This window comes from Arachis hypogaea, chromosome 17, assembly GCF_003086295.3.
Source record: "Arachis hypogaea cultivar Tifrunner chromosome 17, arahy.Tifrunner.gnm2.J5K5, whole genome shotgun sequence".
NCBI lineage: Eukaryota > Viridiplantae > Streptophyta > Magnoliopsida > Fabales > Fabaceae > Arachis > Arachis hypogaea.
In genome coordinates, this window is record NC_092052.1 from 28,351,002 (window position 1) to 28,423,090 (window position 72,089).

The 72,089-nt window shown below is 37.3% G+C and overlaps 1 long non-coding RNA gene, 1 other non-coding gene and 1 pseudogene across 3 annotated transcripts; 1 reads left to right on the plus strand and 2 right to left on the minus strand.

Annotated features, from left to right (window-relative positions):
* Window positions 1–27,602: 27,602 nt before the first annotated feature.
* LOC112765081 (inositol 3-kinase-like) lies at window positions 27,603–30,794 on the minus strand (annotated as a pseudogene).
* On the plus strand, window positions 30,668–37,136 carry LOC114925694 (uncharacterized). 2 transcript variants are annotated; one of them, XR_011875095.1, is made up of 3 exons: window positions 30,668–30,807; window positions 31,944–32,346; window positions 36,841–37,136. It is a non-coding gene; the product is annotated as an uncharacterized lncRNA (long non-coding RNA). The 2 variants fall into 2 exon arrangements; XR_003815200.2 differs by lacking the exon at window positions 36,841–37,136 and having other exon boundaries at window positions 31,944–32,693.
* Window positions 37,137–46,421: 9,285 nt separating this feature from the next.
* LOC112767921 (small nucleolar RNA R71) lies at window positions 46,422–46,525 on the minus strand. The gene has a single exon (XR_003185360.1). It is a non-coding gene; the product is annotated as a small nucleolar RNA R71 (small nucleolar RNA).
* Between the last annotated feature and the right edge of the window lie 25,564 nt (window positions 46,526–72,089).

Sequence of the window (72,089 nt, forward strand, 5' to 3'; positions counted from 1 at the left end):
CCTCCATGATATAGCTGTACTACCATATGTGAACAGGTATCTTGTTTGAGATCTCCTTTTGTGTGGATCAGACAGATATCCAGCATGTGCATAGCCAACTAATTGTGTGGCTTGGATCCATAGGGATAAAACAATCCCATGTCAACCGTTTCATGAAGATATCGAAAGATCTGTTTGATTCCACTCCAATGTCTTCTGGTTGGAGAGGAACTATATCTTGCTAGTAAATTCACAGCAAATGATATATCAGGTCGTGTATTATTAGCAAGATACATTAGTGGGCCAATAGCACTAAGATATGGTACTTCAGGACCAAGGATATCTTCATTGTCTTCCTTAGGACGGAATTGATCCTTTTCCACATCCAAAGATCTTACGATCATTGGGGTACTCAAGGGATGTGACTTATCCATATAAAATCCTTTCAAGATCTTATCTGTGTATGTTGTTTGATGAATAAAGATCCCATTTTTTATATGCTCGATCTGCAGGCCGAGACAAAATTTAGTTCTTCTGAGATCTTTCATCTCAAACTCTTCTTTTAGAGTTTTTATAATTGTTGGAATCTCTTCAGGAGTTCCAATGATATTTAAATCATCAACGTACACAGCAATTATAATGAATCCAGATGAAAACACACGGGCAGATATCATCATTCTTGAATCCATTTTTGGCTAGATACTCAGTAAGACGATTATACCACATTCGTCCAGATTGCTTTAAACCATATAAAGATCTTTGCAATTTGACTGAGTATAACCCTTGTGAATATTCATTAGATGGTTTAGATATCTTTAGTTCTTCAGTAACTTTCATATAGATATCACAATCTAATGAACCGTATAAATAGGCTGTTACCACATCCATTAAATGCATATGCAGTTTATGATATGCAGATAAACTGACCAAATAACGCAATGTTATCACATCCACTACAGGGGAATATGTTTCTTCATAATCTATACCGAGCCTTTGTGAAAAACCTTATGCCACAAGTCGGGCTTTGTAGCGCACAACTTCATTTTTTTTGTTTCGTTTTCTCATAAATACCCATCGGTATCCAACAGGTTTTACATCTTCTGGTGTACGGACTACAGGTCCAAAGACTTCACGTTTTTCAAGTGAGTCTAACTCAGCCATCATGGCTTCTTTCCATTTTTGGCCAATCATTTCTTTGTCGACATTCTTCGACTGATCTTGGCTCAAGATCCTTACTTTCATGCATGATATTTAATGCCACATTATATGCAAATATTTCATTGACAATTGTCTTATTTCGGTTCCATTTCTCTCCTGTAAAGACATAATTTATCGAGATCTCATCATTTTCACAATTTTCAGGTACCTGAACGTCTTCTGGCGTTAAAACTATATCAGAATTTTGGACAATTGCAGGTGTCTTTACTATATCTTTTTCAATAGGAATAGTATTAACCTTTTTTCTCTTTCGAGGATTTTTGTCTTTGGAACCAACAGGCCTACCACGCTTCTGGCATGAATTTGCTTCAGTGACTACTTGTCCTACTGGGACATCAATTCGAATTGGGGCATTTTCCGCTGGTATATAAGATTTGGTTATCCTCTTTGTATCGAAAAACATCAGGCAATTCATTTGCTATTCTTTGCAAATGTATAATATTTTGAACTTCTAGTTCACATTGCCCTGATCGAGGATCTAAATGCATCAACGATGATGCATTCCAATTAAGTTCCTTTTCAGGAAGCTTATTTTCTCTCCCTAATGTTGAAAATTTTGATTCATCAAAATGACAATCCGCAAACCGAGCTTTAAATACATCTCCAGTTTGTATCTCAAGATACCTCACTATAGAGGGAGAATCATATCAACATATATTCCCAATTTTTTTTTGGGTCCCATTTTGGTGCGATTAGGTGGTGCAATGGGAACATATATCGCACACCCAAATATTCTTAAATAGAAAATATTTGGCTGCTGGCCAAAAGCTAATTGTATAGGAGAGAACTTATGGTAACTCGTTGGCCTCAATCGAATAAGTGCTGCGGCATGTAAAATAGCATGCCCCCAAACCGAGGTTGGGAGATTTGTTCTCATAAGTAAGGGTCTAACAATTAATTGGAGGCGTTTAATAAGTGATTCTGCTAACCCATTTTGTGTGTGAACATAAGCTACTGGATGTTCAACACTTATTCCATTAGCCATATAATAAGCATCAAAAGCTTGGGAAGTAAATTCACCAGCATTATCAAGACAAATTGCTTTGATTGGATTTTCTAGAAATTGTGCTTTTAATCGAATAATTTGAGCCAGTAATCTCGCAAACGCCAGGTTGCGAGAAGATAATAAGCACACATGTGACCATCTCGAAGATACGTCTATCAGGACCATAAAATATCTAAAAGATCCACATGGTGGATGAATAGGTCCACATATATCACCTTGAATCTTTTCGAGGAATTTAGGGGACTCAAATCCAATCTTTACTGGTGATGGCTTTAAAATTAACTTCCCTTAAAAACATGCAGCACAACAAAATTCACTAGATTTAAGAATCTTCTGGTTCTTTAGTGAATGTCCATGAGAGTTTTCAATAATTCTCCTCATCATGGTTGTTCCCGGATGACCCAATCTATCATGCCAAGTTATGAATTTATTTGGGCTAGTAAACTTCTGGTTTACAATGGCATGTGATTCAATTGCACTAATCTTGGTATAATACAATCCAGATGAAAGTGAGGGTAACTTTTCTAATATAACTTTTTTATTTAAATCATGAGTTGTGATACATAAGTACTCATGATTTCCCTCATTCATAGTCTCAATATGATATCCATTTCAGTGAATATTTTTAAAGCTCAACAAGTTTCTTCGAGACTTGGTAGACAATAGTGCATTATTTATTATGAATTTTGTTCCTTCAGGAAACAAAATTATAGCTCTTCCGGAGCCTTCTATCACATTGTCCGAGCCAATAATAGTATTAACATACTCTTCTTTTGGCACAAGATGGGTAAAATATATATCACTTTTAAGAATAATGTGCGAACTTGCACTATCCGCAAGGCAAATATCTTCAGAATATGTCCTTGCCGTTTTTCTTCAAAAATAAATGATAATAATAATAAAATGAGTAGAAGTACATGCACAGTAAAATTATTCACATGAATACTTAACAAATACATACACATATCAAACTATTCCATCATTGATCAAATAGCCAATATTTCCTTCCGAATCCTTAAAGAAATTAGATACATCATAATGAGTGGTGGAATTTTCATCATTTGAAACAAAATTTGTTTCCTTTCCTTTGTCATCCTTTTTCAAGGATGCTTGATAAAGATCAACTAGGTGCCTTGGGGTACGACAGGTACTTGACCAATGACCCTTTCCACCACAACGGATGCATTTATCCTCAATTGATTTACTTTACCCATTGTTTCTTTCTTTATCCCACTACTGGTGAGATCTTTTCTTGTGAATATAATTCTTCTTCCTTCCATAATTTTTTTTATTACCAAAATCTTGCCATTTACCTCTTCTGGGGTTATGATTTGCCGCATTTGCTTCAGGAAATGGGGTGGCGCCAGCTGGGCGCGCTTCATGATTTCTTAAGAGCAACTCATTGTTGTGTTTAGCAACAAGAAAGCAAGAAATTAGCTCAAAAAAATTTTTAAATCCTTTTTCTCGATATTGCTACTGCAGGAGCACATTCGAAGTATGAAAGGTCGAGAAAGTTTTCTCTAACATATCGGGCTTGAGGAAGTATCACCGTCTTTTGATGATTGTACCTTTCTTCAAGGTCTTTCCACATATCTGCAAGATCTTTTAATGTGGGATATTTATTTTTCAATCATAAGTCAAGATGACGATGAAAGAAAATCATGGCCTTGACTTTATCCTTCTGGGATGCATTATTTTTAGCCTTAATGGTATCTCCAAGATCCATTGAATCAAGATGGATTTTAGCATATAGTATCCATGGTAAATAATTGTTTTCAAATATATCAAAAGTATTATATTCAAGATGAGAGAGTTTCGACATAATGAAAATTTGTTACCTGGAGTCTTCCTAAAATTTCTTTAGAGTTTCGTGCTGATAACGTGTTGTAAAATAACTAAATAAATAAATAAAGAAGATATAATATAAAATAAAGAAGTGTTGATAGAAGACTCTAGAATTAATATAATTAGCTCAATAAAGATGATTCATATATTTATATATAGTAATGAAAAGAGAGAGAGAGAGAGAGAAACTATGTATAAAAAGAGAGAATGATATTCTATTGCTTCTGTGTGTATATTTCATTTGCCTCGTACATGTTTTTATAGACAAATAAAATTTGCTTTTTCAAACTTCATTAATTTCCTTCAACATAAAGACTTGCTCCTCTCAACATAGGAAATTGAATTGCTCGTTAATGGACATCCATTCTTATCCATAGCATCCTCGTCACAACAGGTATGTTGTATTAATTTGAAATCTAATTTAATCCCTTAAAATTACTTTGAAAATTTTATTTATTATATTAAATTATTAATTGACTTTCAATCAAGTATTTTAATTTAAAATATACAATAATACTTTATTAATAAAATTTAAGATATTAGATTCTAAAATCTCAATTATTTAAAATAAATCATATAAAATTCTTATTCTTCTACAACTGTTAAGTTTTGTAATTTAAATATAAAAAATTATTCAATATTATAAGATTAAGTAAAATTTCTAATTTAACTATCAAAGCTTGATTGAATTACTTTTAATAAAATAATTTCTGAAAATAAAATCTCTAATGAATAAATAAATTGAAATTAACTCGCAATAAGATTTTCCTAAAATTTTGGGTCTTACATTACGACTTTTGTTTTAAACTTTCCTTCAAAGGCTTCTCGTTATAAAATTCCATTCAACTATTATTATGTATATATTTTATTTTAGAGGTCGTAATACCTCGCCACCTCAACTTTACGACTAAAGCGTAAAGTTCTGTGTCATAGGGTATTACAATTAAAATTTTTAAAACTTTGAACTTTATTTATTTTATCAACATGAATTATCCTATATATTATTAATATTTTAAAATTTTGAATTTTTTAAAATTTTTTTATTTTAAATACCTTAATACTAATAAGTATCTTATTAACAAATTCAACCAATAATTGCATGAAAAACACTTCTTAAGTTTATCAGCATAAAAAATCTTGTTGCAATATTAACAAATTTAAGTTGATTCAATTTATTATTATTATTATTATTATTATTATTATTATAAAACCTTCAGTTTTTTCTCTCGGATAATCTTAATAAGAGTTGTTAAAATACTTCTTTGACAAGAAATAATTAATTGTTAATTTTTGTTTTAGAATGTGTGATATGACTAGAATGCCTGCCAAAATGCTCAACGAGGTGTAGTAGAACTCAATACCACAAACTGTATATATATATATATATATATATATATATATATATATATATATATATATATATATATATATATATATATATATATGGAATGTTAATTTGATTTAGTACAGTGCCCTACTAAATCGAAATTAATGAATTCGATTTAGTGTGTATCTTAGTAATTCAAATTTGATTTGATTTATATTATGTATTTGGTGTAAATTAAATTTTATTCGATTTGATTTATATAATTATATTTAGGAGAGAGGGCATGTAATCAATTTTAGTTCAGGACATTGCATAATTTGATCTCATTTATTTTAGTAACATGAAACCTATTTTTAGGAATTAAATTTACTATTAATGAACTTTGAATTTTTTTAAAGATATAATGTAAATGTTATTAGAAATATCATTTTAATGTAGATGTTATTGTAAATAATATTATAATGTAAATTTACTATATTATTTCTTTTAATTAAATCCGTTAAAAAGACTTTATATAAAAAATTAAAATATTATAGTCTTGTTAATATAAATATCAATTATTAATTTATTTTTTATTTTAACAGAGGTTTCGCCTCGTACTTTTTAAACGAGTTAGTCACACCCTTACACCATCGAACGTCATTCTCCTTTACTTGAGGAAGGTTGACTTTAGCCACACCTTTTCTCTGCATGCTTAACCTCATCCATCTCATTCTTTAGTCTTGTAAAAATTGACCTTCTTTTTGCATTCCGACGTATGACTGAATTAGGACGCGAACAGGTCTCGTACCAATCCAGCCATAGCTTCTCATCTAAGATTGGTGAGAACTCCACCTCATACACCTTGAAGATGATGGTTTGCCTATAAAGTATGAACAAATCTCCCCCCACTCAATACTTGTAGCTGCGCAAGCTGCAAGTGCATGATGACACGAGTAATGAAGTGACAAGAAAAGACCACAATTATATGTACATAAGCTCAATTGGACATGATAGAAAATATAACTCCAACACTCAAGCGACTCTGAAACTCTCCCATTGTAAACACTGAGGCCCTCATATTGCAATGTGTGATGCGCATCTTTGATAGTTCTTCTTTATTCTTTTTGATAGTAGTAAGGAGTCGCTGAGATAATTGTTCTCCAACCACCAGTTGTGACTGTGCCTCCTTGCCCTTCCTGACACACAACTGCTGCAACTTTTCGTATATACACCTAACAATGGTAGTAATTGGTAAATACCCTAATGTATGAAATTTTAATAATTTAAAGACGATTAAAGATAACAAACCAAGAATATTTATATTGAGAAATTATTTGGTGTTGAAAATGGTTAATAAGGGTTTGAGAGATATTGGTTTGGTTGGAACACTTGAAGAGTGAAAAAGTCTGAATTTTAGGAGAGATTCAGCCAAAATTTTTATAAGAGTTTGAGTGAAATTGATTGGTGAGTTAACTTACTTGATTAATAATGAAAAGAAATAAAGTAATTAAAGTTAACTTGAAAAGGATTTAATTAATTAATTAAAGATTTAAAAAGGTATTACTTATTAACTTAAAGGCTTGGGAATAGAAAGAATGAGTTTGAGGTTTTAATGGAATTAAACATAAGAGTGGAGAGAAAAAAGTTATTTTAAGGAATATGATGACAAATTGTGTGATTTTAGATGGAGAAAAGTCATGTGATAGTTAAGATGAATATTGGTTGTTTGATGAGTTGTTGGGTGTTAGGAAGGATGAATATGGTTTAGGCTTGAACATGGATGAAGTTTGATGGGTATTAGTTGCAGAAGAAAAGGGTTTGAGAAGTGTTATTGTGAATGTTGCTTGAACTTGAGGATTATGGAAGTTTGGTTTGTTAATAAGCATATAAGGTGAATAATTGAATAATGTTGTGATGAGATTGAATGAGAAAAAGTTGAAGTGCTTAAGTTAGATTGAGGTTGTTATAAATATTTATGTTGTACTTGAGTTAGTTGTATTCTTGACTTTGAGTCTAGAGTATCTTATTAGACGTCTCATATCTACAAGCTGTACGTAACAACCAAAGCCTAACCCGGTGAACATAAAATTATGCAGAGTAGGAAGTAGAGTAGAGTTGATGATCATGATGAGAATTATGTCTAGTATGAGAACGATGATGAGAAACGATATTTTGATTCGAGGTTTATGATAAAAGTGAGATTCATATGAGGCTTAAGATGAGAGATGAGATTAATTTGAGGTATATGTAAGAGATAATGATACGATTAATAATGATATTGATGACGACTATAATTAAGATGATGTTTTGGTTGATGAGGATTATGATGAAAATGATTATAAATGTGATATGATAATTGAATTAGCAAGGACGTGGGTTTTGTCCTGCTTGCGTTATTAATGTTATAGGGATGATGGCTCGTCCCGCTCAGGGTGAGTATGGTGGCTTTGCCCTACTCACGGATAGACGAGTGGGGTTGAGAATTTCCTCTCTTGTTACATCGAGAATTAGATAGAAGGTTGATAATTCCCTTTGATTCAATTTCTGGCTTTGGTGTGGACGAGTTAGGTTGAGGATTTCCTTTTTGTTGCATCACAGTCTCTCTTTGATCGCTAAGTATGGTCGGACACTATATCCCGGATAGCGCTACCTCAAAGAGAAGGTGGTAGGGCACACTTTCTCAATTATATTCCTCTTAGGGATGTCCGACAGAGAGATAATGTTCGAGATAGCTAACGGATGTATTGGGTCTAGCAGTATATGTACGACCCCGAATTTTGAAAAGTTATTAATAAATTATTTATGATCTATTATATTTATTTAAGATTATATTTTTAGAGATTTTTATATATAAGTTAAGTAAATTCTTATGTATTATTTAGAGTTCTTATAATTGAAAAATAATAAGTATTTTATATACCTTAATTTTAACATATAGATTTTTAACCTTATTTTGTAAATGAAGGAGAATTAATTTACTTATCTCTAATTTTTATTAAATTAGTATTTAACTGAAAATAATTTACAGATTAGTAATTAAAAGGTATTTTTAAAAATGAATACTTTATATTTAATTTAATTTCTAATTATTATTCTATCTTTTTATTTATTTTATAAAATTATATTATTACCCCTATTTTTATTAAAATTTTTCAATCTACCCCAAACACTAACTAAACAACACTAACCCACACCCCAATGTATGTCACAGAAAGAAAGAAAAAGAAAGAAGAAAGGGGAAGATGGAAGGAGGGGCCGCGGAGAGCAAGGAGAAGGGGGAGAAGGGAAGGCGGCGCAGTGAGCTTCACTGCCACTGTCGCCGCCGCCGCTGCTGACAGAGAAGAGGGAGATCTGAGAGAGAGGGAGAGCGTCAAGGGAGGAGGAGCTGTCCGCACTGCCACCGTCGCATCACCTGCGCCGTCGCCACCGTTCGTCACGCCGCACCACGCCACGTCGCCGTCGGGAACAGAGCCTTAATGAGAGAGGGCTCGCGAGTGAGGGAGAAGGTTGTGGGCCTGGAGACTGCCGCACCCATTCACGTCCGTGAAGCCATCACTGCCGGTCTGCCTAGCCCGACCCGTTGCCGAACTGTGTTGCCGTTCGTGAAGCTGTCTCCGTCGTTGCTGCCGGAGGTTGCCGTCGGAGCTGCTGCTCCACTTCCGTCATTCTTCTTTTTCACAGTAAGTTGCTTGTGCTCTGAAGCTCTTACTGTAATCATTTTGGTTATCTGTGGTTGAGGATTCTGATGCATGGATTTTGTAGGATTATTTTTATGGGGTTGCATGTCGAAATTGAGGTTGTTGCTGAACCACCGGAGCTTCTGACCACTGTCAGAGTTGCTACCAGAAAAGTTCGGAGTGGCTACTACGCCGTTCTTTTATTCCAATAAGTGTCTCTATCTCACAATCCTTGCCATTAGTATTCCATTATATATTTTAAGGTTTTCGTGATATTAATGTGTTTAGGAATTAGAAACTAAGTTTGCATGTTGCGATTAAGGCTGTTTCTGCTATTGAGAAAGCAAGCGGAGCTGAGGTTTCGGTTGTCATTGATTTTGGGCTGAGAGAAAAGAGTTCAGTTGACGCGTTTGGGTTATGGTTTCGACTTGTCGAGATAGGGGCTTTTCCTAAAAACTTACTTCTGTAATTGGAATGTTATAAATTGATATTGATGTGCAAAATACATTTTTGGTGATTTATGCGAGCCTTATGAATTGTCTAGTTTGTCTTGGATGAATATGGTTGTTGATTGATTTAATTATTGACGGATTTTGTTAAAGTGGAGGTTGCTGAAACTGGTTTAGTTTTGAAATGATTTCTATATTTGAAAGTCTGAATTCTATTTTATTGGAAACTGATTTGGTTTTAAACCTATTGGAAAGGGTTGCGGAATGTTTTGGTTGGGACCCGGAAATGGTGGCAAAGTCCAAGTTTTAGGGGAGGTGTTGCCAAAATTTCTATAAAATTCGAAACTTTATTTGAAGTGTAATTTAGAAAATTATGAATTTAAGACTTATATTATTTACTTGAATTATTTAAGAAAATGATGAATTCTGTTTTGAATTGAATTATTGAAAAGAGAATTATGATTGAGCTTTGTTTCTTAAGAAAAGTATTATATTTTGGGTGCAAGTCATTTAGAAAAGTCTTATGCTTTGAGGCTATTTTGAATGGGAGAAGGGTTTACATTTTGAAATTTGACTCAAGAATTTCTTTCGGAGAAGTTTCAATGAATTTAAAAGAAAATGGATTTTGATCGAATGACTCCGTTAGCGATGTTTTGGAAAAGTTAAAGAATTGGTTTTAAGGAATGGTATTGAAGATTTGATTTTGGTTCAAACAGATTGGTTTTTGTTCTAAATGATTTAGTTTTATTTGGATTTCACTTGATTTAATTCAAACCAAGAAAGCATGATTTTTAAGAATTTTAAAAAACTTAAGGGAAGGGAAGTGCTTACACACTGCATGTGTGAAGATAAATAGCTATAATGAGATTAATTGAATTGAATATGAATGATTATTTGAGTATGCACTTCTTATTATCTGAGATACGAGTTTTCTTGGGTAGACGCAGTAGCTTGCCACCACTTGCTCCGGGTTGAGACTCGATACTCTGTTGACCCTACGTCGCAAGATGTGGCCGGTCACTTTAACTCCCCGGAAGTTTCCCCCAATGAGTAGAATTTCATTATGAGTTGAGAAAAAACTATGCATAGACTCTTGGGGATGCACGCATGGGGGATTGTCCAGGGTTTAGCAGCCGGAAATGTCGGGTTGACTTTATAACCGACAGATGAGACTCATCAGCCATAGGGCAAGCATTCATCAGATGCATCTATGTGACATTATTTGGGTGTGCACATTGTAATTGGTTTGCCTAGGTGAATAATTATGTTTATATGCTAATTGATCTACTTGATGTAACTGCTTGTTTGTGTTTGAACCTTCTTACTTGTCTTTGTGACTGAAATTGGTTGGAATTGTGCTGAATTGGCTGTTGATTGAATTGTTTGGGCCTAGGGCCGTGATTGATTATGCGATGGGGCGAAGCCTGTGAGTGGTTTATGTTTTTGGTTTAGTAAATTATGAAAAAGAAAATTGGGTCAGCATAGACTTAATTAATCTATGCTTGGAACAGCTTGGTCATCCATATTGTCTAGGAAAAACTTTTAATAATTGATACAAAAGGAAAAGATTTTGGATTTTTGAAGAATTAATGGATTTCTCCTTTAGAAAGAATTTCAGATTTTTGAATGTAAATATCTGATTTTTGAAAGGATACATAAGGCGCGCAACGATCACTATATATTGAAAACAGTATTATTTTACGTTTCTTATTATAGCAATTCTCTAACCCTATAGTGAGAACCAGCGAGGACGATGTTCTCACTCTCCTATAGGTTTTTCATTTTTCAGGATACGGACGACGAAGTTCGGAAGTTTATTACTTTTCCGTTTATACGATGCATTATGTTGTATTAGTTATTTTTCCCTCGCCTTTATCTTTATAATTAATGTAAGAGGGATAGGAATTTCGATATGTAAGGCTTGTGAATTAATTCTATGTATATATATGTATATGATTTGTAAATATTGTATCTGGTCTGTATGTACGTATTTATGTTTTTAAGCTAAAAAGTCTTTATGAAAGATTATACGGTTTAAAGTTTTAAGCAGGCTCCTATTTTAGTATTAAATATTTTAAGAGTCATCGTAATATCCGAGCTATCAGAGTGGCGCAGTCAGAAGCGTGACATTCTAGTAGCTAAGGTGTTACAGTATAACCGACACGTGAGCTCACGGCCAGTAGGATAGGCATACATCTTATGCATTTGTTTGAATTATTTGGGTGTTTATTTTATTATTATATTATGCCTACGTGATTTATCCGATTATGTGCTATTTGTTATGTGCTTTATATGTGTTTGCTTTTGTGTTATTGAATTATTTGATTTGATTGTGTTTACTAGTGTACAAAGGCAGATTGACTTCAGATTGCCTTTGATTAGTTTATGTGTTTAATGTATAAGAAAGAGAGATGGTAATTTATTGGGTAGAAAATCTTTAGGTGTGTCTTTGAACCTTAAAGAAAAGATTTAAAGATTTATCTTGGTTTTTCAAAACATATATGACTAAGAAGTTTTTAAATATGCATTTGTATATAAGCAAGTGAAAAATGGTTTTCTTGAAAATAAAGTAATAAGAAATGCAAGCTTTTTTAAAGATAGATTTTCTTGAGATGAGCGTTGACCAGGTGCATTTATTTCTATTAAATTTGCAGCATTTCCTTTTTCTACAGAAGACTGTGTGGTTTGGTTCTCACTTCCTATATCCAATATTTTTCAGAAAAATAGACGAAGAAGGCAAACATTAAGCGTACGTTATTTGTTTTATTATGTTAGATGCTCCCTCACCTTTGTTGTTGTTATTTCACATTTTATAAAGAGAAATAGGAATTGTAATTATATATATTACTTGTATAAGTTATTCTTGTAAATGTAAAAAGTACGATAAGGAATTGTGATGTATTTGTGTGTGTGCGCGCGCATATTTGTATAAAAAAAATACATACCAGTTGTTCAACGAAAAGTCAATAAGAATTGTAAGTAAAGACTCATACTTATTATAGTTATATATAGTTGAGTGGTCGTAATATCCTCGCTATCAGAATGGAGCAATTGGAAATGTGACATTTTAGTGGTGAGGATATTACCTATTAAAGTATTCATTGTAAACTAGTTGTGTAGCCAGGCGGCACATACGTATATGAAAAATACTATGGTGTTCTGATGATTCCAGTATCACAAGATGACGATGTGAATATTGTACCTATTGCCTTTGTTATTGTCGAAGAAAAAATTGTTGATATATAGTACTTTTTTCTTTCTAATTTGAGAAGACATGTCATGATTCGAGATGGTGTGGGTCTTATTTTTTATCGTCACGAGTCTATGAATTTAGCCATAGCCGCAATGGAGTATGGAATCCTCCGAGAGCTATCTATATGCATTGTATTAAATACATAGCAATGAACTTTTTGAAAAATTTTAAAGCACTGCATTTACAGAAACTTATTGTCAACATAAATAACATTTAGTATTACAGTAGTTTGAACTTTTTTCATAATGTATAACTGTCTAATTATCTTTTTTTAAAAATTGTAAAATAAAATAAAAAGTATAAATTTAAGACACATGTATCACATTATCTAAATTCAGTCTCATTTAAAATTTTAACATCAATTGGATTATAGATTTTTAGTGCGTTTAAATGTCTAGATTTTAATAATCTTGATCTCTGATAAATAAATAGAAAAATTACCATAAAAAATAAATTTCAAGCATATATCTTTTTTTCATAGTTTGAATAGAAATTTAACTTAACAACAAAATTATATATCTTTCCTTCATACTTTGTATAAAGCTTTTTTTTTTTCTCTTAACATTTGAATACAATAGTTACATAGGTAAAAATTACTATTTCTGAACGAATTTAATTATTCATATAATTAAATTTATTAAAAGAATTTTTATTAAAAAATTTCTATTTTAATTACTATTTTTTCAAATAAATTTTTTTACTTAAAATAGTGTTTTCTATAAAAAAAATTCTATTAACATAATAAAATGTATTAAAAAATTATTTATACTTATTAATTATTACAATTCAACATTGCAACATAAAAATCATACTAAAAATCTTTTAGTATTATTATCATCAGTAAAAGTCTTATAAAAAATATTATTTATACCTAAATATATTAGTAAAAATCTTAGTAAACATCTTTTAAAAATTATTAATTAACTTTCAATATTTAAATATTACAATTCTGAACATATTATTAACGTTAGTAAAAATCTTTTAAAAAAATATTAATTATAATTTTCAATATTTTACTCTTATTAATCACATATTATTTTTTATTATCCCTAAATATATTACAAAACAATTATAGCATAAAATCTAAAATTTTAACTAATCACACCAATTTTATATTAACTCTAAAATATTAAAAAAAAATTACTCTACATATTCTAACATTTTAACTAATTACAAACACTTTTTAGTTATCCCGGCCCTAAACATATTTAAAAAAAATTAGAGCACTGATTACTAATATTTTAACTAAACTAAGTTTTTAAACTGCACTAACAAATCCTAATATAATAACAGACTCTGAACAACACTAACTAATACTAATCAATATTAATACTAATTAAAATTAATATTAAATAAATTAACTTAGATATGTAAAATGATCTAAAAATTGAATAATATTTTTTTAAAATTTAGTGAGATCATAAACTACTATTTTTACTTCACTCTGTTAACTTTGTTAATCACACTCACAGTAAAACTTTCTCCATCTCTATTAAAATTTGGTGAGTAAAGATGAATATAAAAATTAAAAAATGACATTTTTTTTTCTTTGATTTTAGTTTTACTCAATATAGTATAGAGGATTTGTCTATGGTGAAAAAACTAATAGTTAGAAGATCTTAAAGGACCAAATAAAAATATTCTATTTTAGTGGTTGAGATTAATTTCGTATCCATAATTTGAATTTTTCTTAACAAATCATAATAATATATATTAACTGTTTATCATTTATAAAACTTTAATTTTACTTTTTTAGCCTGATATTTTTTGTCAAGAGTTTTTATTTTTATCTTATTACCCACTTTTACTCTCTCTTCTGTATAATGTAATTGGATAATAGAATAAAACCAATTTGTTCTTTATCTTTGTAGGAGAGAACTAAAGCTAGTTAATCTCTTCAAAAACTACTTTAGATATAAAAATAATTTTTTGTCTATATTTTAAAACTCACAAATATTAAAAACAAGGTAGCTTTCACATGTACAGATAAAAAGGTATGTATAATTCAATTTTCACACCGACCATTAAAACATAAAAAATCAAAAACCAAAGTAAACAGTGGCTTTAATTCGTCAGAGTTGATAGAATATCATGAGAGATTGTAGGAGTTGCTGTAATGAATGAGGTTATAGAGTTTCAGGAAGAAGAATGAGTTGGATTTTGAGGGTGTGAAGAGGTGAGTGAAGGTGGTGAAAAAAAAGATGAGAATTTACTAGTGAAAAGAGTTATAAAAATTATGGTTGAAACGCTTGATAAGGAGGTCAGCATGAAAAGAATTATGACAATGTGAGTAAGATTTGAGAGTCATGCACACTTGTTCGCTCTGCAACTTTGAATTTACTCATAAGCGTAAAACAAAGACAAGAGGTAGAAAATAAAGATATTTATATAATTTACTATTTTATTTTTTAATTTTTTTCATATAGACTACCAAAGTCCTAAATATACTTCCCTCACCTTAGAAAGCTCCTAGTATAGAAAAAGAGAGAAAGCAATGTTCTATGAATGCCTCCCTCCTCTAATGCAACTGCATGTTGTACACTTGGCATTTACCCAACAATTCACCCCAATAGGAGGTCAAAGACTCAAAGTGTTCTTAGCGCCTTATCCTCTTGAGAGACGAAAATTTTCATTATATTCTACCTAGCGTTGTTCAAGATCCAGTCCAGTCCGGATCCAATGCATATTTTTCCAGGTTTGGGTTCGTTATTTTTATCCGGTGTTATTTTGGGTCCGGTTCAATTTATGTTTTATATCACTCGTCTGGTCAGAAGTTATTTTTTATAATAAAAATATATATATATTTCAGAGTAAAACTAGTAATGTCATATTGTATTTTTATACTTCAATCAATATTTTTTATGTTATACAGTATTATTTTTTCTTTAAAATAATTTATTTTGGTATAAATAGGGTTAAGTATTGAAATCGTCCCTAAGGTAAGGGGTGAAAATCAAAATCGTCCCGACCTTTTTTTGTTATTAAAATCATCCTCAACGTTACAAAACGTTATAAAATCGTCCTTTTTACCAATTTTATTTTTTATTACCAAACTACCCCTCATTAAAAAATTATAAAATAAAATAAATATAATTATAAAATAAAATAAATTAAAAAGAAAGAAAAGAGAAAAACGGCTTCAGGAAACAAAAAAAAAGAAAGAACGAAACGGTGAGAGGGCTTGAGGGAGAGAGTGACTGACGGAGAGCTGAGAAGGGAAGAGAGGGAGGTCGTGTCCAGCGCCGCCGCTGCCGTGCCCAGATGCCTTGCTTGTCATCGTCGCCATCAAAGGGAAGAGGGAGAGAGAGTGCCGTCGTGAATCAGAGTTGAGCCGAGAAGAGAGACAGCGCGAGAGAGGGAGTGAGCCACCGAGGGGAGCGTCACCACCGCCAGGGCCGCCGTTGAGGGGGCTGGGGGGAGGAGGAGGGAAGGGAAGCCGCACCGCCGCCCCGTCGCACCGCCGCCCCGCCGCACCGCCGTTCTTCTTCTTCTTCTTTAAACTGGATTTTTGTTGTAGAATTTCTGAATTTTTAGTGAAATTTCTGAATTTTAATTGTTACTGCAATTTTGAGTTCTTGTTCCCAATTTTGCGTTGTTCTCTTTCTCTCTTGTTTTTTTTTTTTTCTGAAGAACATATGAGTTCTTCTTTTTTAAATTTTTTAATTTATGTTGTTGTCAATTTTGGATCTGAAATTATAGTTGATGATTGCTGAATTGTTTAATTTAAAATTTAAAATTTTTGTTGATTTGTTTTTGATTGTTACTGTTGGTGTTGCTGGATTTTTGGTGGTGATGGTGTAGCGATGGATTTTTGTTGATTTGTTTTTTATTGTTGCTGTTGGTGTTGCTGGATTGTTGGTGTTGATTTGTTTTTGATTGTTGCTGTTGGTATTGCTGGATTGTTGGTGGTGATGGTGTAGCGATGGATTTTTGTTGATTTGTTTTTTATTGTTGCTGTTGGTGTTGCTGGATTGTTGGTATTGATTTGTTTTTGATTGTTGCTGTTGGTGTTGCTGGATTGTTGGTGGTGATGGTGCAGCGATGGTGATGTAGATGGTGATGGTGATGATAATGCAGAGGGTAGTGGTGAAGGTGGAGAGACTTTTTAATTTTTGTTTAAGGGCAAAATTGTCCGAAAAATTTTATTTATGGACAAAAGGACGATTTTATAACGTTTTATAACGTTGGGGATGATTTTAATAACAAAAAAAGGTCGGGGACGATTTTGATTTTCACCCCAGACCTTAGGGACGATTTCAGTACTTAACCCGGTATAAATATGATATAATATTTGTTAAATTTAATTTTTAAAAGTAAAATTTTATTACTTTAGTATATTAAATTTACGAATTTGTATATACTAATTTGATTATTCATTTTTTATTAGAGAGAGAGAGAGAGAGAGAGAGAGAGAGAGAGAGAGAGAGAGAGAGAGAGAGAGAGAGAGAGAGAGAGAGAGAGAGAGAGAGAGAGAGAGAGAGAGAGAGAGAGAGAGAGGGAACATGACAAAGATACAAGAGTTTGGAAGACTTGAGAATGAGTCTTTCTCAATCTTTATGGACAACCTTCCCGAAGACATATCGAAGAGAGAGATATTTCAGTTATTCAACTGGATGGGACGCATAAACGACATATATTTATCACGAAAATAAAAAAGTGATCATATATATATTTTTGCGTTTATACGATACACCATGAAAGGAGGGGCCTTGAAGGCTATAAGGGAGACGAATCGAATGAGGTTGAGAGGTAAGGTTGTTTTGTGGGGGAAGCAAAGTACAGGAGAAGGCCGGACATGAACGACACGAGGAGAACTCAGAGAAGAGAAGATGATCAAAACTCTACTCAACGCCGGTCACAACGCGAAGTTCAGATAGAGCACCGGAAGAAAATAACAGAACCAAGTAAGGAGATGAAGGTACTAGATCCACATGGAAATGGGTGGACAAAAAGGTGAAAGTTAATATGTTAAAAGAAAATCTGGATTGGTTACAAAGAAGCCTTGTGGGTGGAACAACAACAGCCATTAACTTCAACTCGCTGAAAGATCAGATTGCGAAGAACTTGCCTTAAGTCACCGAAGTATGAGAACTGGGTGCTTACAAAGCCTTACTGACCTTTGATAGTGTGTTGAGCGCAGAAGAGACATACACTTTTAACATGGATAGTCTTTTACAAGTTTTCCATAGTGTTTGGCGATGGGGGGAGTTGGAATGAAGTGAAACTAGAAGAGTGTGGCTAGAATGTTTTGGAGTTCCATTACATGCCTGGTCTGTGGAAACTTTTAAAACTATAGGAGGTCAGTGGGACGAAGTAGTTAGGTGCGATTCGATGACAGAATCGTGCAATTTCTTCAGTGTTGGACGAGTGCAAATTGATACCTGTGTAATGGACGTGATCAACAAATGGATACATATTACAACAGGCATCAGCAGTTTTGATGTGTTAGTAAAGGAGGTGGGACACAAGACATATGGTATAGGTTGTAAGTTGGACAGTGCTGCAGTCGGTGACACAAGTTGTGAAGAACAGAAGAAAAGTGCTATAGGTAACTGTACAGATGTGATAGATAGGTCTGTAAGGCATACAAATCCACTAGAATGCTAGACCAAGCGGCTGAACTGCTAATGGCAGTGATGCGGGAGGATGAAGAAGTTGAGGATAAAATAGTAAATTCAACGAGTATTTTAAATGAGTGAAAATTTGAAAATTCAAAAGAGGATCATTTTTATTTGGTAACATACAATACAAATAATGAGGCTATTGAAAAGAGTTCTGATTTTGTGGAGGGTGCTTTTATGAGCAATAAAGATGATTCGGAAAAAACTTTATCTTGGGATTTTGGCAATCTAAAGGGTGGACTACAAAGGGGTGCCATAAGGGGGACAACAAAACACAACAACAGATGCAATAATAGGCCCAAAAATAAGGCTAGCAACAATATGGGCTGTGCAATGCTTCTGGGCCCAAATCATCCAGCAACTCCAAACTGGATAGGCACTACTGCAGGTAGTCCGGGTGGGCCTGTTCTGCTAGAGCCTGGTTGGGTGCAACGCATTCTTGCTAGGAGCAGCCATCACGTACGCAGCGTAGAAGCCGAGGGAAGCAGGAGCGACTTTGTAGGCACTGGCTGGACCCAGATCCGACGATCATGAGGAGCTGGGGAGTGCCGAGAGTTCGACCGGTGAAGCCATGAGTGTGAGAACCGTCTGGTACTGGTGAACGATGGGGCTGAGATCGAGAAGGTGGGGAATGCTAGAAACGGTGAAGATGATGCTATCGGGTATGGGCAACTAGTGACGGAACCAGGGGAGTTGGATGATGGAAGAATTAGAGTGATCCAAGGGGATGATGGGGCAGAGATCCAGGCGGTTAGTGTAACACCCTAATATTCAAATCCTTATGCTCGAGTCATAAATCAATGATAATAAGGTGGTATGACTCTCAAGGTGGATTTTTAATACATAAATATAGGTATAATTGAAAGAATTATTAATCGAGAATCCTGAAAGAGTGAAAATAAAATCGCGAAGTCGTAACACTCACGTATCGAAGCATAAGAAAATTTCATGCTTTCGGCTAACGGATGAAATAACTAAAGCATATAAGGAAGAAATAGAATAGACATAAATATAAGTATACTAGCCACTAGTCGCGACTCGCGAAGTTTAGGTCGACTAGGGTTACAGAGTTAAAATAGTTGACAACAGAAATTCCTATTTCTCCCAAAATACATCAAAGCCTCTATAGGCAATTTTTAAAAGAATACATACATACAACATAATTGGTTTTACAAAATAAGGGGAGAGATCTAAAAGCAGAAAACAGAATCAGATAAACTCTGCCGTCATTCAGACAAATCCAGTTCATTGTTGAGCACCAGGACCTGCATCTGAAAAACAGAAAATATATACGGAATGAGAACCCCGACCAATGGGTTCCTAGTACGGTAAAAATGTCAAATAAATACAATGCACTATAATATAAATTCACTAAGCATCTTAAACTTCTTATCTCGTCATATCCAACCTAAGTTCTCACTAATCCATAACTTGGCCACTATCATAGGGGATTCTATTCTAACCCGATTCCTTTCATACCTTCACTACCTTTGAACCTAATAAAACAAGAGCCGAATCCTCAACTATTTCTTTTCCTCCACAATCCTCCAAAATACCAATAGAGTTACACAGACAAACAAACAGGCAAAGCAAGCACAGGTAGAATACAGGTACAGCCAACAGAACATATAGCAGTTAAGCATGAAATAACAAGTAGGCAACCCCAAGAAAGCAAACCAAAGCAAACAGCCAAATGCATATAATGAATGTCTGTCCTATGGTCGATGAGTCTCATCTGTTGGTTATATAGCCAACCCGACACGTCTTGGTAGCTAACCATGGACTGAAACACCCATGCGGAGCAAGTGGATTTGAGCTACAACCCTCTTACTACTACCCGTTTAACCTAGAGCCAGTGGAATAACCACTACTGTGGCTACTACCCAAGCGGGTGTTTAAAAGCTCAACCTAAAGCAAGTGGAATATCTACTACTGCTGCTACTACCCAGGCATCACAATCACTGACCTAGAGCAAGCGGAACAAACCACCATTCTTGCTACTACCCAGGGTCTCAAACATACATTCATTCAGTTTAAATCAAGCATCATCGTTATCAAATCTCAAATATTAACCTGGAGCAAGCGGGACAAACCACCATCCTTGCTACTACCTAGGTATCACAATCAGAATCATATTCGATATCATTTCATAATCATAATCAATCTCGTCATCGATCTCATCCTCAATCTGGTATTCAATCTTATTCTCAATCTCATATTCAATAGTATTTAAACTCGCCCATCATCATCCTTCATCATCATATTTAATTACCATTCATCATCACAATCACTTTCAATCTTGAGCATAACCTTCAAACTCACACTCCTATTCCCAAACCCTAATTTATCCTTCTAAACCTTTCTTCACTTCCAAGAAATCTCCATTTCCTAACTTCATCTCATTACTAGGCCTATTACTAAGATCTAGAGTTAAAAGGATGAAAATAGAGGCTTAGAGTTTTAAAATGGGGTTTAAGACATAAAATATTTATTTGCTGAAAACAGGGCTATGCGTACGCATGTCATGTGTATGCGTACGCATAGGTCTCTTCTGGCCCAAGATACGTACGCATGTCAAGGTATGCGTTCAAGGTATGCGTACGCATACCTGCTAAATAGAAACGACCCTTCACGTACAAAGGGTATGCATACGCATGCAAGGAGGTTTTATAAAAAAATTTGGCTAAGTCTGCAGAATTTTAATTTTGAACCCCAAAACTTCCGACGCGCATAATTTTTTTATTTTAAATAATTTTTCATCCGTTCTTGAAATGGCATAAACTTCACGGACCTAATTTTCATATTAAATAAGTTTGAAACCATTTGGGGGTTTGGAAGCCAAGTTATGGTGCGCCAAATTTCGGTCAAAAATCAACTTTTCACAAAAGTTACCAAAATCTCTATTCTTCAAAATCTCATCTTCGACCAAAGTTCCTTAACCCAAAACAACCCAAATTCTAACCAAAATTCTGTCATACCCTTATCACCCCCTCTCAACATATCAATGTCTACTTCTATCACTTTCCTCCCAACAAACCTATAATCAACTAACATTATTCATAAACCAACAATCAAGTATTATCTTTATTAACAATTATTACCAAAACTCGTCATGGATCAACATTAACATTCAGTATCCTCATTAATCGTCACACAATACAAATACCGCTTACCTTCCTTACCTTTTTTCCGGCCTCTGGCCCAAAATTTCACGGCCTCCGACCCAACATCCATTCAATTCAACACAACTCATAAACACACAATAATTATCCAACACTAATATCAATTTCATATACATGATCAATTTCCTTCATGCATTCTCTACACACATCAATCCATCCAAACATATCATTCAAGCTTAATTCTAAGGGCATCTACCCTAAGGATTCACATCACACCACACGGTACTTAAATGAAACTTAAACCGTACCTTAGCCGATTTCTCGTAAAGTCCAAAGACACCTCAAGGTTAATATTCCTCAAGAATCCACAGCCCCAAAGCCTCTTTAAACCAAATTTCCGCCACCAAGGTCCAACAATTAAGCTCCCAGCATCATCAATGTTCTCCAAATCAAGAATATTCAATCTAATCCCACAACATATCACTATAATCAACATTCAAGCTTGCTAACCCACAAACCAACAAGGGATTGAGATTCTTACCTTCACTCATAGATCCTTGAGCAATACTTACAAGGAATCAAGGCTAGTGAACCCCTAAACATGAAAATCATCAAGGAATTGAATTCCTCAAACTCTAGACCCAAATTTATTATACCGGCAGAAATAGAGCTAGGAAAATGCGAGTTACTTACAGTTTTGTTTGGATGAAATTGAAGATCTTGATGAGCCTGACGCGTGGCTGCAAACGACTCGTCAATCAGAGCTCCGGATTAAAAGTTACGGTCCAAAGAAGGAGGAGATGAATCGTAGTGAGGGTTTGGTGCTCCCTTCACCATTTTCAGCATGTTTCTCATGAATGGGGAAGAGAAATCCTGAATTCACTTAAGTGCGGGTTGGATTGGGTTGGGCCTTGAGCCCAATACGGGTCTGATTCGCTTGGTTCGGCCCAATCTTGGGTCAAATTCTTTGAAATTAGTGTCAAAATTCTTATTTTAATTATTTTTTCTTTATTAAACCATAAAATTTAATTTTATAATTTCTTAAAATAATAATTAATTTTTTGGCTAATTATTTACTAATTTTTACGGGTTTTACAGTTAGAGGCGATGGGGATGAAGGAGCTGTCCGAGGCAAGAGTGGCGGTCTTGGCGAAGTTAGTGATGATGAGAATTTTGGGGATATTGATGATGAAAATGACACAAATGGAGATTGAAGTGGGTTGAATAAAGAAGGTGAAACGGTAAATAAAGGCAGGACAAATAAAGAAGGTGTTGTATTTATTGTTGTAAATGGAAGAAGAGGATCGAATGAAGATCAGAAGGTATTGGTGCAGGGTAGGGAGGGGATTGAAGATGCCCAAAGGGGAGATGACGGAGCTGAAAATGATGCGAAAATTGGTGACAATCAGAGCTCAACATTGGAGGAGCAGATGTTGGAAAACAAGAGGACTTGAAAATTAGCGGCGGAATCTGGTACTATGTTGTACAACGAAGAAGAAGATATCATGGCTATTCTCCAAGCTCAAAGGGAAGAAATTGCTTAGAAAAGAAGAATGGCAAAACAAAAGGCAAAAACAAGGCGTTGCAGACCCAAAAATAAAAACAAGGTGTGTAATAATCTTTTAAGATGATCTTTAATTCATAGAATGTTAGGGGGTTGAGGGGGGATAGTAAGGTGAGAATGATAAAGGACCTTAAGAAAAAATAAAGACTGAACATGTTAGGTCTGACTGAGACTAAAAGGCCTATAGTGACAAAGTTTGATGTGGCTCGTTTGTGGGGGGTGTGATAGTGCTGGGTGGGCATATGTAGAGGCTGACGGTGCATCAGGTGGGTTATTGTTAATGTGGGATGAAACTGATTTTAAAATGAATAACTGTTATAAAGGGGAGAGATGGTTGTTTGTAGAAGGGACATATTAAAGAATAATTTTCAACTGTACGTTTTTCTTGGTTTTTGGTGCTCATACTAGAGAGGAAAAACTTGTTGTGTGGGAGGAGTTGAGCTATACTGTTGGTTTGTGCCACGTCCCTTGTTGCTTCATGGGAGACTTTAATGAGATTGTAAACATTGAGGAAAGAAAAGGTACTACTAGCCTAACAGTGTCTGCTGAGGACTTCAAGGATTGGATACAAGATATGCACTTGTTGGACTTATCGCTTAATGACCGTAAGTTTACATAGTTCAGAGGACAGTCCTGCAGTCAGATTAATAGAGTTCTGGTTAGCCTGGAATGGATTGAGGAGTTTTGAGAGATTTGCTTAAGAGGAGGACCAAGGGGCTTGTCAGATCACTGCCCGATGATAGTAGAAGACTCAAGGTTGAGATATGGACCTAGACCGTTCAGGAGCCTAGACTCATGGTTTACAGACGAAGGTTTTCTCAGAATGGTAAAAGAGGAATGGTGGGGGGCTAGGAGAGGTACAATTCACAGATAAATTGAAGGCCTTGACGATTCCGTTTGGGAGATGGTACAGAGACAATCTTGGGGATATGGATAGCAAAATCATGAAATTTGAGGAAGAGATCAAGAAGATAGATGACATGGTAAGTAATGGGGTATATGATGGAACAGTGGAGGCAAGAAGAAAGGCGTTAGTGACTTGCTGTGAGAAGTGGTTTGTGAGAAAAGAATTACACTGGAAACAGATGTTGCGTTCCCACCTCGCAAAGGACATGGACAAAAATACTAGGTACTTCCATAACATAGCTTCAACAAGAAGGAGGAACAACATGATTGATGCACTGGTAATTAATGGAAGATTGGTAAGAAATCAAGCAAGAATAAAAATTGCTATCAGAGAGTTCTACAAGAATTTATATCATCAGGAGGAGTCTCCTATGGTGGGTTTTAGAGACGGTCTGGTGGGTATGATATCTGAAGAGGATGCCGCGACCTTAGAGGTGCTGCCATCAGCTGAGGAGATTAAAGATGCAGTGTGGAACTGTGAATCTTCTAGGGCACCAGGGAGTGACGGGTACAACTTCAATTTTATTAAGAAGTGCTAGGACGAGATTGGGGCTGAGTTCACAGCAGCTGTGGTGGGGTTCTTTCATACTTCTAGGCTACCGCCCGATACTAATATAACTTGGGACCAAAGAGATCAATGACCTCTGACCAATTAGCATGGTGGGTTGTGTGTATAAGGTGATTTCTAAGGTGTTGGTTAGGAGGATGAAATCAGTTATGCCAGACCTAGTTGGAGAGACTTAGAGTGCCTTTGTCAAGGGTTGAAAAATACATGACGGGGCACTTATTGCATGTGAAACTGTACATTAGCTTAAAATGAGGAAAAAGCAAGCGGTAACAATCAAACTAGACTTTCAAAAGGCATATGATAGGGTCAAGTGGAGTTTTATAGACATTGTCCTGCAGAAGATGGGTTTTGGCCGCAAGTGGAGGGAATGGGTTATGGAGTGCGTCGGCACAACCTCTATGTCACCAACAAAGCCGTTCAGGATGGAAAGAGGTCTAAGACAAGGTGATCCTCTATCTCTATTCTTGTTTGTACTTGTTGTTGATGTCTTATACAGAATGATTGGAGAGGCAGTTAGAAATGGCCGGATAACCCCATTACTTGTTGGGAGAGACAACATTGAATTGTCACATCTTCAATTTGCTGACGATACTGTGTTGTTCTATCTGCCAGAGGAGGAGACCATTAAGAATTACAAGAGGCTTCTACGATGCTTTGAGTTAATGTTGGGCTTAAGTATCAATTTTGACAAGTCCAGTTTGATCCCAATCAATTGTGAACAGTAGTGGATTCGAAGTATGTGTAGCCTGCTGGGGTGCAAGGAAGCTACTCTACCGGTTAGATACCTTGGTGTCCTTCTAGGAGCTAACCTGAGGTTGGTTAAGACCTGGAAGCCAATTATAAACAAAGTGGAGGAGAAGCTCAACTTGTGGAAATCTAAGGTACTGAACAAAGCTGGAAAGTTGGTGCTCATCAAAGCAGTACTAAATAGCTTGCCGGTATATTACTTAAGCTTATATAAGATGCCGAAGGCTGTTGCAGAGAAGCTTATTTCATTACAGAGAAGGTTCTTGTGGAGCAAGGAGGATGGCAGGAACGGTATGGCTTTGGTTAGTTGGGAAGTGGTCCAAGCCCCAGAAAAGCTCGGTGGATTAGGGGTCGGAGATGCGATGGTTCGTAACACAGCACTACTGTTTAAGTGGTGGTGAAGGTTCTCAAAGGAGGAGTGTCCATTATGGAAGAAGGTGGTATACTCTTGTAACAACCTTTCTCCTAATGCGCTATTATCAACCCATATGCTACCTACTAGAAGGGGTCCATGGAAGGACATATGTCAACTACAGATAAAGGACCAACATATAAGAAACAAGTTGATAACTGGCCTATCCGTGGAGATTGGTGATGGAAGAAGAACTTATTTTTGGGAAGATATTTGGATAAGTGGTGGCCCTTTGAAGGATAGGTTTTCAAGACTCTTCTTGGTTTCAATCCAAAAAGGATTAGTCACACCGGTGTGTGGCTTTTGGGATGAGTTAGAGTGGATTTGGAACTTCCAATGGAGACATGAGCTTTTCCAATAAGAGTTGGAACTTGTAAATCAGTTACACGACACTCTAAGGCCAGTTAAACTAGCTGTTGACAGAGAAGATAGAGTGGTCTGGAAGTTTGATAAACAATGTGTATTTTCTACTAACAATTTTGTGCAGGTGTTGCAGGCAGAAATACTTCCAGATAACGTAACAAGTTATAGTTTCACTAAGACTATTTGGAGAGGGTTAGTCCCTCCAAGAGTTGAGCTGTTTGCATGGTTTGTCTTGATAGGCAGGGTACATACAAAGGAAAGATTAGGTCGTCTTGGAATTATAAATCCGAGTAATAATGTGTGTCTTTTGTGTAATACGGATGTTGAATATGTTCACCACTTGTTTCTTGACTGTGACTTTACTTGGCAGATGTGGTGCGCTTAGTTATTTGATCTTGGCAGACATTGGTCCTTCCCAGGTATGGTGAAGGAACACTTTCTAAGCTGGACAGGTGTAACCTTTAGAAAGGAGGAGCGTAAGAAGTGGTTCATAATTTTCTTTGCGATAGATTGGAATATATGGTTGGAAAGGAATAGGAGGTTGTTTTAGAATACAGCAAAATGTGTAGAGGAAATCAACAATATGACTCTTCTCAACTACAAGGAGTGGAGAAGTCAGGATCCCTTTAGTTGTTGATGGCAATGCCGAAGATAACCTTAGGATAATTTATTAGATGTCTAAAATAGGTGTTATCTTATTGTTTTACAGAGTTGTTCGCTCCACTTTCTTGTTGAACTTCTTTGTTTCAAAAAAATTTTTATATTGACTCAACTCGGTTTGTTTCGGATCGCTTTCGAATCGGGTCACAATAGATCCAGTAACTTTTTAGGACTGAGTCGGAGTCTAATTAAACTCGGCCCGACCTAACCCATGAACATCCCTAATTCTACCTCCATTTAAACTCGGCCCGACCTAACCCATGAACATCCCTAATTCTACCTCCATTTCCAACATGGCCCTCACGTTCTTTTTTTTTTTTTTTGGTTTCCCACGGTATCCCCCAACCCGGCAGGTCAAGGACTAATGCGTCGCAGTACTGAGCTCCATTTAAGGGTTTGCCGCTGGCCAATGAGTTGCTGCATGCACAAGGCGGGATTCGAACCCCCGACACTTGCTTAAGCGGACTAGTGAGCTAACCACTAGACCAACCCAACTTGGTTGGCCCTCACGTTCTTTTGGTAAACTACCAATTCACCCCTACTATTTGGGCTTATTGATTGGATCCCGCAATTTCGATCTCAGAAATTATTTTTCCCATAAACCCGGGTTACACAGCAAATGAGCCATTTCTAGAAAAAAAAAACACCAACATTGGGCCAAAATTAAAAAAGAAAACGGCCTTCACCAATAAAGCAATTCATCAGTTAACGATTATCATAAAAATTATTTACTTTATGCCTCCTAAATAATTTTATACAAATGGCTTGTGGTGGAGTGTATGCGTAACGGAATTGTGTTGCTAATCATCAAATTTCATGATCGAGGCACAATTCAGCAACCAGTCCAAATGGAATTTCACAATGACTGGAATTTCACAATGACTGGAATTTCAATCCGTTGAATTTGATATATATTTTTCTTTCCCTTTTTATTTCTTATTAGTGATTAGTAAAACTACAAGTTATAACTACAATTAGGCTACATGTGGAATTAGGTGTACAAAATGCAGCGTTCCTTAAAATGAAAGAGTGCAAGAAAATTGAATGTGACATTTTGAGCTCCAACATCAATGAGATCAAGGTTTGCCATCGCAACTTGGAATCGGTTCCTCTTGAACGTAATTCAGTGGCAGTTTTGCCTTTGAGTTATTCTGCTCTGCCGCCGCCTTTGGTGAGCTCACTAAATTCCAATCTGGTTCTTGAATCTGGGACATAACTACGGTTTTAGTAGCAGCAAGAGACTCATAGAATTGATCTTGATCAGGTGATTCCCGAAACCCCAACCAATCACCTCTTCTTTCTAAGCAGGGGAAGTCTTGTATCTTCCTTTTCTGCATCTCATCCTTAACTACCTGAAATTAGTATTATGCAAATATAAGTGAGGGCCAGGGCAACATGACAAAACTCTTGTTTCATGCAACAAGATTTTCTTCAACTATTCGGAGTTAAGAGTTAGAAAAAAAATGCATAGCCGTGCCTTGATAAATCTGGTTCTGAATTCATTTAAATTAATTGCGTGGTATTGTGAATTTCTATAACCATGTTAACCAAACGTCGAAATGATAACCAAATAACTGTTATCTTAGTATAAATTGCACATTATGATCCACGGCACAGCGCTTTTTATTCCCAATATAATGATATCAAGGAAATGAAAGCAACTCCAGTATTATATGCAAAACCAAATCAATGAAAACCAATTCCTGATATCAGTTAATCAGCATGTATTTTTGTTACTAAATGGATGTCTTAAATGACCTACTATAACTCGGTGCACGATGCATCAAAGATAATACAATAGTATAGATCTAACAGAAATTATCTGTCAAAGTATGCTAGATCTATAACACTGGATTATCTCCATGCATCAAAGCATGGTTCACAAACTATAGATATCTGTAAATGAAAATTCCACTAATATGCTTGGCCAGCCCCCATAACTCAAAAGGTTAAAATTCATACGGGGAACTCTGACAGCATCATTCTACAATTGAACCCGTTTCTACATGAAGAACAATTCCCTGTTTCCACTGCTAATGTCCACCTCTGAAGATTCTAAGAATACATTCTTAGGTATTTCTAAGAATACAAGCTGTGCTGAGTGATCACCATTTGTCTCCCATTTTAACATTTTTAAAGCAAAAGAATAAAGCAAAAGTAGCCCACATAGAATGGTACATAAACAAAGCAAAATTCCATACTCCAAGAATATAAATTTCCCATTCAACTTTCCCAAGTTTCCTCCGCACTTATATGTGGACCTAAATATGTGGTTTCTTAACACTCGAAGATAGGGATGTATTATTAAGTTGGATATGCAGAAGCTTTAATACAGAACATCAATCTCTGCCAAAATTCAAACTGACATCACTAACATGACAGCACTCTCCAAACGACCTCCGCAATCAATTTCAAATCAACGAATGATCTTTTTATATTTCAAGTTTTTCATACTATTTCTGTACTAGAAAAATGCACAAAGGAACCCTCTTTTTTGGGAGAATGTATCCGCAAGACGGATCCTGCAGACTTCTAAACTCTTAAATGATAAGTTGTCCAATGTCCACAATAAGCATTTTGATTACATAACATTGCTCTTGTACACAACTTTGTTTCGGAACAGCTATCGTTACTAAAATCAAAGTGACACCAACACTACCATTAATCAATATGCGACCACCGTATACAGCAAGCAACTACATCGAATGTGCTCTAGCCTTCTTTCCTCTTCTTCCCAAAAACCCTCCTCGGTATCTAATCTAACGGTGAAAGAAGGTTCGTCAACTCCATAAAAATGACGCACACGTTTGAATGTGAAACAAGTTAAACATTTTCTAATGAGTTCGTTCACCTATTATGACCATCATCCTATGATTTCTATTCACTACTATTTCAATTATAACCACCAAGGCCAAAAGATAAGAACAAAGAGAATTAAAAAAAAGCAACAAACCTGAAACAACTTGGCATCAAGCTTTGGGGGACCAACCTGGGCCACAGCCAAGGAACCAAAGAAATTCCCCAACAACGCCGCATCCCAAACACCCAAACCCATCACGATACCCGCCGCGAACCCGCCCAAGAAACTGTCCCCTGCCCCCGTCGGATCAACCTGATCCGCAGCAAAAGGCGGCACCTTCAACTCCCCGTCCTTCCAGAACACCTCACACCCATGCCTTCCGCACGTGACCACCACGCAGCACCACTTCCTCGCCTCCTCAATATCGACGAAAATCGCCTCTTCTGCCGAACACTTCAAGAACGCGATCCTAGGGAGAAGGTGGAAGAATCCCGTTTCATTCAAATTCACGAGGCTCACCGTTCCATCTTCGGGGTCGAATGTTCGGATTATGGCCTGCGCGTCGACGAAAACGACGCTGCATAGGTCGAGCATTGATTGGAGCGTCTCAGGGAGGATCTCGCCGGCGACGCCGACAGCCAAGCCGAAGAGGAAGAGGGAATTGGAGGGGAGGTCGGAGGGGGTTATGGGATCGCATGATCCGACACGTTTGAGGATTCGGTCGGGGTGGCCGGAGGGGGAAGGGAGGTGGTGTCGGGGGTAGCGGAGAGGAAGTGAGCGTGGAAGACGGTAGTTTGGGAGGTTGAGACGACGATTGGGGGGTGGAGGGTGGTGGTGGTGGTGGCGGAGGAATAGGAGAAGTCGGAGCCGACCTTGGAGAGGAGGAGGAAGGGGAGGGAAAGGGAGTGGAGGACGGGGGAGATGAAGGAGGGGGCGCCGCCGAGGGCGTGGGCAGTTACGTGGTGGTCGCGGATGAGGACGTCATGGCAGTAGTTTCCGACGACAAGGCCTCCATCGGCAGTGGTGGGGGCGGTGGGGGAACGGGGTTGGGTGGGAGAGTGGATAACCATTGTGATGAGGGAGAGAAGGGATCATGGGTGAGAATGAGAAGGGGTTTCAAGAGTTCTGAGAGTCCATTATTATTGTTATAGAAGAAGAAGAAAATGAAGAGAGTGAATGAATGGTGTGGTGGGAGAGGAAGAAGACGACGCGCGCCACAAATGTGATTTGGGTGTCAATACCTAGTTAGTTGCTGCCTTCCTGCCTTCCTTCCTTTCTACTTTCAACAGCAAGGCGCCCAGAATTTTGGTATGTCTCTCCCTCCTCTTTTATATTGTTTTCTTTGGTTTTTTTTTTTTTTTTTATTATTATTATCGGCCACTAAAATGGATCAAATCATGGGATCATCAGCTTAGTTGATGCATGTCGACAGTGGTAACTGGTAAACATGATAAAGACTGAGGATATGAAAAGTTAAAATGGTGCGGGAATACTAAATATTAATTAGTTTTCAAATAAATTAATTATATATTTAATATATTTATATATAGAGTTAAATTTTGATGTACTGATTGTGTAAAATATTTTATTCAGTAGTACAATAGTATTCGTTTTGTTGAATGACCATTTACAAGAGTAAATATTAAAAGTATTTATTTTTACTAATATGATATTATGTAATTAAAATAAAATTATTTTACACTAATAATATATCAAAATTAAATTCTTATATATATTATATTTGTGAATGACCAAAATAGCCGTGAAAGCGGGTGCAGTTGGGTATTACCCGCGGCGGAGGATTAACGAAACTCATAAAATTCCTACAAAATTTAATGGGCATCTGCATGTCTTACCTACAAATAGTGAAATTACTAAAATATCATTACTTATATATAAAAGTTATATTATATTATTTTGTTGAAATTATTTTTATTTTATTTTTTTTATATTTATATTAAAAATTTTATGTGTATGTGAATTATGTTAAATTTGTGTTTAGATTATATTTTAAAAAGAGTTTTAAGTGTATCAAGAATACCGGTATTTTAATTATTTTAACCGTTGATTTGAATTATATATATATATATATATATATATATATATATATATATATATATATATATCAACGGTTAAAACAACTGAAACACCGGTATTCTTAGTACACTTAAATTTTTTTCTATATTTTAATATAATTAATTGAATTATATTAGATTATATTATAGTTGTGTTAATTTAAAAAATTAATATTTATAGATACTCATGATTCGCTTTTTCTATGAGGAGAATTAAATGAAAACACGTGATGGAAATTGGACAAAAATAAAAGTATTTTTTTAAGAGGCCATCTAGTGTACAGATCAAATTTTATATAGATTTACGGATATTCTTTTTTGCTGCATCTCTTCTTGACACGTGTTACTATCTTTTGCAAAATGGTGCAGGGATCAGGAGAAGGTAGGCGCTCATGGGAATGGTTAGCTGAGTTTGTTGGGGTTGCACAACAGCTTCATGGGTTGGGTTTTTTAGGTCGGGTGGAGTACTTCTTAAAAAAAATGGATGAAACAATTGGGTTGAGTCTTCAGCAATCTTTCATTCTCGCACCATGTTCAGTTGCCAACCGAAGGAGAAACATCTCCTTGTAAGGAAACCCTAGGTTCCTCCACCGCAACCTCCGCTTTCGGGATTCTCATTGTCGCCGTTAGTTGCACGGGAGCTCCAACCACGTGCCTCCATTGCGAGCGTCGTCACCGAAGTGGTGGAGTCTCGCGTTCTATAACCCATAATCCTGTTCCGTCGCTCTTCTCCCGCTCTTCTCCCGCCCTCCCTCGTGGTCGCATCATTCAGGTTTGAGGAGAATACTACACCGGAAATGGATCTTCTCAATTTTTTTAACAATTGAGAGAGTAAAGTGTAATCTCTCACCATTAATTTTATAAGTGGGATCAATAATAAATATGAGAGAGAGAACAATAAAGGGCTAGAGATCACACTTTACACCTCAATTTTTTTTAACAATGGAGAGGATCCATTCCCATACTACACCTCATCGCATACTAGTTCACAGTGACAATTTATTTTGTGAAAAATTTAAAGTGAAACTCATTTTACAGTGGCATAATTACGGTATAAGGTAAAAAATAGATGTTAATTATTTTCACTTAATACTCTAATAGAACATTGCCATTCTTGCTTGTTTTGGTTCCTACTACAATCTCAATTAAGCCACTTCTTGTTCTTGTAATTAGAACTAAATATTGTCGGTAAGACATTGACAATCTGCCAGTTCTGCCGACCTATACCCTCGTAAGTAACCTTGATCATGTAATTGGAGCTGGCGCTAAAGCTCCAGTAGGTCGGAATGCGCCTTTTTCCTTCAAGTGTGAGACAGAAGGGGTGATGACCTCGAATCAGTCTCACCTTGAAGAAAGTTTTCTTGATGACCTCGAGCCGGTACTAGGAGTTCGTAATTCGCCTCCTCGGGACCACCTCCACACAATGCTCCTGAGTCGCAGAGCTCTTGTAAGTCCTCCATGAGTTCGTGGTTACCCTGGAGAACGTGCTCGTGATGTCGGTACTGCACCACGTGTAATGATTTATAGGTGATTTGTAAAACCCGGTCAAACCGTAATAAATTAAATAATAAATTAAATAGGAGCGAATATTGTTAGAAAATTTAGCAATCGGAATTTGATAATTTAAAAGTGATATTTGGATTCAGTGAATTTTTCAGAGTTGGAAAACATAGTTTTCTGCGTAAAAACGCGCACTGAAAATTTGACCGGAAGTACCGGCTAAGATCTATATGCTACTGCAGCTGAGAAAAGTGATTATAAGTAAATAAGGTTAAGAAATTAGGATTTATAATTAGGGAAGATAGAAATTTTTAAAATGCGATTTACAACGCTAATCTTAAAGGTTTTGGCCCAAAGTTGGGCCAACGGACTAAATCAAGTGAATTGGGCCCAAGTGGATCCAAGCCCAGCATATATAAGCTTTAACTTAAAGCCATTCAGCCACCACAACCCTCATTTAGTGTGGTTGTTGCTGTAATGAAAGGAGAGAGGTGAGAAGAGAGAAACTCTAACTCTCTTTGATCTTCAAATCATCATAACTTTCTCTACAGAACTCCGATTGACGAGTCGTTTGCTGCCACGCGTCGCTCTTCTCTTCCTCTCCGAGTATATCTAAGTTTTGTGGTGAGTATCTAATTCTCCTCTGCCCAATTTCGATTTTTCTCTTATATTTCGAATTTGGTTTGGGTTTTGAGGAAATGTTGTGATTTTGGTTGTTTAGGAGTGCTCTAGTATGAGCCATTGGTGATATTCATCACAAAATTTTGCGGGTTAAGGTAAGAAACCCTCAAACCCTTGTGATTTATCATTTTCATGAAACCTAGGTTGATGTATATATGTGAAATTGGTTATGTTAGTGTATTTGGTGATTTTGGTGCACAATTAGGAGGTTGGTGTTGACTTACAAGAAGAATCTCAATTGTTTTGGCTACAAGAGGTACGGTTTAAGTTTCATTTAAGTACCATGTGGTGTGATGAGAATTCCTAGGCTAGATGCTCCTAGGATTAAGTTTGGATTATGTGAATGGTTGGTATTAATATGCATAGTTGATATGTAATGTAAATTAATGATTGGGCTGAGAATTGTGTGAATTTTTATGTATAGTGTGTTGAGAATTTGATGAATTGAATGATGAATATTGGTTTGTGGACTATGTATTTAAAATTGTAAATTTGGGCCGGAGGCCGTGAATTTTGGGCCAGAGGCCGGAAAGAGGTAAGGAAGGTAAGTTGATATGTGTATTATGTGATGATATAAGTGATTGGATGGATTTAGATATTGAATGTGTGAATAATTGGTTTGGTTATTGAATAATAAGGTTTGAGGAATTGAGGTGCGGAATTTGATAGTTTTTGGGTAAAATTGTGTAGAGGAGGTAGGTTTGGTTTGGTTGAGTGTAATTATGTGAATGTAGTTGGGTTGTGGTCATTTGGATGAGTGGAAATGAATTTGCCTTGTGAACATTAGAAAAATTGGTGATTTCTATTCTTGGATAAAAACTAATTTTTGACCAAATTTAGCAGCCCGTAACTCGGACCACAAAGTTTGGAATTCTTCAAAATTGGATTTTTATGAAAGTTTATTCAACGATCTTTCCAACGGTTCAGAAATGGTTGAAAAAGGAGTTTTGTAGAAGAAGTTATGTGTGTTGAAAGTTTGGGGTTTGAAAATGTAATTCTACAGCTTTTTAACTTAGTAAAAATTTTGGAAAATTGTGCCTCCACACGCACGCATGGCTGACATGCACGCGTCAGTCTCGATTCTTAATCACCCACACGTGCGCCTGGCCGACGCGTACGCGTCGATGCACGGATGCGAATGCTTCGTAGAAAATCCAGAGAGTTGTGCGGGTACTGTGCTGGTTTTGTGCGAGACGCGTCATTCTGCTTTTCTGACTCCCACACGTGCGTATGGGCGACGCTCACGCGTCACTCTGCTTTTCAACCTTCCATGCGTGCGCATGGGCGACACGCATGCGTGACCCTTTTTTCAGCAAAAGTTGATTTTTGAGTCTTTAAAGCCAAATTTTAGACTTCTAAGCCTCCATTCTCATCCTCTAAGTCTTAAATCTTTATAGTATGCCTAGTAATGAAAAGAAGTTAGGATATGTGATAACTTATGGACGAAGTAAAGTGAGAATCAATGATGAATGATGAGTATTGATGATTGTATGAGCTACTGAGGGTGATGATGGAAGTGCGGTGTATGCCGTGAGCCGAAGGGCTGTATTTAATAATGATTATTGGCTGGTTATGGGTTATGTTGTGAGCCAGATGGCTATGATGAATATTGATTTATGGCTGAAAATGAAAATATAGTTTTGAATGATTGTTTTATCTTGAGTTCCATTTCTCGAAAGTGCGACCCTAGGGAAATGAAGGAAGGTGAGGATTCCCTTCCTTGTTCTTCCTGGTATTGTAAAATTGCCCCCAGCGAGATGGTGGGAGGTTAGGATCCCCTCCTTGATTCCTCCTGGAAATATGAGAACGTACCTCCTAGGTAGATGCAAGGGTTGTGGTTGCGTCCCACTTGCTCTAGGTTGGTTAGTATAGAGGCTCCCCAGGTAGATGCAAGGGTTATGGTTCGTCCCACTTGCTCCAGGTCAGAGATTGTGATGCTTGGGTAGTAGCGATAGTAATGGTTACTCCACTCGCTCCAGGTTGAGCTTTTAAACACCTGCCTGGGTAGATGCAGTGGCTTTGGTCCACTTGCTCCAGGATGTGGTGAGATATACCTGCCCGGATAGATGCAGTGGCATTGATCCACTTGCTCCGGGTTTGGTTTGCAACTCCTTGGGTAGATGTAGTGGTTATCCTTCACTTGTTCCCAGTCGAGTATGATTTGAGATTGAAACTATCTGAGTCTCGGATTTCCTTGGGTAGATGCAGTGGGTCGACTCTACTTGCTCCAGGTTGAGATCTAAGATTCTGTTGACCTATGTCGTAAGTGTGGCCGGACACTGTGAAAGTTCCAGATGAGCTCGCCCCCGTGAATAAACACCAGTGTGAGTATTGTGTGACTATGATTATGATTGTGAATAACTCGAGTTGGGGATGCACGACAGAGGGACAGTCTAATGGTTAGCTACCAAGACTTATCGGGTTGGCTTTATAACCGACAGATGAGACTCATCAGCCATAGGGCAGGCATACATCATTTGCATATGTTTGAATTATTTGGGTTTGCCTATTTGTTTTGGATTGCTATATCATATATGCTATGTTACCTGACTATATGCTACCTGTTCTTCTTGTACCTTAATTGTGTATTACTTGTCTGTATTGTTTGTGTTTGTACAACTGAGAGGTCCCTCATGCTGGTGTCGGTTGACGCTGAGGGCTGTTCTTATTGAAATGGAATAATGATCTGATCTATTTAAAATGACGATTATTGAATGAGATAATTTGAGCTCCCTGGGTAGACGCAGTGAAGTGATTTCACTTGCTCCAGGTGAGGATATGAAGTATTGATATAGAATTGTTGAGATAAAATAACTGGTGATGGTTTGTCTTATGATCTTGATTCTGATTTGTTGGAGAGTTAGAAAGTTAGGAAACATGAGAAAGATGAATCAGATTTAGCATTCCCTTATAACAGTTGCCTATTTATGGATTAGCGAGAATATAGGATGAATATTTTGTGAAAGGAAGTCTAGGATGCTTAGTGAGTTTTTATTACAATGCATTGTATCTATTTGGCACTTTTACCGTACTGGGAACCCATGGGTCAGGGGTTCTCATTCTGTATATATCTCTTGTTTTTCAGATACAGGTCCAAGTGCTCAGAAGTGAGCGGTGGTTCATCTGAGAGATGGTGAAGATCCTTATTTTCTCTACTTTATATTTTGCTTAGAATCTCTCCACCTTTATTTTGAAAAGCTTATAATATGTATTGAACTCTTTTGAACTTGCCTATAGAGGATCTTATGTTTCTTTGGGAGAGATTAGGAGATACTGTTGTCAACTACTGTTATACTGTACCCTAGCCAGCCTAAACTTCGCGGGACGCGACTAGTGGCTATTTACTTATGTCGTATACATCTATATATTGTCTTTTTCTTATTCTTCTTCGTGCCTTTATCTGTATATCGCTTTCGGCTTCACGCTTTATCTTTTATCTATCGATACGTGAGTGTTACGACTTCGCGATTTTATTTTTACTCTTTTCAGGCTTCTCGATTAATACTCCTTTCAATTATACTTATATTTATGTATTAAAGATCCACCTGAGAGTCGTACCACCGTAATATCATTAACTTATGACTCGAGCATAAGGATTTGAATATTAGGGTGTTACAAGGTTACTACGCCATACCTACAGTGGGGTGCCACTTAAGTTAAATCGTGAGGCCGAGGGTAGGTCCTAGGCCAAAACTAATTTATCCTATACTAAACCATTCTTGCCTAAACCATGAAAAAGGCACCTATGGCACCCTCTGAAAGTTATCTAGCAAAAGAAAAACTAGTTTGGATCCTAGAGGTAACAGAAAACAAGAAAACCAGCATGAAAATGGCAAAAAAGTAAAGCAAATAATGCAAATGAAAGGTCACTTACTAGTAAAAACGAGTATAGAAGATTGCAAGAGGAGGACAACGATCGTTGGAGCAGATTCACAACAGAGAAGAGGGTAGCAACAAAAGAAATGGTGGTTTCAACGAAGGAGATGATGGTAACAGTTACAAGAAAGAAAAAGAAATGAATGGGGATGGTAACTGTAATTGAAGAGGGAGAGGCGCGAAAGGTCAAGGGTAGAATAGACCTTTCCACGCGCTTTCAAATCACCCTTAAAGAATATTTAATGCTCTGGGCATGGGAAACCAAGCGACATCTCAAAGCAATGGTTGGGGGCAACTCATGTACACTAAGAGAGCACTACAAACGTAAGCCTTGCCGTTGAAGTTGTGATTAGAGGAAGACTACTTTACACGAAGACACGAGCTAAGCTAATGCGCCAACCGTCAGTTCTACGACTTGACACATTGGGGGCACTATTCTGACCCAACTCATCAAGAACTGGGGGTCCACCCAACGAACCCGCAACCTGACGGGTCCCCGACCCGCTTAAACGACAAGCGTCCCTCACATGACACAACCTCCTCAGCAGAGGTCTGGACAACTGGCAGAAGCTTCCAGACAACTAGGCCCAAATGAAAGGGCCCACCCGATAAGAAGGAATAGAAGGGAGGGACCTACCCCTCTCCCTAGGTACGTCGCTACAACCCTAATTAGCCGTCTCATCATACGGACTCTTACTTTGGCATCGGAGTGTCCTTCCAGATGACTCCACTCGCCGACCAAACGACGATTTGCAGGCTTGATCCCTCCTGCTACATTCTCATTCATGTCCTGATCCTCCCCTACAACGATCTTTCCTCATTCGGTTTAACGAATAACCGAACAGTAATAATACTCACACGGATAAATTTAATGTTTATTTTGTTATCAAATAAAATCTAAAATTTGTGTGTTTTTTTTTTCATATATTTAGATGGTGTTGTGCCTTTATGTCTATATTCACTCCTTCCTAAGACAACAAATAAATGGAACCTCAACGATCAATCTTTATTTTTAATACCTATGCGGCTTCAAAGAGAGGTGGTTTCTCCCTTTTCAATTACGTTTTCAGTTAGCTTTGTTGATTATTCTATTTAGTATTTATAATGTAACCATGACATATTAACACGTAAAGATATATATTTTTGGGAGGTCCAAGTTAAAAAATGTAACTCTATATCAACCGTACCCTTTGGAAAGGAGCGAATATATATTTCTGGAATGCGATTCTACTGGTTGCTCTTTTCTAAAAATGAGATGGATTCTTTGCATGTTCCTTTTTATTGTGTGTGACTTTATGAATCTATTTTTCTGTTCATTCATTGGGATAAGTTAAATTCGAAGGAAAGTTCCCCCAACTAGAATGATCTGTCATAATATATGCCAAGTTTTAAACAAAGTGTTCAATAAATCAAAGAAAATTTCTATAGAGGGCAGAATTTTACGAGACACAAGACTATTTTAATAAAGCCTATAATGTTATCAGTTTGTGTTTTTTACATTATACGACTAATGATAAATTCAATAATGTCATCTTTTTCTCTTTTACTAAAAATAATTAAATTGTTATATTAAATTATGAAAAAATATAGGGTACTTGTTCGTACCCTGACCCAACGCTAAGTCCCCGATCCAAATGAAAGGCTCAATCCAAAGGATTGAGCCTCATCCCACACCGACCTTCTCCTAAGAAGTCGGTTCTTGCCACGACTCGCTCTAAAGAAGTCAGGAACGAAGATTAGCTGGCCGATAAACACTCATTCAAATGAGTAACTGCCATAAAATCTCTCAACCCACTTCCAGGAGCCATATCTCAACTTCCCTAACATAAAGGGACGGTTATCCACCTTAAAAGGTGGAACTACTTCAACGGTGGTTATTGGTTTACCACTATAAATACACTGACACCCCTCAGGTATCTCTAAGTCCTAATACTCTCTAGACCTGCTTACACCCTTGCTGACTTAGGCATTGGAGTGTCTTTGCAGGTACCACCCCCACTCGCTCGTATTCACAAGTCGGACGGAGGCTCCAAAGACGCGAACCTATTCTAAGGCTTCCCTCCTCAGACGATTGGGCCAACCTAACGAGTCCAGTCCAGTAATCTCCGGTTACCCATCGTAACACTGGCGCCGTTGCCGGGGACCCGAGAGATCAACCAGTAATGGCGGATAAATCACCTGAGGATGGTCATACAGCGTTAGATTTCGAACAAGAAAATCTAGACACCGAAAACAATGACGCAGATCTGACCCTTCACCAGGGGGCCAACGACCAACACAGAGAAGGCACCTCCGGGTTAAAAAACCCAAAGATGAACTCCTCGGAGGGACGCGAATCGGGAAAAGAAGGACCGCCTCATGCGACCGAAATAATAGGACTAGTCCATGGCCACCAAGGTCGTTTGGAACAACTGGAACAGGAGCTAGAACGACAAAGGGAAGCAGAGCGGAATCTAAGGGAGGAAATGGCGCGACGAAAAGAGTTAGAAGAAAAACTCTTAAAATTGGAATCCTCCCTTAGAGGTCAGAACTCCCGAGGCGACCGAGAAGAGTCGCCCCTGGGAGGAGAAGATCCGTTCAGCGAGGACATAATGAGGGCAAAAGTTCCAAGGAATTTCAAAAGCCCTGATATGAACCTCTATGATGGAACCACCGACCTGAAACATCACTTAAGCAACTTTAAAAGTCGGATGTATTTGGCTGATGCTTCTGATGCTACTCGTTGCAAAGCCTTCCCAACCACCTTGTCAAAAGCAGCAATGAAGTGGTTCGACAGCCTCCCTCCAAGGTCGGTCACCAGTTTTGAGGACCTCTCGCGAAAGTTTTTAATGAGGTTCTCCATTCAGAAGGATAAAGTAAAGCATGCACCAAGCCTCCTGGGAGTAAAGCAGGAGGTCGGAGAACCTTTACGAGATTATATGGAAAAGTTCAACAAAGCGTGCTTGGAGATTTAAGACCTGCCCACAGAGGCAGTCATCATGGGGCTAGTAAATGGACTTAGAGAAGGTCCCTTTTCGCAGTCCATATCAAAAAGGCACCCCACCTCCTTGAGCGATGTACAAGAGAGAGTTGAAAAGTACATCAACATGGAAGAGAATGTCAGATTACAAGAGCAAAGTTGGCGACCTGGGCACCCCCTCGATAAAAGAGAGGGAAAGGGAGCCCAAGAAAAAAGACGAGGTCGGTCCCGACAGGCCGAGGAGATATCACTCTTATACTCCTCTAAAAGCCTCGATAGTGGATGTATACAGAGAAATCTGCAATACTGAAAGACTACCGCCTCCCAGGCCCATCAAAAACAAAAAGGGAGGAAGCCGCGGCGACTACTGTGAGTACCATAAGATGTATGGTCACTCAACAAATGATTTTTACGACCTCAAAAATGTGATAGAAAGGTTGGCCAAAGAGGGCCGACTTGATAGATATCTCATGGAAAGGTCGAAAAATCATGGGAAAAGAAAGCGAGATGACGGGGACAGAAGAGACCCACCACCACAAACTCCGAAGAGACATATTCATATGATCTCAGGCGGATTTGCGGGAGGGGAACTCACCAAGTCCTCTCGCAAGAGACACCTTAAGCGAGTTTATCAGGTCGGGAGTGAAGCTCCCGACCTCCTAACTATCTCATTTACAAAAGAAGATGGGCAGGGAGTAATCCCTGGACATGATGATCCAGTGGTAATTACCATGATCCTGGCAAATGCCCATCTCCACAGAACTCTAGTAGACCAGGGAAGTTCAGCAGACATCCTTTTCAAGCCCGCGTTTGAAAAACTAGGGTTGGATGAAAAGGAGTTAAGAGCTTACCCTGATACCCTGTACGGTTTGGGCGATACGCCAATAAAACCACTAGGATTCCTGCCCCTTCATACGACCTTTGGGAAAGGGGAAAAATCCAAAACTCTGAGCATAGACTTTATAGTCATCGACGTAGGGTCAGCATATAATGTCTTGATTGGCAAAATTACCCTAAATCGACTCGGAGTAGTGGTGTCTACCCCTCACCTTTGCATGAAATTCCCAACATATGCGGGGATAGCAACGGTACGGGAAGACCAGAGATTGGCAAGAAAATGCTACAATGAAAGCCTGAACCTGAGAGGAAAAAGCAAGGAAGTCCACACCATAGAGCTCGGCGGCGCGAGAGCCAAAGAAGAGCTGCGGCCACAACCAGGAGGAAAAACTGAAGAAGTACAGGTCGGCGAAGAGGAAGGAAAAAATACCAACATAGGAGCCAACCTAGAGGAAAACTTAAAACAAAGGTTGACAAAGCTCTTAAGAGACAATTCTGACCTCTTTGCCTGGAAAGCTTCCAACATGCCAGGGATAGACCCCGAGCTCATGTCCCACAGGCTCTCAGTATATCCGGGGTCACGACCTGTACAGCAATGAAGGCGTAAACTCAGTCCAGAAAGGGCTCAAGCGGTGGAAGAGCAAGTACAAGCACTCCTAGAGGCCGGCTTCATCAGGGAAGTCAAATATCCGACGTGGCTAGCAAACATAGTACTAGTCAAGAAGTAAAATGGCAAGTGGAGGATGTGCGTTGACTATACCGACCTGAATAAGGCGTTCCCCAAAGACCCATGATGAGCGGATAATTTATACGCTTTTTGACATTGTTTTTAGTATGTTTTTAGTAGGATCTAGTTACTTTTAGGGATGTTTTCCTTAGTTTTTATGTTAAATTCACATTTCTGGACTTTACTATGAGTTTGTGTGTTTTTCTATGATTTCAGGTATTTTCTGGCTGAAATTGAGGGACTTGAGTAGAAATCAGATTCAGAAGTTGAAAAAGGACTGCTGATGCTGTTGGATTCTGACCTCCCTGCACTCAAAGTGGATTTTCTGGAGCTACAGAACTCGAAATGGCGCGCTTCCAATTGGGTTGGAAAGTAGACATCCAGGGCTTTCCAGCAATATATAATAGTCCATACTTTGGCCAAGAATAAACGACGTAAACTGGCGTTCAACTCCAGCCTTCTGCCCAAATCTGGCGTCCAGCGCCAGAAAAGGATCCAAAACCAGAGTTGAACGCCCAAACTGGCACAGAAACTGGCGTTCAACTCCACAAATGGCCTCTTCACGTGCAACACTCAGTCTCAGCCCAAAAACACACCAAGTGGGCCCAGGAAGTGGATTTATGCATCAATTACTTACTCATGTAAACCCTAGTGACTAGTTTATTATAAATAGGACCTTTCACTATTGTATTAGACGTCTTTTTGACCATCTTTGGATCCTGGATTGTATTTTGATCCTGTGATCTCGTTTAGGGGGCTGGCCATCTCGGCCATGCCTGGACCTTCCACTTATGTATTTTCAACGGTAGAGTTTCTACACTCCATAGATTAAGGTGTGGAGCTCTGCTGTTCCTCAAAGATTAATGCAAAGTACTACTGTTTTCTATTCAATTCATCTTATTTCGCTTCTAAGATATCCATTCGCACCCAAGAACGTGATGAAGGTGATGATTATGTGTGACGCTCATCATCCTTCCCCCTTATGAACGCGTGCCTGACAAACACTTCTGTTCTACATGAATTAAGCTAGAATGAGTATCTCTTAGATCTCCTAACCAGAATCTTCGTGGCGTAAGCTAGAATGATGGCGGCATTCAAGAGAATCCGGAAAGTCTAAACCTTGTCTGTGGTATTCCGAGTAGGATTCAATGATTGAATGACTGTGACGAGCTTCAAACTCGCGATTGTTGGGCGTTAGTGACAGACGCAAAAGGAGGGTGAATCCTATTCCAGCATGATCGGAAACCGACAGATGAATAGCCGTGCCATGACAGGGTGCGTGAGCATATTATTCACTGAGAGGAGGGGATGTAGCCACTGACAACGGTGATGCCCTTGCATAAAGCCAGCCATGGAAAGGAGTAAGACTGATTGGATGAAGATAGCAGGAAAGCAGAGGTTCAGAGGAACGAAAAGCATCTCCATTCGCTTATCTGAAATTCCTACCAATGATTTACATAAGTATCTCTATCCCTATTTTATTAATTAATATTCGAAAACACCATTATCACTTTATATCTGCCTGACTGAGATTTACAAGGTGACCATAGCTTGCTTCATACCAACAATCTCCGTGGGATTCGACCCTTACTCATGTAAGGTATTACTTGGACGACCCAGTGCACTTGCTGGTTAGTTGTATCGAAGTTGTGACAAATTATGAATGTGTAATCATGATTACGCATACCAAGTTGCTCACGTGCCAGGAATAGTTCGAGCCTGGACATCACAATTTCGTGCACCAAGTTTTTGGCGCCGTTGCCGGGGACTTAATTGTTCCTGTTTGGCGCCAAGAATCGTCTGAGATCCCAATCCCGGCAACAACACCAAGTTTTTGGCGCCGTTGCCGGGGATTGTTCGAGTTTGGACAACTGACGGTTCATCTTGTTGCTCAGATTAGGTAATTTTCTTTTTGTTTTCTTTTCTTTTTCAAAAATAATTTCAAAAATCTCTCATCTGTTTTCGAAAAAAATAAAAATGTTTTCAAAAATAAATTAGTCTATGGCTTCAGAATTTTTAAGAATGAATTTTAGTGTTTCATGAAGCATGTTGAAGCCTGGCTGGTTGTAAAGCCATGTCTAAATTCATTTGGACTGAGGCTTGCAATTTGTTATCAAGAGCAATTTAGTTGTTGCTCATCCACCTGCTGCTGATCCATGATCACCTGCTGAAGCTTGGCTGGCCATTGGCCATGTCTAGTGTTTTGGACTGGAGCTTTCTTTGAAAGCTTGGCTGGCTAGTGAGCCATGTCTAATTCCTGGACTGAAGCTTCAGACTAAGAATGCAAGATTCCTGGAATTCATATTAAAAATTTTGGAATCCTTATTTTTCTTTTTCATATAATTTTCGAAAAAAAAAATTATACAAAAAAATTAGAAAATCATAAAAATCAAAAATATTTTTCTGTTTCTTGTTTGAGTCTTGAGTCACATTATAAGTTTGGTGTCACTTGCATATGCATCTTGCAATTTTTTTCGAAAATATCATGCATTCACAGTGTTCTTCATGATCTTCAAGTTGTTCTTGGTAAGTCTTCTTGTTTGATCTTGATGATTTTTTGTTTTGTATCTTTTCATGTTTTTCATGTGCATTCTTGAATTCGTAGTGCGTAAGCATTAAAGAATTCTAAGTTTGGTGTCTTGCATGTTTTCTTTGCATTAAAAATTTTTCAAAATTGTGTCTTTGATGTTCATCTTGACATTCAAAGTGTTCTTGGTGTTCATCTTGACATTCATATCATTCATACATGCATTCATTGTTTTGATTCAAAAATTTCATGCATTGCATCTTTTTAGTGTTTCTCTCTTGCATCATAAAAATTCAAAAATAAAAAAAATATCTTTCCCTTTTTCTCTCATCAAATTCGAAAATTGAGTTGACTTTTTCAAAAATTTTTAAAAAATCAAGTTGTTACCAGTGAGTCAAATCAAATTTTCAATTTGAAAATCTTATCTTTTTCAAAATCTTTTTCAAAAATCAAATCTTTTTCAAAAGACTTAGTTATTTTCGAAAATTCCAAAAATATTTTTCAAAAAATCTTTTTCTTATTTTTACATCAAATTTTCGAAAATAACATCACTAATTAATGTTTTGATTCAAAAATTTCAAGTTTGTTACTTGCTTGTTAAGAAAGATTCAAACTTTAAGTTCTAGAATCATATCTTGTGATTTCTTGTGAATCAAGTCATTAATTGTGATTTTAAAAATCAAATCTTTTTCAAAACTACTTTCTAAAATATCTTCTTATCTTATCTTTTTCAAAAATATCTTTTCAAAATATCTTCTCTAACTTCCTAACCTCTTATCTTTTCAAAATTTGTTTCAACTAACTAACTAACTTTTTGTTTCAAAACTACCTAACTAACTTTCTCTCTCTCTAATTTTCGAAAATATCTTCCATCTTTTTCAAAAATTTCTTTTTTATTAACTAATTATTTTTATTTTTGATTTTAAAAATTTTTTCGAAAAAAAATACTAACAATTTTCAAAAACCAATTTTCAAAAATCACTAACTCCTTTTCAAAAATAATTTTCGAAAATTCCCTCCTTCTCTCTCATCCTATTCTATTTATTCATTCATTAACTAACATCTCTTCCTCACATCATCACCAAATTCGAACCCCCTCTTCTATCTGTGTTCGAATTTCTTCCTCTTTTCTTCTACTAACAATAAGGATCCTCTTTACTGTGACATAGAGGATTCCTCTTCTTTTCTTTTTCTCTCCTCTTTCTTATGAGCAGGGACAGAGAAAAAGGCATTCTTGTTGAAGCTGATCCAGAACCTGAAAGGACTCTGAAGAGAAAATTAAGAGATGCTAAATTACAACAATCCAGAGACAACTTAATTGAAAATTTCGAACAAGTAAAGGAGATGGCAGCCGAACCCAACAACAATGCAAGGAGAATGCTTGGTGACTTTACTGCACCTAATTCCAATTTACATGGAAGAAGCATCTCCATTCCTGCCATTGGAGCAAACAATTTTGAGCTGAAACCTCAATTAGTTTCTCTGATGCAGCAGAACTGCAAGTTTCATGGACTTCCATCTGAAGATCCTTTTCAGTTCTTAACTGAATTCTTGCAGATATGTGATACTGTTAAGACTAATGGAGTAGATCCTGAAGTCTACAGGCTCATGCTTTTCCCTTTTGCTGTAAGAGACAGAGCTAGATTATGGTTGGATTCTCAACCCAAAGACAGCCTGAACTCTTGGGATAAGCTGGTCACGGCTTTCTTAGCCAAGTACTTCCCTCCTCAAAAGCTGAGCAAGTTTAGAGCTGATGTTCAAACCTTCAGACAGAAAGAAGGTGAATCCCTCTATGAAGCTTGGGAAAGATACAAACAGTTGACCAAAAAGTGTCCCTCTGACATGCTTTCAGAATGGACCATCCTGGATATATTCTATGATGGTTTATCTGAGCTATCAAAGATGTCACTGGACACTTCTGCAGGTGGATCCATTCACCTAAAGAAAACGCCTGCAGAAGCTCAAGAACTCATTGACATGGTTGCTAATAACCAGTTCATGTACACTTCTAAAAGGAATCCTGTGAATAATGGGACGCCTATGAAGAAGGGAGTTCTTGAAGTTGATACTCTGAATGCCATATTGGCTCAGAATAAAATATTGACTCAGCAAGTCAATATGATCTCTCAGAGTCTGCATGGAATGCAAGCTGCATCCAACAGTACTCAAGAGGCATCTTCTGAAGAAGAAGCTTATGATCCTGAGAACCCTGCAATAGCAGAGGTAAATTACTTAGGTGAACCTTATGGAAACACCTATAACTCAACATGGAGAAATCATCCAAATTTCTCATGGAAGGATCAAAAGCCCCAACAAGGCTTTAATAATGGTGGAAGAAACAGGTTTAACAATAATAAACCTTTTCCATCATCAACTCAGCAACAGACAGAGAACTCTGAACAAAATGCTTCTAATTTAGCAAATCTAGTCTCTGATCTATCTAAAGCCACTGTAAGTTTCATGAATGAAACAAGGTCTTCCATTAGAAATTTGGAAGCACAAGTGGGCCAGCTGAGTAAAAGGATCACTGAAATCCCTCCTAGTACTCTCCCAAGCAATACAGAAGAGAACCCAAAAGGAGAGTGCAAGGCCATTGACATAAGCGCCATGGCTGAACCTGTGAGGAGAGGAGAGGACGTGAATCCCAAGGAGGAAGACCTCCTGGGACGTCCAGTGGTCAATAAGGAGCTTCCCTCTGAGGAACCAAAGGAATCTGAGACTCATCTAGAGACCATAGAGATTCCATTGAACCTCCTTATGCCCTTCATGAGCTCTGATGAGTATTCCTCTTCTGAAGAGAATGAGGATGTTACTGAAGAGAAAACTGCCAAGTTTCTTGGTGCAATCATGAAGCTGAATGCCAAATTGTTTGGCATTGATACTTGGGAAGTTGAACCTCCCTTGTTCATCAATGAACTAAGTGATCTGGATCAACTGACATTGCCTCAGAAGAGACAGGATCCTGGAAAGTTCATAATCGCTTGTACCATAGGCACCATGATCTTTAAGGCTCTGTGTGACCTTGGTTCAGGGATAAACCTCATGCCCCTCTCTGTAATAGAGAAACTGGGAATCTATGGGGTGCAAGCTGCTAAAATCTCACTGGAGATGGCAGACAGCTCAAGAAAACAGGCTTATGGACAAGTAGAAGATGTATTAGTAAAGGTTGAGGGCCTTTACATACCTACTGATTTCATAGTCCTGGATACTGGAAAGGAAGAGGATGAATCCATCATCCTAGGAAGACCTTTCCTGGCCACTGCAAGAGCTGTAATTGATGTTGACAGAGGTGAAATAGTCCTTCAATGGAATGAGGACTCCCTTGTGTTTAAAACTCAAGGATCCCCCTCTGCAACCATGAAGAGGAAGCATGAAAAGCTTCTCTCAAAGCAGAGTCAACCAGAGCCCCCACAGTCAAACTCTAAGTTTGGTGTTGGGAGGCCACAACCAAACTCTAAGTTTGGTGTTGAACTCCCATATCCAAACTCTAAGTTTGGTGTTGGAGAGTCTCAACAAAGCTCTGCACATCTGTGAGGCTCCATGAGAGCCCACTGTCAAGCTATTGACATTAAAGAAGCGCTTGTTGGGAGGCAACCCAATGCTTATCTAATTCTTATTTTTATTGTTTTTCATATTTTCTTAGGTTCATGATCATGTGGAGTCACAAAATAAATATAAAAATTGAAAACGGAATCAAAAACAGCAGAAGAAAAATCACACCCTGGAGGAGCATCTGTCTGGCGTTCAGCGCCAGAACAGAGCATGGTTTTGGCGCTGAACGCCCAAAATGGGCAGCTTCTGGGCGCTGAACGCCAGAACAGGCATGGTTCTGGCGTTCAACGCCAGAAATGGCACACAAATGGGCGTTGAACGCCCAAAATGGCCACCAACCTGGCGCTGAACGCCCAGAGTTGGGTACAAAGGCATTTTTACATGCCTAATGGGTGCAGGGATGTAAATCCTTGAACACCTCAGGATCTGTGGACCCCACAGGATCCCCAACTACTTCCACTCACTTATTCTCACCACTCTCTTTCACACAACCCCATAAACACTCTTCTCCAAAAACCCTTCACCAATCACCTCAATCTCTCTTCCCCATCATCTCTCCACCACTCACATCCATCCACTCTTCCCCATAAACCTACCTCATAAACTCCACCTACCTTCAAAATTCAAAACCAATTTCCCACCCAAACCCACCCATATGGCCGAACTTTAACCCCCCTTCCTTCCCTATATAAAGACCTCCATTCTCCATCAAATTCACACAACACACCCCTCTACACCCCTCTTGGCCGAAACCACATCTCCCTCTCCCTCTCCATATTTCTTCTTCTTCTTCTTCTATTCTTTTGTTTATTGCTCGAGGGCGAGCAATATTCTAAGTTTGGTGTGGTAAAAGCATAGCTTTTTTGTTTTTCCATTACCATTGATGGCATCTAAGACCGGAGAATCCTCTAGAAGAGGGAAAGGGAAGACAAAAGCTTCCACATCCGAGTCATGGGAGATGGAAAGATTCATCTCCAAAGCCCATCAAGACCACTTCTATGATGTTGTGGCCAAGAAGAAGGTGATCCCTGAGGTCCCCTTCAAACTCAAAAGAAATGAGTATCCGGAGATCCGACATGAAATTCAAAGAAGAGGTTGGGAAGTTCTAACAAATCCCATCCAACAAGTCGGCATCCTAATGGTTCAAGAGTTCTATGCCAATGCATGGATCACCAAGAACCATGATCAAAGTAAGAACCCGGATCCAAAGAACTATGTTACAATGGTTCGGGGGAAATACTTAGATTTTAGTCCGGAAAATGTGAGGTTGGCGTTCAACTTGCCATACATGGAAGAGAACGCACGCCCCTACACAAGGAGAGTCAACTTTGATCAAAGGTTGGACCAAGTCCTTATGGACATATGTGTAGAAGGAGCTCAATGGAAGATTGACTCCAAAGGCAAGCCGGTTCAACTAAGAAGATTGGACCTCAAGCCTATAGCTAGAGGATGGTTGGAGTTTATTCAATGCTCAATCATTCCCACTAGCAACCGGTCTGAAGTTACTATAGACCGGGCCATCATGATCCATAGCATCATGATTGGAGAAGAGGTGGAAGTTCATGAGATTATACCTCAAGAACTCTACAAGGTGGCTGACAAGTCCTCCACCATGGCAAGGTTAGCCTTTCCTCACCTCATTTGCCACCTATGCAATTCGGCTGGGATTGACATAGAGGGAGATATCCTCATTAAAGAGGACAAGCCCATCACTAAGAAAAAGATGGAGCAAGCAAGAGAGCCCAGTCATGGAGCTCAAGAGGCGCAAGAAGCTCACTTCCATGAGATCCCTGAGATGCCTCAAATGCACTTTCCTCCACAAAACTATTGGGAGCAAATCAACACCTCCCTAGGAGAATTGAGTTCCAATATGGGACAACTAAGGGTGGAACATCAAGAGCACTCCATCATGCTTCATGAAATAAGAGAAGATCAAAAAGCAATGAGGGAGGAGCAACAAAGACAAGGAAGAGACATAGAAGAGCTCAAGGACATCATTGGTTCCTCAAGAAGGAAACGCCACCATCACTAAGGTGGATTCATTCCTTGTTCTTATTTCTTCTGTTTTTCGTTTTCTATGTTATGTGCCTATCTATGTTTGTGTCTTCATTACATGATCATTAGTAGTTAGTAACTTTGTCTTAAAGATATGAATGTCCTATGAATCCATCACCTCTCTTAAATGAAAAATGTTTTAATTCAAAAGAACAAGAAGTACATAAGTTTCGAATTTATCCTTGAACTTAGCTTAATTATATTGATGTGGTGACAATGCTTCTTGTTTTCTGAATGTATGCTTGAATAGTGCATATGTCTTTTGAAGTTGTTGTTTAAGAATGTTAAATATGTTGGCTCTTGAAAGAATGATGACTAGGAGACATGTTATTTGATAATCTGAAAAATCATAAAAATGATTCTTGAAGCAAGAAAAAGCAGCAAAGAACAAAGCTTGCAGAAAAAAAAAGGCGAAAAAAAAATAGAAAGAAAAAGAAAAAGCAAGCAGAAAAAGCCAATAACCCTTAAAACCAAAAGGCAAGGGCAAATAAAAAGGATCCCAAGGCTTTGAGCATCAGTGGATAGGAGGGCCTAAAGGAATAAAATCCTGGTCTAAGCGGCTAAACCAAGCTGTCCCTAACCATGTGCTTGTGGCGTGTAGGTGTCAAGTGAAAACTTGAGACTGAGCGGTTAAAGTCAAGGTCCAAAGCAAAAGAAGAGTGTGCTTAAGAACCCTGGACACCTCTAATTGGGGACTTTAGCAAAGCTGAGTCACAATCTGAAAAGGTTCACCCAATTATGTGTCTGTGGCATTTATGTATCCGGTGGTAATACTGGAAAACAAAGTGCTTAGGGCCACGGCCAAGACTCATAAAGAAGCTGTGTTCAAGAATCATCATACTGAACTAGGAGAGTCAATAACACTATTCGAAATCTGAAGTTCGTATAGATGCCAATCATTCTAAACCTCAATGGATAAAGTGAGATGCCAAAACTATTCAAGAGGCAAAAAGCTATAAGTCCCGCTCATTTGATTGGAGCTATGTTTCATTGATAGTTTGGAATTTATAGTATATTCTCTTCTTTTTATCCTATTTGATTTTTACTTGCTTGGGGACAAGCAACAATTTAAGTTTGGTGTTGTGATGAGCGGATAATTTATACGCTTTTTGACATTGTTTTTAGTATGTTTTTAGTAGGATCTAGTTACTTTTAGGGATGTTTTCCTTAGTTTTTATGTTAAATTCACATTTCTGGACTTTACTATGAGTTTGTGTGTTTTTCTGTGATTTCAGGTATTTTCTGGCTGAAATTGAGGGACTTGAGCAGAAATCAGATTCAGAGGTTGAAAAAGGACTGCTGATGTTGTTGGATTCTGACCTCCCTGCACTCAAAGTGGATTTTCTGGAGCTACAGAACTCGAAATGGTGCGCTTCCAATTGCGTTGGAAAGTAGACATCCAGGGCTTTCCAGCAATATATAATAGTCCATACTTTGGCCAAGAATAGACGACGTAAACTGGCATTCAACGCCAGCCTTCTGCCCAAATCTGGCGTCCAGCGCCAGAAAAGGATCCAAAACCAGAGTTGAACGCCTAAACTGGCACAGAAACTGGCGTTCAACTCCACAAATGGCCTCTGCACGTGAAACACTCAGGCTCAGCCCAAACACACACCAAGTGGGCCCAGGAAGTGGATTTATGCATCAATTACTTACTCATGTAAACCCTAGTGACTAGTTTATTATAAATAGGACCTTTCACTATTGTATTAGACGTCTTTTTGACCATCTTTGGATCCTGGATTGTATTTTGATCCTGTGATCTCGTTTAGGGGGCTGGCCATCTCGGCCATGCCTGGACCTTCCACTTATGTATTTTCAACGGTAGAGTTTCTACACTCCATAGATTAAGGTGTGGAGCTCTGCTGTTCCTCAAAGATTAATGCAAAGTACTACTGTTTTCTATTCAATTCATCTTATTTCGCTTCTAAGATATCCATTCGCACCCAAGAACGTGATGAAGGTGATGATTATGTGTGACGCTCATCATCCTTCCCCCTTATGAACGCGTGCCTGACAAACACTTCTGTTCTATATGAATTAAGCTAGAATGAGTATCTCTTAGATCTCCTAACCAGAATCTTCGTGGCGTAAGCTAGAATGATGGCGGCATTCAAGAGAATCCGGAAAGTCTAAACCTTGTCTGTGGTATTCCGAGTAGGATTCAATGATTGAATGACTGTGACGAGCTTCAAACTCGCGATTGTTGGGCGTTAGTGACAGACGCAAAAGGAGGGTGAATCCTATTCCAGCATGATCGGAAACCGACAGATGAATAGCCGTGCCATGACAGGGTGCGTGAGCATATTATTCACTGAGAGGAGGGGATGTAGCCACTGACAACGGTGATGCCCTTGCATAAAGCCAGCCATGGAAAGGAGTAAGACTGATTGGATGAAGATAGCAGGAAAGCAGAGGTTCAGAGGAACGAAAAGCATCTCCATTCGCTTATCTGAAATTCCTACCAATGATTTACATAAGTATCTCTATCCCTATTTTATTAATTAATATTCGAAAACACCATTATCACTTTATATCTGCCTGACTGAGATTTACAAGGTGACCATAGCTTGCTTCATACCAACAATCTCCGTGGGATTCGACCCTTACTCACGTAAGGTATTACTTGGACGACCCAGTGCACTTGCTGGTTAGTTGTATCGAAGTTGTGACAATTATGAATTAAGATCAAAGCACCAAGCTTTGGAGCCATTACCAGGGATTGTTCGAGCCTGGACATCACAATTTCGTGCATCAACCCATATCCCCTCCCAAGCATTGATACCCTAGTAGACTCTAGCTCGGGGTATCAATACTTGTCGTTCATGGATGTCTACTTGGGATACAACCAAATCCCGATGTACAAGCCAGACCAAGAAAAAACATCATTCATCACGCCTAGGGCGAATTACTGCTATGTGGTCATGCCTTTTGGATTAAAAAATGCAGGGGCCACATACCAAAGGCTGATGAATAAGGTGTTCACTCCACACCTCAGGAACTTAATGGAAGTCTACGTAGATGACATGCTGGTGAAAACCAGGGAAGAAACCAATCTCTTGACAGACCTCTCGCAAGTTTTCGACACCATAAGGTCGCATGGAATGAGACTAAATCCCGCAAAATGCACCTTCGCGGTGGAGGCTGAAAAGTTTCTAGGATTTATGCTAACACAAAGGGAGATCGAAGCAAATCCCGACAAGTGCAAAGCCATCCTAGAGATGACAAGCCCGACTTGCTTAAGAGAGGTTCAACAATTGAATGGTCGACTTGCAGCCCTCTCCAGGTTCTTGGCAGGATCAGCATTAAGATCCCTTCCACTGTTCTCTCTATTAAGAAAGGGATGCCATTTCGAATGGACTCTAGAGTGCGAAGAAGCATTCCAGGAGTTCAAAAGGTTCTTGAGCCAACCTCCAATCCTGACCCGACCTCTAGTTGGAGAAGAACTCGTTCTACATTTGTCTGTAGCCAACAAAGTTGTAGCATTAGCTCTGATACGAGAAGATGAGGTCGGGCAGCATCTCGTGTACTTCACCAGCAAAGTTCTACAAGGCCCTGAACTAAGGTACCACAAACTAGAGAAGTTCGCTTACTCCCTAGTAATAGCCTCACGAAGGTTACGGCCTTACTTCCAAACTCACACAATAAGAGTTTGAACGAACCAACCCATGAAGCAAATTCTCCAAAAGACGGATGTTGCCGGGAGAATGGTTCAGTGGGCAATAGAGCTCTCCGAGTTCGACTTAAAGTACGAAACCCGGACGGCAATAAAAGCCCGATGCTTCACCGACTTCATAGCATAATATGCAGGAGGTCAAGAGGAAAAGCCAACTACATGGGAACTATACGTAGATGGATCCTCAAACAAAACAGGAAGCGGCGCAGGCATAATACTGGCCAATAAAGGGGGAACACAAATAGAGGTTTCCCTCAAATTTGAATTCCCAGCTTCCAATAATCAGGCGGAATATGAAGCTTTGATCGCGGGACTGAAGTTAGCAGAAGAAGTCGGTGCAACAAAAATCGTGATATTTAGCGACTCTCAAGTAGTAACCTCCCAAATGAATGGAGAGTATCAAGCCAAAGACCCAAATATGAGGAGATACTTGGACAAAACCTTGGAACATCTCGGGCGCTTTGCAGAAACCGAGGTCAGGCATAACTCGAGATCTCAACAACAGAGCAGATGCCCTCTCCAAGTTAGCAAGTACCAAACCAGGAGGGAACAATAGAAGCTTAATATAGGAAACTCTACAAGAACCCTCTGTAGTTAAAACAGAGGCCAAACAAGATGTCCTTAAAGTAACCGGGTTAAACCTTGGATGGATGGATCCCTTAGTCGAATACCTAAAATTCGACATCCTCCCCAAAGAGGAAAAAGAGGCCAAGAAAATCTGGAGGGAAGCACAACACTACACTCTGGTGAAAAATATCCTCTATAAAAGAGGAATATCAACACCATTGCTAAAATGTGTCCCAACCTCAAGGACAACTGAGGTGTTAGAGGAGGTTCATAATAGAATTTGTGTAAACCATCTCGGAGCAATGCCGCTAGCCAGAAAGATAATCCGAGTTGGGTTCTATTGGCCGACCTTGCAGAAGGATGCCACAGAATTTGTGAAGAAGTGCCAACCATGCCAAATGCACGCAAATTTTCACGTGGCTCCCCCCGAGGAGCTCATCAGTATAACTTCTCCATGGCCTTTTACATAATGGGGGATGGATCTGTTAGGACTTTTTTCCCAAGCCCCAGGATAAGTCAAATACTTAATCGTGGGAATAGACTACTTCACAAAGTGGATAGAAGCAGAACCATTAGCCACCATCACGGCCCAAAGAAGTCGGAGGTTCCTCTACAAAAATATTATCACAAGGTATGGGATACCTCATTCCATCACCACGGATAATGGAACTCAGTTCACCGACTCTACCTTCAGAAGCCTGGTAGCCAGTATGAAGATCAAACATCAGTTCACCTCGGTGGAGCATCCACAAGCAAATGGACAAGTCGAGGCAGCTAACAAGGTCATACTGGCAGGATTGAAGAAAAGGCTACAAGACGTAAAAGGAGCTTGGGCTGAGGAGCTCCCCCAAGTATTATAGGCTTACCGGACGACACCTCAATCTGCTACAGGGGAAACACCCTTCTGACTTGTCTATAGCGTGGAAGCCATGATACCAATAGAAATTGACGAGCAAAGTCCAAGGGTGATCTTCCATGATGAGGTCGGGAACATACAGGGGCACAAAGAGGAACTTGAATTGCTCCCCGAAGTCCGAGAGCCCAGATAAGGGAAGCGGCATTGAAGCAAAGGATGACTACCAGATACAACAAAAGAGTCATTCGAAGGAGCTTTACCCCAGACGACTTGGTCTTAATCAGAAACGACATTGGAGTCAACAAATCTGGGGACGGGAAGCTCACTGCTAATTGGAAAGGACCATACAAGATCAGTGAGGTCTTAGGAAAAGGTTATTACAAGGTGACCGACTTAAACGGCACCGAGTTACCTAGGTCGTGGCATGCTTGTAATATGAAAAGGTACTACAGTTAAAAGCGAACTCCACTCCCTGATGTACTCTTTTTCCAACTTCGTTGTTTTTTCCCAAAAGAAAAGGATTTTTCATGAAGGGGGTTTTTAACGAGGCATCATAGTAGAGGCTAAGGGGCCATAAGTAGTCAAAAAACTCTTAGTAGCAGCCAAGTACCTTTGCAAATAAATAAAGATCTTTTTACAATATCTCTTATAAATTCCTTCTCACTTTTCTACGAAACGCGCCGACTTAAGCTCGACAAAACGTGAAAATCCCATGAACCGACCTAGATGGTCGTCAGGATGAAACGACGAGGTACAAGTCGGTGTAAAGAGGTTATAGAGGTGGATCATGATAAACTCGGGAATTATCTTACCTATAAGTTGGAAAAACCGAGAAACAAGAAAATGCATCACAAAAATAACCTAAGTCATAAGAACTCAATAAATCAAAAATTGAGCACCAGGGATACCAAAAAAGAAATAAGAAAACCTATTGAAATCGCCAAAGACTGTCCCAAGTCCTTGAGAAAATCTCAGAGAAACTCAGAAGAAGGGACAAGTTAGCCAAGAAAAAGGTTTTTCAAAAGATCAAAAAGTTTTTTCGGAACAGAAAAGCATGCACACAACAGATAGAGAAAGGTAATATAAACCCTTATCCAAAAAAGGGTATTTATAATATTTTGTTAACGGCCATAAAAGGCCAAGGAAATGTCATCAAAATACCACCACCACAACATAAAAATAAATAGTTTAAAAAAGGGGAGACCCACAGGCCGGGCCCCCATATAGCCACAATAATTTTTTAGTTAGGAAGGACGTCACCACCAGAGCCAGGAAGAGTAGTCGGAGCACCACCAGAGTCAGGGAGAGTAGCCGGAGTACCATCAGGACCAGGAAGAGAAGTCAGAGCCATATTCATGGAAGATGGAGCGGGAGTCCCAGGAGCCTTCGAAGAACTCGGGGCATCTTCTGGTCGGGGAGGGGACTCCATGATCCTCTGCCCTTGAGTCTTCAGCTCGGATTCAGAAACAGGTCGGGGAGGAGAAACGATAGCCCCGTCGACCACTATCTTATCCGGATCCAAAGGAGAGAGATCTAGGTCGGGAGCAAGAACCCCGACCTGCTCTTTGAAGATCCTCCATGCTTCTTCGGCCCCGTCAGCAATGGAGTCCTCCAGCTCCGCATAGGCATCCCGAGATCTCACCAAATCCTTCTTCACTTTCACGAGGTCCTCAACAAGCTCGTATAACTTTCCTCCGCCTTCAACCTTAGGCCCTCCGCCATGGAGCACTGGGCCTGTAACTTCTTCTCCCTCTCCTGGAGGCCATCCTTCTCCTCCTTCAACTTGGCGACCTCCTCCTTCAGCATCTTCTCCCCCTCCTGGTATAAGAGAATCCTCCCCTCCAGCTCCTCAACCCTCAGGGATGAACCCAAAGAGCTAAGGGGAGTCTTCTCAAAAATATCCAAAAGCTTTGTGCATACCCCCGCCGCCCTGACACTCCCCTGAAACAGAACATTAAGGTGATTCTGAACGGAAGCATCATCCATATTTATACGAGTATGGGGATAGATATGCTTCCGAACAAACTGAGGCGCATCCGCCTTGGCCTCACCTTCAAAAGAAGAGCTAGACTCTAAAGTCTTGCGCTTCTTCTTTTCTGGCTCAGGGGAAGATCGGGGAGGAGGGGACGACAGAGAAAAAGCTGAGGAAGAGATGACAATAGGTTGGGTGGGGGTCCCCAAGTTGTGAGAAGGGGGAGGGCGGAAGGAAGAGAAGGACCAGCTGCCCTGATGCCGCCGACTCTGGCGCGGGACCTCGCCTTGGCCTCCTGAACTCTCTGGTAAGACTCCCTGGAATTCTTCTTCGCCATCTCTGTAAAAGCAATTATGAAGCTAAAGTCAGTAAAACAAGTCGGAAGAAACAAGTCGGAGAATATGGTAAACAAACAAAAGCTACCTAGCTGAGCCTGGACAAAGGTTGGGGACCCCTGGAGAAACTTTTTGGTATCCAGGTAGGGGGCTCTCCCCTATACTTCTCGGAGGAACCCCACAATGGCCGTCTCCACCTCATCCAAGTCATCCAAAGCATATTTTTCACAAGGGGAGGCCTCTAGCCAATACTGAGGGAAGCGAGGGGAAGAATTCTCATCCAGGAAAAAGGGGTGGTGACCCTCTACAGCTTGAACTTTGAAAAAGAAATTTTTGAAGTCATGGAAGGACTCGTCAAAAAGATTGAAGACTCTCTGACCTTGAATAGCTCGGAAAGACACCCACTGTTGTTTATTATTTTGCCCACTAAAGGGCTTGGTCATGTGAAATAGATGAAAGAAAATTCTCAGAGAAGTCGAAAACTCTAAGGCCTGACTGATAAACTGATAAACTTTCAAAAAACCCCAAGAATTGGGGTGAAGCTGAGTAGGAGCAACTCGGCAGTGATGCAAAACAGAAATCTCAAAAGCAGAAAAGGGCATAAGCACCCCCAGTCAAGTGAAAAAACTTTCATACATAAAAAAGAAAGGAGGGTCCTCATCAGAAGCCCTCCCGAAGCAAACCCGGTCTTCCGGACCCGGGGCAACCAACTCATACTTCAGCTCACTCTCATCAGAAGCACAAATTCTATGATGAGTGCGAAGGTTGGTGAGGAAGTCAGTATCTACAAAAGGTTCTTTTCCCAGAACCATGACATCCACCCATTGAGCAAGGGTTTCTATAGAAGACATTTTTTCCTAGAAAGGGATAGCGAAACCTACAAAGGAAAAAGAAAAAGATCAAATACAGGATCTCTAAGGGGCCTAGAATCAAACAAAATAGAGTCACTAGGAGCCTACGAGCCAACCCTCCTCTTTAAAATAAAAACATGCAAACAAAAGCAATTCGTAAAAGGAGAGTAGAGAAAAACTAACCTTTGCTTGAAAAAGGATAGGGGCAGTAGAGAGTTCAGAGAAAGAGAAATTCCTTCGAACAAGAGCTTCTTTCGAACAGAGGAGAGGAAGTACGAAAGTTTTCAGAAACGAAGCAAGGAAAGAGAGGGAAAGTATTTATAAAAACGTTAGGGGCATAATGGTAAAAACGGAGACTGTCATTTAAAGAGAGGCACCGTTCCCAAGGTAACTGATCCCCGCGTATGAATACGCAAATTCCTAATGGACACGACGCTTTGATTAGACGCGACTGTTGAGAATTTTTAAAACACGTCGGTTCCTTATCAAGTCGGCTACGTTCCCGAGTTAAAATACTCGACCCCAACTCTTAAAAGAAATTAGGCTCGAGTAGGGGCACTGTTCATACCCTGACCCAACGCTAGGGCCCCGGTCCAAATGAAAGGCCCAATCCAACAGATTTAGCCTCATCCCACACCGACCTTCCCCTGAGAATTCGGTTCTTACCACGACTCGCTCTAAAGAAGTCAGGAACAAAGATTAACTGGCAGATAAACACTCATTCAAATGAGTAACTGCCCTAAAATCTCTCAACCCACTTCCAGGAGCCATATCTCAACTTCCCTAAGATAAAGGGATGGTTATCCACCTTAAAAGGTAGAACTACTTCAACGGTGGTTATTGGTTCACCACTATAAATACACTGACACCCCTCAGGTATCTCTAAGTCCCAATACTCTCTAGACATGCTTACACCCTTGCTGACTTAGGCATCGGAGTGTCTTTGTAGGTACCACCCCCACTCGCTCGTATTCACAAGTCGGACGGAGGCCCCAAAGACGCGAACCCGTTCTAAGGCTTCCCTCCTTAGACGATTGGGCCAACCTAACGAGTCCAGTCCAATATTCTCCGGTTACCCATCGTAACAGTACTAATAGATTATCTACCAACTTATTGCTAATAATAATTAATTATTATATTTTAAACACATGTATAAAGAGACACATCCAGAAAATATATTTGTAAAAATATTTTTATTAGACACAGGCATAAAAAAGACATTTTTATTAAACACATCCACAAAGACACTTCCATTAAATATAGTTATAAACAAGAATTGATAGAAGTTGACAAAAATATTATTGGTAACGTAGCGGATTATTTTCATAATCTAATAAATAAAATAAATACCTTATATTATTATATTAAAAATTAATTTTAAAATACCAATCATAAAACAGAACTTATAATGATTTAAGTAAATTGTTATGCATTTTTTATTAATTGTTATGCGCTTTAAATTATATATTTTTAAACTTATATTTTGACTGACATTTTTTTTGAAAAATATTTGAGTTTTTCAAATTAAAATTTTGATTCATTTTTTCAACTATCTAAATTTTTCAAAAGAGAAAAAATGAAATAAACAATTATATTGTACAACAAATTTATAGATAATATCAATTTTGTTTTTTTTTTCTTCTTTTATTAAATATTGTTAGAAAAATTGTTCACTTTTTACTATTTTTTTCAAATTAATTATAGCTTACGGGTTTAATTCCAATAAGAAGACAAATTATATGTCATCAATGACATAATAAGGAATTCATAGTACTGCAAAAGATAATTAAAAAAAAAAACACGCATTCCTCCTAATTATCTGAGTATTGGCACATAACTTATGTAGGTGCTGAAATTTTTTCCATTAGTCATAGAATCTCCCTAAATCAAATTCAATTAATTATTAAAGCAAATCTATGCATTTAATTGTTTGACATTTAATTAATATACTAAATATTTTTAACACTTGAGTAAAAATTTATTATTATTAGTTTATAGTATAGTTAAACTATTTTTGAATTATTTTTAATTAACAAAATATAAAAGAAATGTTTGTTAATTATTTAAAAGAATATTAATGTCAAAACGGTTTTGCGCTTTCAAGGATTGTTCAAAGATATATACACGTAGACATGTAGACTAGATGTAGTACAGATTAGAGAAAGGTGTTTGCTACGGTACGATGATAAATTCATATGTACCGATATGTTTAAAATATAGACAAATAATAATAAGACATGTGGAATTTATTTTCTACGTCAGCATTTAATTTTTTCTTTTTTAAATATATAGTATATCACCACTTTTACTAAAACACCCTTTTAATTAAATAAAAATAAAAAATATTTATTTATTTAATTTTATAAAAAGACTTAAACATCCTTCCTTTATTTGATTAGACAAAAATACCCTTTTAAATTAATCAACTTTTAGAATTCAATTAATCCTAATTTTATAGTTTTAAATAATTGAAACAACAAAACAAAAACACATTAAAAAAACAAAAAATTAAAATTGTTCTTCATCTGTATTAAACATATTAAAAAACAAAAAATCAAAATTATTCTTTATCTGGGTTCAAAAACCTTCTCATGCAATAATTCACAACGCTAGCAAAGCCAAGGATAACTTCATCATCTGCAGAGTCTCGCAACGCCACGTCGCTTGAACACGAATTAGCGCACGTGCGTCGATCATCATCAACCTCCTGTAACGGCTTGAGGCAAGGCTTCTCCGTGGAGAATTTGGCTTCATCGTCAGATTCAGACAACACAATAGGATCAACGGCGACGTCTCTAGATGGCGGAACTTTGGAACCACGCGCAACTGCATGGAACCGGAAATCACAGAACAAGAAGGTTAAGAATAACACTGGACAGTGAAACGAGGAAGAGTGAGTGAGACTCACATGCTTGGAGGAAATTGTATTTGGTAACGGGGGAAGTACGATCGTGAGAACGAGTGTCTCTAGGGTTCGAGAACTTGCTGAGGATGCGGCTAAAAGCATTCTCAATGTGCTCGTCATCTCTGCCGAACTCGAACACATCGAATTTGCTGCTTGAAGCTGCGGAAGAAGACGATGATCGCGTGCGACGAGTCATGGAGCGAGTTCACTGAGTGGGACTTCTGAACCCAGATGAAAAACAATTTTAGTTTTTTGTTTTTTTAATATGTTTAACATAGATGAAGAATAATTTTAATTTTTTGTTTTTTTAATGTGTTTTTGTTTTGTTGTTTCAGTTATTTGAAATTATAAAATTAGGATTAATTGAATTCTAAAATTTTATTAATTTAAAAGGGTATTTTTGTTTAATCAAATAAAGGAAGGATGTTTAAGTCTTTTTATAAAATTAAATAAATAAATGTTTTTTATTTTTATTTAATTAAAAGAGTGTTTTAGTAAAAGTGGTGATATACTATATATCTAAAAAAGAAAAAATTAAATGCTGACGTGGAAAATAAATTTCACATGTCTTATTGTTATTTGTCTATATTTTAAACGTATCGATACGTATGAATTTATCATTGTATCGTAGTAAACACCTTAGAGAAATTGAGAAAGCAATGCAATTTTCTTTTGAGGAGTGTTAGGATTCACAAATTTTGTAATTTATAATTATCAATTAGTTATTATTAATATTTTTAATAGTGTGACATTGTATTGTAAAATTATTGATTTTTTTTGCTGGTTAACACTAAATTTTAATAAAATTGTTGGTTCCTACATTTTTTTTTTTTCGGTACACGAAAGCAATGCAATTAACTGCTGCGAGAAAACTGAAAAGTTTATGCAATTTTTGTCTCTATTTTGGTCAATGGGATATTGTTATGGGCCTAAATTATTTTATCCATGTTTCTTTACCAAAAACCAAAAAATATAACATGATAGCTGTTGGGTCGAACGTGGAGAGCTCTCGACAACCGGGGAGATTTCGGGGAGGAATCAAGCGAGAGAACATAAGATGAGAAGACACCACATCCAACTCAAAACCTTAAGGTATCAAGTTAATGGGTCTCTCATCTTATAAACTCCTCACTCTTCCATGCTTTCTTTGATGTGGGACTAACTTCAACACTCCTCACACTTGCAACATTAACAATCTCCCCCTCAAGTGTGAGCCTCCACATCAAGCATCAACTCCCCTCTAGCTCCTCCACCACCACGAGTATTCGTCCATCACACCGCCGCAAAACACCGCGGGACACGCCGCCCAGACCACCTTTGCCGGGAAGACTTTCGATGCTTCACCTTGAATACCCCTTAAAACCACCAGATCGATTAACCATCGGCTCTGATACCACTTGTTGGGAATAAGACACAATTCCCCCTTGAGAAAACACCTTTGACAGAGAAATAAAATAGACACAATCACAACACAAGAATTTAACGTGGAAACTCCAATTACCGGAGAAAAAACCACGGCCGTTGTCAAATGACAACCAGAGAATATCACTATGTGAAAATTGTTACAACACATAGACTTCTTTCTCTCACCGGCACCCCAGTACACCCACACTCTTTCAAAGCAAATATCTAACTACACCTCACAACACTCTCTAATCAAAGAGTACAGAGGAAAAGAAAAATCAGATACAAGCTTAAAGTGTTTCTGACTGGTGCAAAAACAAATGAAGAACTTAGCCTCATATTTATAGCCTAGGCCACCCACTCCATTTGCTATCCTAAGCAATGTGGGACTAATTCAACCAAATCCTAACAATCTCCACCTTGATTGAAATAGTCACACATCTTCAGCTTCCATTGTCAACACCGACAATTCTTTGCTGCCATTGTCTATACCGACAATCATAGTTCAGAGAACTATCATACTCCACCATGAAAGTATACTCACTTGGAATTAGACCACTCCAAGAATTTCGCCTTGGTACAGATCGAAACCTTGCTGAAAATTCATGGTGCAACTTCCAAATTGGCTTTTCCTGGAAGTTCTTCAGCCATCGACCTAACTCCGCCACACACCTTGCATCTCAACGCCAACCAATGCCCGTGTGCAATTGTGGACCTGATTGCCACAACTTATCCTTATCCATGGCAGTGCGGTAATACCATGAGGATACTTCTTGTCTTCTAGAGAACATCATCTTCTCTCATAGAGAGAGCAACCAGAGATCTTCTCCTTCAACGCCTTGTGCAAACCTGATTGTATCAACACATCCTTGACTTGTACTTGCCACAAGCCAAAATTGATTCTTCCATCAAAATTTTCTATTTCAAGCTTCACAGCACTTGAATATCCTGACATTGTTGCAACCGTATACTGGAATAGTATAACTCAACTGTAGACCGTGCACTAGGAAGGGTCCCCAGGAAAGAGAGGTGGGTCACAATGGACACACTTAAATACCAAGTCTTTCCTTAGCCAGAACCTTTTCCAAACTGCACTCTCACAGAGTCACACTGCCTTCCAGCAACAACAACAGCAACCAAAGAGATTAGACTAGGCTGCAACCACAGAGCATACTAAGAATAAATCCCACCGAACCGAAGCTCTGATACCACTTTGTTGGGTCGAACGTGGAGAGCTCTCGACAACCGGGGAGATTTCGGGGAGGAATCAAGCGAGAGAACATAAGATGAGAAGACACCACATCCAACTCAAAACCTTAAGGTATCAAGTTAATGGGTCTCTCATCTTATAAACTCCTCACTCTTCCATGCTTTCTTTGATGTGGGACTAACTTCAACACTCCTCACACTTGCAACACTAACAATCTCCCCCTCAAGTGTGAGCCTCCACATCAAGCATCAACTCCCCTCTAGCTCCTCCACCACCACGAGTATTCGTCCATCACACCGCCGCAAAACACCGCGGGACACGCCGCCCAGACCACCTTTGCCGGGAAGACTTTCGATGCTTCACCTTGAATACCCCTTAAAACCACCAGATCGATTAACCATCGGCTCTGATACCACTTGTTGGGAATAAGACACAATTCCCCCTTGAGAAAACACCTTTGACAGAGAAATAAAATAGACACAATCACAACACAAGAATTTAACGTGGAAACTCCAATTACCGGAGAAAAAACCACGGCCGTTGTCAAATGACAACCAGAGAATATCACTATGTGAAAATTGTTACAACACATAGACTTCTTTCTCTCACCGGCACCCCAGTACACCCACACTCTTTCAAAGCAAATATCTAACTACACCTCACAACACTCTCTAATCAAAGAGTACAGAGGAAAAGAAAAATCAGATACAAGCTTAAAGTGTTTCTGACTGGTGCAAAAACAAATGAAGAACTTAGCCTCATATTTATAGCCTAGGCCACCCACTCCATTTGCTATCCTAAGCAATGTGGGACTAATTCAACCAAATCCTAACAATAGCAGCCGAAGCTTAGATCACATGACAGATATGGCTACTTCTTAAAAAGTTGCACCAGATTTAAATCTTAGCTAAATCTGGGATGAGGTTAAAGAATTTCATAGTGCGAGTAAATGGGTACATGATTAGTATAATGACAAAAAAAAAAAAAAAAACAATACAACATAATAGCAACCGAGGCTTTATTGAAAGGATAAATCATAGCACACAAGACCTTAGTTTAGTGATGAAATTTCTTACTTTGTAATAGATGCACCCGTATTTAAAATTTGGCTAAGGCATAGCAAATAAAAATTTTTAATGTTGTGTGTACTATTCAGTATTCTGATGTGTAAGGGGGTTGTCTAATCCAATCTAATAAAAAAAATTTACTGTGTCTCTTAAATTTGCTACACCTGAATTCAGAATTTGGCAAAATTATGTAATGGTTGTGAACCGTTAAGTATTATACCAGCAAGTGTGTAGTATAGTTAAGTTTGTGATGTTGTAATGTTTACAATTGGAAATTGTCCAATTTATCTAAATAAAAAAAAGTATAACATAATAGATTTTTAGAAAGATAATCTGCAGATAGGTTCAATTTTTTATTTATTATTTTTTAAAGAAATAAAAAAGTTGTGAGAGGTAAAAAGCTTTTTCTGAAAAGAAAAATATGAAAAAAAGAAGATATCATTCCAGCAATAAATAAATAAAGATAAATGAAAAAAAAAATATAACCAAATAGTAAATACTAAATAGTAATACGCCCAAATAAGTGACAGAAAACTCAAAAAAGGAAACCACCGTTGCTTGAAAGTTGAACTTTCCCACCGAAAGTACTAAGTACTAAAATTTGTACTAAAATTTTGAACTTTCTCTTAGTATGTGTTTTGATGACATGCAAAATTTGGTAGTAAAATTATATGGACTAAATCTATGTATAAAATTTTGCTTTGCATGAAGTTGTCCTTGATTACTCTTGCATAAAATTAATTCTTAATCTTAAGAAGATTTTATTGAAAATAATCAAACGGAATGCAGAATTTGCTAATTATTTTTGCAAATAATTAATCTCATATAATAATAATAATAATAATAATAATAATAATAATAATAATAATAATAATATTGGTTTCAAAATGAAAAAATATGTAACCAACAAGTATATAATTATAAGTGCTATCTTAATTTTTATCTACTGGTAAGTCTTGCCACTAAAATCATCATACTTAATTTGAGTAGAATCGTATCCAATAAAAAAAATGTGATTCTTAAAAGAAAAATAAAGAAAAAAAAATAAAAACATTAAATATACGTAAGCTTCCTAAATTATTTTAGCCACCACAATTAATTCTTGCTAGCTTTTATTTATTCATAGTATAGCCTAGTAGTTATATTCTAAAAATCCTTTAATAAAATTTTCATTTTTTTTAAAGGTACACTATTACGGTATTACCTATTCCCTTGTTTTTTTTTTTTCCTCTTATTTTTTAGTTAATAAATAAATTGAGCGCTCAACGGAGGAGGAGGAACCAAAACAAAAGTCCAATACACTGTTGACCAATTAATTTTGTTTATAATAACAATAATAACTGAAAAAGAAAACACAATGGAAGAGATCCTTAATTCTCCATGTGATGTAGCAACAATCAAAACACAATTGACAGATATTGCAGCAAACAACATTTGTGCATGATTTCAAATTCATATAATTAACCATTTCCCATGATCCAAAAAAAAAAAAAAAAAACATCACAACAGCTATAATATTGCTAAGGCATAATAACACATTCAATAAAACATACCATTCCCATACACCAATAGTGAAAAATATTAGTAGAAACATACAACATTGTATCAGAAAAGCAGAGCATAAATCTTCTATCACAAAATGAAAAATCTAAACATAATCCAAAGATAGATATTCAGTATTCTAATTCCTAGCCTGACCTCAAAGTTCCAAACTTGGCTGTAATTAAAATCTGATTGAACACAAGGCAACCTCTCTCATCTGTCTCTATCTTGCTTTTTTGTCAATATATTAAAATTATGAAAAATTTAATTAAAATAAAAAGGAGGAAGAGAAGGGAAAGGTGTTTTGATAAAATAACACGAGTGATGTTATATAAATAGATAGATATACGAAACAAGAAGTTTCCACAGTAATTAATATGGTAATCTTATTATACGGTTGCTGTGAAAATAGAACTTATTATGTGGGTTGTTATATTTAAGAAGTTTCCACAGTAATTAATTTGAACATTATGTTATTACATGAACAAATTTTATTTAAATAAGTCCTACACTTCATTTGATCTTTCACATAAATATGATTATGATTTAATTCTCTAAATGTATTGTATAATTATGTAGAGATAACTACTAAATTGATATCCGAAAAATTTAAACATTAACAAAAAAGACTCTTAAAAGATGTTAACGATAAAGTAACTTTAAAAAAATTATAAAATTTGACGAAAATAACCAAACGTTAATTTCTCTCATTTCTATTAACGGAAAATACTACTGAGGTGGCAAATAAAATAAGTTACATAACAAATTCTTCCTTATTTTTTACTACCAACAATTTTCTCTCTCTTTTTTGTGTCTCTTTCTCCTCCATTCTCCTCCTTCTCTCTTTGTTTCTCTAACACCTAATGCAATATTTCAAAAACACAACAATTTTTTAATTTTTAGAATTATATCAATAAACACGAACACAAAAATATCAAAATTCAAATTCAAATTTAATCATGCCTAAAATCTTAGCATTAAAACTACATGATACAATAAAAAAATCTAAAAAATAGAACAAAAACAGATAAACCACAACTTATAAAAAAATTATAAAAGAGAACAAAAACAAAGGAGGAAAAGAAAAATAAAAAAAAAGGAGGAGGCGATGACAAAGAAGGATGGTATTGCCGCTCCTGACTCAGGCTTACTGGAACAAAAAAGAAGGAGGGAGACAAAATAGAAGGGCATGAGAGAGAGAGAGAGAGAGTAGCAAAGGAGTTGGAAGATAATGCCAACACTGGTGGAGGTAGTTATCGCCGCTGAGAACGAGAGTCGTGAAAGGAGGTAGAAGATGAAGCTCCTCGGTTGCCATCACAACATTGTTGTTGCCGTTGTTCATGCTGCTATTATCGTCTCGGTTCGCTCAGCAAACACTTCTTCTTCTTTATGCCTTTTGCTAGTCGTTGTTGATGTCGTTGGAGGAGGTTACTGAAAAGAGGGATATGTGACGCAGATAATGCAAAAAAAGAGGAAATTGTTGGGATGCATCGAGATAATCACATAAAACATATTAATTTTGAGAGTAATTCTCCACATACAAGTGATTTTTCATACAAGTCATACAAGTCATTTATATTCACGCCGTTTCACGTTTTTTTTGTACCTCTTCTTCTTCTTCTTCTTCTTCTTCTTTCTCCGTGTCTCTTCTTCTTCTCTTCATCCTTCTTTTTTTATTGAAATTTCTTCTCCTCTTTTCGTTTTCTCTTTCTCCTTCATCAAAATCACCAGAAAAAACGAAGAAACATTATTCAAGGTACGTTTCTTGCCTTCTCTTTCTCCTTCTTCTTCTTCTTGCTGCATGTTCTTCTTCCTCTTCCTGTTCTTCTTCTTCATTTACGTGCTTTTCTCTTTGTTTTCTTTCTTTGTTATTCTCGATTTCCATTATTTTTTGACGTGAAGCTCTGAAATTGTTTTTGAAGAAGAAGAAGCAACAGAAGATGAGGAGGAAAAAGAGAAAGAGTTCTGAATTATGCATAAGGTATACTTCAATGAATTTTGGGTGTATTTCTTAAATCCTTTGGGTGTATTTTTGTAATCCTTTGGGTGTATTTCTGTAATCCTTTGGGTGTATTGATTTCAAGAAGAAATATACTGTCTCTCCTTATATTTGGTGTATTTCTTAAATCCTTTGGGTGTATTTCTTAAATCCTTTTGGTGTATTTCTGTAATCGTTTGGTTTATTTCTATAACTGTTTGGGTGTATTTCTGTAATCCTTTGGATGTATTTCTGTAATCGTTTGGGTGTATTTTTGTAATCGTTCGGGTGTATTTCTGAAGTTCCATCATCTTCAAAATAATTTCAAAACTTGATTTCATAAACCATGAAAATCGAAAAAAACAGGAGATCGAAGGCAAAGAGATAACGCTTTTCCATACAAATCATACAAGTCATTTATATTCACGCCTTTTTCTTCGTAAAAAAGGAAACGAAGATGAAACACACGAAGATGGTTCAGTAACGCGCGTGTTAGGCCCAACTTGTAAGACTTGTAAACAAAAATGACTTGTATATGTAGCACTCCTCTAATTTTGAAATCTCTTAAAATTTTGATTTGAAAAAGAAAATTGAATCTAAAAAGATTGTGAAGGAATAAATTTGGATTAAAGAGAGATAGAAATAAAAGAGAGGAGATCATAATTATTGAAAATTAGAATTTTTTAATTTTAAAATAATTAATGATGTCACGAATTTTTTAGTTTATCATGTCACTTTTTTATTTGTCACTTTAGCATTTTATGTTAATGGAAATAAGAAAAATTGACGTTCGATTACTTTTGTTAAATTTTAAAATTTTTTAAAAATTATTTTGTCGTTAATATTTTTTAAAATTTTTTTATTAGCATCTGAATTTTTCAAGTTTCAATTTGATATTTTTCTTTAATTATATATTAGATGACTGTTTTTTCATATTAAATCCAAGTTCTAGCTGCTTCAAATATTGCTTAAATTTTAAAAGATAAAAATAAAATGAGAAAAATCAAGACAAATTAAAGAATGATCATGTAAGTATGTAACCATAGAAGTAACTTGTTGATCCGTTTCATCAAGTGTTTAACTGGTTACCCCAACGCCGAGCTGAGTTTACCTGTCTCCAATCAATACTTCTGGATCTTTCACATTGAATATAGAATAAATATCTAAATTAATTTTTAAAAAATTTTAAATTAGACACTATAATTTTTAGTAATTTTTTATTTTCTAAAAGTTTTTGAGTTATTATAGTTGGGCAGATTAATTTTACATTATTTTAAATGAAACTAATTTGTCTTAAAATGTATTTTTTAAAGATATAATAGATCTATAATAAAATTTGTTAGAGATTTATTTGTAAAATATGTATATTAAAAAATTGATAAAAAATGACAAAAAAACCAATCTGTCTAATAAAAATAAATTTCAAGAATTTTTAGATAATAAAAATATATCGACTAAATTGTCTAATTCAAAATTCTTTACGAATTAATCTAGGCGTTCGCTCATAAAATATAGATATGTCATCAGGTCGGATTGAGTCGAGTGTAAAAACAAAAACCGAATCGATTAAATGCAGATCAATTCGAATCTGGTTAGAATTTTTTGAGATGGATCCCAATTCAATCAAACTTGACTAATTTCGAGTTGAATTGGTTCAAGTAATTAAATACCTGATTAAATTTTAAATTTAAAAAAATAAAAATAACAAAATTTATGGAATAGCAAAATATATGAATATAAAATATATATTTTTTTAAATCTATTAAAATTATAATCTTTTTTAATTTAACCAATTGCAGAAAATACATTTTTAAGTTGAGAAATATTAGGGGTATCAAAATTATTGTTTTTAGTTATTATTTAATTATTAATTTAATTTTTTAGTCTAATTTTTTAATGTAATAATCTAATAATATATTTTATTTTATATTTTTAAATATTAATAATTAACTAATGACGAAAAATAACTTAGTAATGAGTTGTGCTTGGATTAGGTTAGGGGAAAAGGTGCTTGAGGAAATTTGAGTTTTTCTTAAAAAAAGGCAAATAACGTGTACACGTCTTGACCTAGATCAGACCGTTAATTATATGTCGGTACTTAAAAAATAGACTTTTGAGCAATATCTTTCTTTTGAAGGACTTGGGGAAAATTTAACTTCTCTTTTTAGATTTGGAAGTTAATTACTTGCTTTAAGGAAATCTATTAGATAGTATTTGAAAGAGAGACAGAGATTGAGAGACAGAAACTAAAAGACAGAGATTGAAATAATTTAAATAAGTCTCATTATTTTGTTTGGTGTAAAAGTATACAGGAATGAGTTATGTCTGTTTGGTTTGATATAGAAATTGAGACTAAAATGTTTCAAATTACAAAAATACTCCTAATTTTAAAATAAAACCCTAACCCAAATCCTGTTTCAATTTTCAGCCCCTTTATCATTTCCCTGAGCTCCAGCCGAAAAGTGAAGGAATCATCCGGTCAATCTCGCCGCTGGAAGCAACGCCAACAATCTCGTGGAGTAAGGTGCGCCACAGTGTCTCTGACGTTTGTTAATCGCGCCGCCAGTTACTCGTGAGAGTTGGGTTGTTGTGCCGTTCCCCGCCTCTACGTCTGCCTTGCCACCGTCGTCGCCGTTCCGCTCTGTGCTTTCCCTTGGAGCTGTGCCTCTGCTCTCCTCTCATTCTCTCTCGATCGTCGCCGTTATACTCAAGTAGGTACAAAACCTTGTTATTTTTCCTTATTTGTTAGATAATTTTTCTGAAGATCAAAGTTGATAATTTTTCTTAAGATTATCTATGTTTGAAATTGATTTTAAAGCTTACACTGGTGTTTGAAAAGGAATATTGTAAATTCCACGTAATTAGTGAATAATTAGCTAATAAGTTATTAATCAAAGAAATTAAAAAATTAAATTTTATAGTTTAATGAAGTAGAAATAATTAAAATATAAATTTTGACACTAATTTTAGAGGTTTTAGCCCAAAATTGAGTCGAACAAATCGAACCGATTGGACCGAACCTAAATTGGGCCCATGGCCCAACATATAAATGTCAACTTCAGCTCCTTTCACCTGCATTCATCATATTTCATTCTGGACACAAGGCGGAAAGGGGGAAGAAAATTCAAACCCTCACCCAAAAAGTTCAATCTCACATAGCTTTCAATCCGGAGTTCCGATTGACGAGCCATTAGTGGCCACGCATTTGTCTCGGAATTTTCTACAAAACCCACCAAACAATTTGGTAAGAAACTTTGTTTTCATGCCCAGCCTTTCCCTTCTATTCAGATTTCGTTTTTGGGTTAATGGGTATTGAGAATTTTGATATTTTGATGTATTAGGATTGAATTAACTTGAGAAAATTGATGAGTTTTGTCTAAATAATCCATGGATAAGGTAAAGAAACTCTAAACCCTTCTGCTTATCCAATTATGTGAG